This window comes from Triticum urartu, chromosome 2A (assembly GCF_056163025.1).
Source record: "Triticum urartu cultivar PI428250 chromosome 2A, HENAU_Tu73, whole genome shotgun sequence".
Lineage (NCBI taxonomy): Eukaryota > Viridiplantae > Streptophyta > Magnoliopsida > Poales > Poaceae > Triticum > Triticum urartu.
In genome coordinates, this window is record NC_141874.1 from 59885464 (window position 1) to 59957552 (window position 72089).

A 72089-nucleotide genomic window follows, 5' to 3' on the forward strand; every position below is an offset into this window, starting at 1 on the left:
GTGGAGGACGGGGTGGCTGAACCGGCGGGACGATGAGATCGACGACGGATCCTCATCTGGTACGGTGGATGAGGGACGTCGAGGTGTTGCTGTGGACGACGACGTCGGGGAAGAGGCTCCGACTGGGTGGCAGACGGAGCAGGGTGTGGGGTTTCGTCACGGGTTTTCGCGTCCTTGGTGTACGAATGGGTGGGCGGATGGGATGGCAGTGGGGAACCATGGCTTAGAGACGCGCTTGTCCGAAATGTGGGGTAGGTTACGAAAGTACCCCCACCGATTTGAGGCGGTTCTTTCGGTTCAGGGGTACCACGGGCATTCCGCGTGTCGGGATTTCACAGGAGGTGGGAGTTTTCGCGCGCGTTGTAATTTCGGAATAGCAAGGCGCGGGTTGAGATGGAGAGAGTTGTCAGAGCACAATGAGACAAACATATATCTTAAATATTTCAGGCTAACAAGGCGCGGGTTGAAATTTCCGGACAAGCCTAACGTGTATTGTACCAAATCAATGCGCACTACAAATGTCATTCAAAACTTTGAATTCATGTTATGTTCAATTAAAATATTTCGCTACGTGTATAAGGCATGCAACCTACTACTCAAATGAACGTTTTAGTGCATTCCAAATGTATATACTACCGCTTCAATATGAACTAAATTTGAATTTGTTTCTCTATTTGAATAAGATCTACAGTAATGATTGTTGTGAAGTCAAAGCATTTGAATTCGTTTCTCTGATTTAATAAGATCTACAATCATCATTATTGTCAAGTTAAACCATCGTTTGTGTATTATCTTCACAGCACACCACATGATTAGTCTCGAGTTACATATGAACTATGTGTACTATATGAACTCGAACTAGATTTTTTGAATCCACTTTATTTTGATTTCAAATCACATTACATTTCTAGCTCTAGCTAGATCTTCATAATCTAAACCATGTCTCATATGTATAATGTGTTTATCACATTATGTATGGTGCCCCGCCCCCTACGCCTACAAGTATTTAGATGTGAGTTGCAAACACCACACATTACCACAAATTCAAATAAAATGTGAGAATGTTCGATATATAGTATTGTTTAGATTGTTCGATATTTAGTTGTAAGCTGCAAACGCCACACATTATCACAAATTCAAATAAAATGTGAGATTGTTTAATGTATAGTATGGTTTAGATTGTTCGGCATTTAGCTGTGAGTTGCAAATGTCATGCATTATCACATTATGGTATAACATGTGCACAGCACGTGTATCACTGCTATATTCATGCCTGCAATGTTTAAAACACTATGGTCTCCTATTCAAATATATGAATCCGCTTTCATATCAAATTATGATCTTTGTTAGTCTCTTACACCCACACAATCCTCTAACCTTTGTAGCTACAACTAACTTTCTCTCGTGCATGCACACGCCCTCCTCGCCCTCCCCCTCCCTCGGCATTCTATCCACCGGGTGCATTCATTTTTTTCTTTAGGTCGTTCTCCCAGAGTCTCCACAACTCCTTTCCGACACACACCGATCGATAAACCTCTCCAGCGATGCCTGCCTACAACATACACACACCTTCAATCTCCTCCTTTATGTTTCCTTGCCTCATGTCTCTCATACGGTCAGACACACATGTAAACTCTCGTCCCTCTTTTCATCGATCTCACAACCGCACACTCCTCCCCCTATCTAGCTAGTAGTTGGGCCTCTCGCACCACCTCCTACCTCCATTCTCTTTGTCTATCCGTCTCGCTGGGCCTTATTTGCCTCTAACAAATGGACGTACACCGACCGATCTCTCGCTATACATATAGCTAGCTAGGTCCTTATAACTCGTTTTTACCCACACGTCGATCTACCTCATTAGTTGTGTCTCTCCCTTCCTCCGACAAACAACAATTGATCTACCGATCTAGTTAGGTTTGCTTACCAAACACATGGTTCCCCTTCATCACCCATGGATGCGTCCCGACAGATCTATCACGCATAGGCACACACAGAAACACATCACCCCTCTTATTAATAACATTGCAGTTCCACCCTCAGTTTGTCTAGTAGGCCTCTCCCACCATCTTCGAGAAGCAACTCCATCACCCATCCAGCACTCTACCCCTCTCCCTCCCTCTCCCTCCCCCCCTCTCTCTCTCTGTCCCATCATATTTCCCGTCCTTCAGTTATGTATGGATGTCGACCGATCTCCCTCAAGACATAGATGGGTCTCTCCTTCTCAACACATATACGAGTCGTTCTACCTCTAGAGTTAGGCCTCAGCCTACCCCTCCCCCCACCCCCTCCCCCTCCCCCACACACACCAATACATCGAGCGCTCTAGTCATGTCTCCCTGCCACACACAAACTTGACATGTGCCCTCTAACGTTCCGGTAGGCCAGTCGCCCTATATCTTTGACTTGCACACACACACAATTTCGATGGCTCTCTTCATCGATCTCGCACCCACCCACTTGATCCTCTCTTCGACTCTATCGATAGCTATGACCCCTCCCTCTCTTCTCGTGGATTGCCCAACCCTCTATGTATAATATGGATAGGCCTCCATTTCACACACATTGCATGAAAAAATTTGTTTAAGATGTCATCGACACATATTCCCACAAATAATTCACGAAATCAACCCCCCACCCCACCCCCCACCCCAAAACAAAAAACACTCACGAACGTGGTTTGTATCTCTCACACACACCCACGTAGGTGGGGGACGTGCACGAAGAGAAGAGGTGCATGCACGGCGCACGTACTCTCATCTCTTTCCCGGCCACACCCGTGTGGGTACACGGTAGAGCTCATTTCTGTACGAAAAATGCAGCCCACGTGGTAATTTGGCACGTGTACTGGTTGTCCACTTGGTGGAGGGAGGATCGTCTACCACGGGTGAACAAACAAATTGCGACTTGACGTGTTATGTTAAAAAAAGAGGCAAACCATGTGGGGCCTACCTTAGAGGCAAGGCTCTATACACTGGAGTACTTTTGATCTGTCCCGTCAACTCGCAGAACGAGGAGAAGCTTGCTTAGTACGCTGTCTCCCCCGCCCACGGGCGCGGTGGCTCGCAGGATGAGGTGAAGCTTGCTCCGCCTTACGCCCGCTCCCTCGCCCATGCGCGCGGTGGCTCGCAGGACGAGGAGAAAAATTTACTACTCCCTCCGTTTACTCCTCGTACCTACTACCTTGGTTATAGAGATTATATCATATTGTTTGGAATATATATGTCCTTTAGTAGATTTCAATATGAACTACTACTACATACTCCAAACACTGATGTATATAGACGTATTTTAGAGTGTAGATTCACTCATTTTGCTCCATATGTAGCACTCTCCCTCGCCCCTCGACCCTCGCCCACGTGGTGGACGTGCAGCAATTCATTCGGTCTCATATAGCCAGAACGACATATACTGCACTACCATTATTGCTCGACTTCCCGAAGAGGCGAAGAGCCAATCGCAAGGTTAATATTTTGGAGATGCCAAGCGCAAGGTTATAGGAGAACGAGTAGTAGGTGCCGCATCATTTATAAATAAAGTTTTTTTTCTTTAGTGGCACGTACGCAATATGATAGGTTCATATGGAGAGAAAAGGAAACCGCTCCACTATATACATAGTCAGGATGGGCCAGCCTACACGGTTGCTTGCTGGGGTTGCTCTCTTCACACTCTCTCGCACAAAACGACTGTGGCCACATCTCTAACATCCCGGCGGATCACGTCCGCTTGGGGAAGGGGTGGATGCTTAGTGTAGATGCGGTGGCCATCGCCGACGGCGAAAACCCACTGTCGGCACGTCCCGATCAGGGGTCCCCGTCGTTCTCTCTCACAAAGCCGGTGAGGTCGCCTTCGTCCCTTGCTCACTGCCGCGACGTGGGCAGTTGCCGCCTCCCGCCGCCCTCCTCAAGGTTGAGCTACGTCCCTCAGGTACAACTCCCTTTATAGCCGGCTTGCACCACTACTCCAGCTGCCCACATCACTCCCTGTGGATATTTCTCTACTTCTTTGCCCCGCACATACCTCTATTGGCTTCTACGTACTGTATTTGTGATGAGTTTATGTCTCATCAACTAGTCCCAGTAATCTTATTCTAATCACGCTTCATCAATTTCTTTGCCACAGGGATGCTCATCTCGATTTTGGTGAAACTGCACAAAATGATCCGATGGTCAAAAGGTTGCAAACTTCATTTATTAGGAAGCTCGAACGTTGCCAGCAAATTGAAGCCTGGTCAGGGTTCATGGTTCAAGGGCTAGGGACTGCATGGATCGGTTTTTTATTTAGCTGCCTCTGTTCCAAAATAAGTGTCAACTTTAGTAGTAGTACAACTTTGTACTAAAGTTTGCAGAAAGTTGAGACACTTATTTTGGAACGGAGGGAGTACATATTTGCTATGATCTATCAATCATTGAGATGCAATAGCATGCATGTTAATCTCCTTTGTATTTGATGAAATGTTGCAACGGGCAACCTTGGACGCAAGATACATGTAACAGAAGCTGGAAGCTTCATAGCATTGTACAAATTTATCTCGCTGATAAATTACAGTACGTACTATATGAGTACTTCCTCCATTCCTAAATATAAGTCTTTGTAGAGATTTCACCATGAACCACATGCGGATGTATATAGATGCATTTTAAGTGTAGATTCATTCATTTTGTTCCATATGTAGTGGAATATCTACAAAGACTTATCTACTAGTAATAGCTAGCCCCCACTACTAGGAATTCTCTATCCTCTCCTTGAGCCACATCATCAAAATTTATGTAGCCGTTAGATGAAGTAAATCAGTCCATAATAGCCGTCTGATCTAGACGTTGAGAGGCTCCACACTAAGCCACATGCAAGCATGCAGAAATACCGTGGCACATGCATGTGAGTGGGTTTTAAATCACATCAACATGTCTGCATGCAAGCATGCACCGGTAGCATGCATGTAAGGGAGCTTTTAAGTCCCATTTACATGTCAAAAAGAAAAATATAATCCCATTATGCAGTAGGAGTTGGCTGATCTTTTTTTCCTTACGTGGGATGATCTAAATGATGATGGGAGTATATTTAGTTTGGCTACCACATTTGTCATGCGGTTATAGAGTTTTTTTAGTTCTATGAAATCGATAATTTTGCGCAGAGAGATATACCGCTGTTCCGCGGCAACGCGCGGGGACTCATCTGGTAATATTTAGGAACGGAGGGAGTACTATGTAAAGAGTTAGGTGTTGCACGGTGATAGTGTGAGGTGGGCCATGTAATCATTGAGCCTGCGTGTTTTCACTGCTCTTGCACGCCTTCGCTGTAAGAATGGAGAAAATTGTAATCTAGTAGTAGTACCTCATTTCGCCGAAAGCGCGGGACATCTAGCAGTCCTACCACCTCAGTAATAAAGACCAATGAGCCTTCAAATTACATAGACCCAGCAGTAAGTTGGACGGACGAAGCAACCATCACTCTTGCGCCAGTGAGAGGTCGCGTCCGCTCTGCCCGGGCATGAATGCGGCACCGATTCTTTGGAGAGGCGCTGACCGTTTCGGGTGGGAAGCACGCGCGGGCGATGGAGGGGCTTTGGGTGGGCCAGGCTGGTCAGGAGCGGGCGTGGCAGCTGTCCGCATGTCCCTACCGGACATGCCCGGAAATGAGAGGATGCACCGACTCTCGCGGCTAAAATCATACACTACACAACATCTCTCTGTAGGAGTAGGTCGATCTGTCGCTCTCTCTAACACACACCTGTTGTTAAACACACGCGCGCGCGCGCGCGCGCACACGCACGCACCTTGGTCCCATTGCACCTTCTAACGTGACTTATTACACCTAGACGGAGGGAGTAGTAAGTATATGAGATACGGTGGCACACTGACTTAAGTCGAATACAAGTGCCCAAAATTTGTGTGCATGTTATAATAAGGATTCACTTAAAATAGTACGTGAGTGAACAAAGGGATCAATTGAACAGTGTTCCCGAGCAGTAGCAAGATGTGTGAGGTAAGATACACCGCTAGCGCTTTTAATTTTTCTTATTAATTTGTTTGTTTCACCCTCTGACTGGTGGGACCCAACGTACTACGTCGAGAGAGGTAAGGTGACTAAGGCTGCATTATTTCTGCACCACTGTGGATAGTCTTACCACCAAAGCCACATGACACGATTATGATTGAAATCCCAATGACTCCCACACACACACAAAAACACGGCATGCTTGTCACACGAATGCAGGAATGTATAAAAGGTTATTTCCCTCTCGTTGAACATAACGGGAGGGTTGTGTAGCTGGTTAGCCTGTTCGCTCATCAAACTTGGGGTCTCGGGTTCGATAACTACACTTGAGCATAATTTGTGCCAGGAGGATTCTTTGACTGGTCAAAATGTTTTCTAGGGTTTGCACGCTACACTCTCTCTCCAGTATATATATATACACGCTGGAGCCTCAGCGCTTGTAGTTGCTCTCTTCACACTCTCTCGCCCTCTCCCGCTGGAGCCTCAACGCTTGTAGTTGCTCTCTTTACACTCTCTCGCCCTCTCCAGATCTAAACAAGACTTCATTGGCCTCTCTCTCCCCTCACTGATGCTCAAAGAGCCGGCAGGATCCATCCGCCGGGAAGGGAAGGAGGCTTAACGATGTCGCCGTCGGCGAGGGACTACCGGCGCAGCTGTTCACTTTCCACCCAGCGGCGACGCGGGAGGGCCTCCGACCCCTTCTTCTTCGTCGTTGTCCCGTCGCCCACCGAACCACGCCCCAAGAACCTTAAGGTATAATTTACTTACTCCACATGCATTGCTCTAGCTGCATGTATACCATGAATCTAGGACGTGGTTCAAAGAGGAAAGTAGTGGGAAAAGTTGTATATAGCATGAATCTAGGACGTGGTTCAAAGAGGAAATGAAGGGGGGAAATTGTATAGCATGAATCTAGGACGTGGTTAAAAGAGGAAAGGAATGGGGGAAAGTAGTGGGGAAAGTTGTATCGCATAAATCTAGGAGGTGGTTCAAAGAGGAAAGGAAGGGGCGAAAGTACTAGTTCAAAAAGGAAAGGAAGGGACAAGGCTGTAGAGTTTGAGCAGGACTAGATTTGCTGCGCTCACATAGGGAAAGGTGTCTAAAGATAACAAAACTGGGACCAACACAAATATGCTCCTTGGTTGTTTGTTCTTTGTTGCAGCAGACTGTGCATGACCACAGTACATCGGTAGATGCACATGGTGCTGGTGCGTCCACTGTCCCATGCAACTCATTAGCTGTTGTTAATCTAAGGCCCTGTTTGGTTAAAAACTCCCTAGTCCCTACCTGCTTGGTTCCAGGGACTAAACATGGACTAGAGGTTATTAAATGACATGCTAAAAGACCATGTTACCCCTAGTAATGAACTAATAGAGACAAGGTGCGATGCGTGGCAGGGGCAACTGTTGGAAAAAGTCCCAAAAAGACTCCCTCAGGGTCTTCTTTCTTTAGTCCCAAATGCCCACTTTTAGTCCCTAAAAGTCCCTCCTGTTTCGTTTAGATGGGACTGACACGGAGTTTTTTTAGTCCCTACACCAAAATGTCCCTGTAAACAAACACCCTCTAATAATGCCGCTGGAAAATTGATGCAATGCCACAGTTAAAAGCAAATTACATGTTTAACGAATTTTATTGTTAATATAATCTCTATGTTAATATTAATCAATGCCACCGTTTGAGAAATGCTATTGTCTTGCTTTCTTTCCCATTTAGATAAGGTAGATGCTTCTTTTTGTTGGCTTCTGTGTCATCCATCGTTATTGACCACTAATTGTTTCCTTTGCACCTCTGTGTAAACAGGGTTATCTACTTCACCTCGTTGCCATTGTGACCTTTTGTTGCACTGCACAAAACACTTTTGTTTTAAGAGTGTTTTGTGCAGTTCAACCAAAATGTCACACCGACAACGTTGCTTGATTGCTTGATCTTAGTGAAACTGCACAAGAGGATATCTTACTTCCTATCCATTAAGGCGAATTTGGTTCAGATCTTCTTCTTGTGAGTTGTTTGAATTCCGCATCATGAGAGGTGAGTACTAGCCTTCTTTCACATGATTCTGTAGTGTGCTTTCATATGTTGTGCTACTTGTACGATAATGTTGCTTGATTTTAGTGAACTGCACAAATGGAGACAAGACTTCCAATCTGTATGTGCACCCTAATATCCCATTGAGGTAAGATAAGGATATTTCACAACTGCTGGCCTGTATTTTGCCACTTTCATCAGAAAATTAAGTTTACTACTATACTTGTCCTCCCTAATTGACATGCCAAATCTTACATTGAAGGCGAAGCTTGTCTGTTATTGAACCAAGTGATGAAGGGGAAGAACAAGCGGAAGAAAAACAAAAATCAACTCCTGGTGCTGTAATGAAGCACTGGAACTGTGATGACACAAGTAATGATATAGTTTTGCATCTTAATTTATTGCTATGGCTGGAACGAGCAATTGTTTTGCCACTGATTTGATGCCACTCTTAATGTAATATGTAATTATCTCTACTTGTGCGAATAGGGATCTTCTTTGAAGATACCATATATTTTAGTGGAACTGCACAAGAAGATGTTGGAAACATTAAACTAATTGAGGAGTATATAGTAAGCATGGCCACCATCGTAGATAGCAACAGATGGTTCCGGAGAAGTGCTTCATCTGTATGCTCTACACAATAAGCCTCCTGACAAAGGTTGGTACTCGCCCACTAATTTCATCCATATGATTGAGCTTTGTCATCTCTATTGGTGTTGTGCTACTGTTTAGATACTGTCATGAAAAGGTGGTATTGTCCTTGAGAAGTGCTTCATCTGTGTTGTTTTAAATATTTCCTTTCATTTTTTCGAGAAAACAGGGATGCTAGCATTTATTAGTCCTCTTGTCTTTGCACAACAGGATCATCTTCCTCTGAAGAAGAATATGGAGTACGTGAAGTGACTAGTTCCGATTATGCCAGGATGAAGAAGCCCTGTCTATCTTCTCATCAGAAGGAGCAGTTGAAGGATGGTTACATTACTCCCCACAAGACCAAACTAACTTCAGCTCAGAAGGACTGACAAATCTCCATTTTTTGCTGTGATGCGCGAGTACAATGTTGTTCTAGGATTCTTTCTGGTGAGTTCCATTTTTCTAAAAGTGTGCTCTACATGGACCATGTATGTGCCTGTTGAAACTGTCAATTCATAGTACATTTTGCTTTATACTAATCACTTTTTTGTATTTGTGCAAACAGGGGTGCTCAGCTTGATTTCAATGGGAACTGCACAAAATGTTCATGAATACATCGAATCATTCATTTCCACCACAAGAAAGGAGGTGCTGATAAGTTCAAGGCGTTGCAACATATAAGGGCGAAATCATACAAGCTACGCGCGAATTTGGTTGATTTTGGTGAAACTGCACAAAAAGAACAGCTGGTTTATTTAGCACGAGGTGCCATGTCAATGTTCGAACTGATGGCAAACCCTGCCCATTCCACAATCGTAGGCATTTGATATTTTGGAATGGGACAACCTTGTCAAATTTTGCTCATTGATTTTAGCAATACATGTGTTTGATATTTTCGAATGGGATGCCCTTTGCTGTCAGCAGCATCGATCAATTTTTTCTTTATTCTTTAGTTGTGAAGTAAATATTGCCTCTGACATGTGAGTCGCTGAGATGCATAATCATCAATTGTTTTGAATGTTCTCTATGAATTGCCAAGCATGTGTGTTTGATTGCAATGTACAGAAACGCTAAAAAGCTGCTCAAACTCTTTGTACTCCTTCTGTTCCTTTTTACTTCGCACATTGTGAAAGTGCATACTTTTTGTATAAGATTGGTCAAAGTAGAGATACTTTGACTGCAGACAAAACTTGTATGCAGACTAGAAAGGACCGGAGGGAGTACATGTGAAACTGCTGTAAACGAGGTGATCACTCTGGGAATAATGCTAGTACGTATTGTTGTGCATGTTCATCCAATGCTAGTGATACAGGAATTCGAACTAATCGAAATAAATTCATTCATACACGGTCGGATTTCATATAAACATGCCAGATTTCATTACATTTCATACATTCTTCTACTAAAAAGGGGTGCGCTGGAGGTATAATTAATTAACCGAAGCTACCCACCTGTGTCCCGCTGAGCCGAACAGAAGCTTCAATGACTTAACTGCAGGTGCAGTTGCGTAACTGAGATGTGTCCTGTTGGGCCCACGTGTCAGTCAGCCAACTACACCAGCAGTTAAGTAGAAGCAGCGTTCTTCTCCAGCGTCGCTCTCTGACTCCACGTCGCCGCCAAGAAGCTAACCGGCCATCAATGGTCAACCCGCCTAGCTTGGCTTCAACCGGAGGGTAGCAGCGGTGGCCTTACTTGGACCCGAGCGGCGGCGACCTACCGTGTTCTACTCTTCCTCGTTTTTTGTGTGGTGCGGCCTCGTTGGCAGCGGGGAGGGGCCTCGGCGGAGCCGGCAATGTCCTATGTCTCGTTGCCGACGGGCGGCGCCTTAGCGGAGCGGTGGAAATCCTCCCCGGCGTTGCCGGCAGGGTGGGGCCTTGGCTGAGCTGGTGATGTCCTCTGCCTCGTTGTTGGCGGGGCGGGGCCTCGGCGAAGCCGGCGGTGTCCTCTTCCTCGTTGTTGGTGCCGCGGGGCCTCGGCGGAGCAGGGCCTCGTCGACGCCAGCGGAGCGGGGACTCGTCGGAGCCGGCATTGTCCTCTACCTCGTCCTCGGTCTCGCCAAACAGCGCCTCGCCCGCTTCATCGCCCTCTTTGCTAGCCTCTTTGTAGGCGGCCACAGCCTCCGCCACCCGCATGCGGTACCGCCAGCGCTCGAGGCGGTCCTTGCGGGCTGAGCGGTACGAGTCGAGCAGCGCCTCCTGCTTCGCCCGCTCCGCGGCGATCTGCTCCTCCGCCTGCAGGTGCTCCTGGAGGAGATGGTGGTTGTAGGCGGCGTCGGCCTGCGCCTCCCGGAACTGCTCCTCACGCATCTACCTCACCCTATCCATATATTGGGCACGGGCCTCGCTGATGGTCATGGTGCAATGCACCGGTGAGGATGGCGCGGAGGAGGGGGTTGGTGCCGGATCGTCGACTACCATGTTCTCCATTGGGACGTCGTCGTCCTCTGGCTGCCCGCCGGCCAGCCGATCGGCAGCAATGGTTGCCATCTCCTTGTGGTCCGTCGTCCGCCCGTCCCGAAAAGCGCTGGAGCGCGAGGAAGCCATGGTGGGCAGTAGTGGTGTGGACAGGAGAAAGGGAACAGATGCAGATGACTGCGGCTTATGACCGGCGCAGCAGTTTATATAGCAATGGTGGGCGGGCGGAGGGACGGACGTGTGGTGCCAGAGTAGCCGCCTCGGCAACCGCGTATCATTAATGTGGGCGGCAGATGGACGGACGGACGGCACTTGTGTCATTTGAAGGCGGAGCAATCACCTGCACCGAGAAGCGGGGCGGGCGACGCTGACTGTTTCGGGCGGAAAGCGCGCGCGAGCGAGGAGATGACTTTACTTGGAGAGGATGACAATGGGGACCCACCAGGTCCATAGCCTCACGTATGCAAGTGCCTCCTTATTATATTTATATATATATATATAATTTATTTTGCCTCCTCCTGGTTTCCTGACATCATGGTCCCACACCATTGTCAACTTATGTAGTAGTCAATAAACGAGAGAATTGCACAAGAAGCGGCTGACAGCTGGGACCAAGCAGCCCAAGTAGTATTTGTGTTTTTGAGGTGTGAGCACTTCAGAGTTTTTCGATGTTTAGCCCAGATATTAATTTTTCTCCTCTGAACAACAACGAAAACATCGCTGCAGGTATTAACTGGGCGGGCTGTGACCCGTCTAGCCCAGGCAAGATATCCAGCCCAGATATTAATTTTTTTCAAGCTAAAAATGGCTAGCCCAGCTATACTTTTTTTAGAAATACCCAGGCAAGGTCAAGTTGTTATTCTCCGCCCCGTTGGGCTGCAAATCTTTCCTAGGAGGGATGCATTAGGCTTAACAAGAAAATGGGCTTTAAGAAATAATAAATTGGATGTAATTATAAAAACTGGGCAGTAACTATAAAAAATGCACCAAACACGTGATTACTTTATAAAATATTATTTTTAGATATTGAAAATTTTAATTTCATTAATTGTTGCGAGCGCAATGTTTCGTTGGATTTTTACGTAATATAAATTTATATTGAAATTGTATTTAATCTGGCTAGAAATTTCGGGATAAAAATATTTCGGATCCCATCAAAATGTGGGAAATTTTATTGAATTCTGTTTTGAATGGTTGGTTGAAATTGGCTGTACTTTTAACAAACTGTAAATGGGTTGTAGTAAATTTCATTAGAATTCAAAAATGGGCTACACATTCTTACAAATCTCAAATGGGCTATAAGTTCTCTGCCACACACTTCTGGCCTTACTAAGTTGACACGTCCCCTAAAAAACAGAGTTGACGCGTATGCAAGGCTTTGTCAACTTATAGTCAACACACGGTTCTAGCAGCAGTGGCCGTTGGATGTCCATCCAACGGATGCCGTGCTTCTTCAATCTCGGATATTCTAGCTTCACCCACCCAAAAAATGATTCCTCCCCCTGACATCTGGGGCGCACCGTTTCGGAAGCTGACCTGTGGGCCTACTAAGTTGACGTACCAACGGCTTTGTCAACTTAGTCAATATAAATGATTCTAGCTGCAGTGACCGTACGATGTCCATCCAACGGCCGTCGTGCTTCTTCAACCTCTGGTCTTCTTGCTCCAGCCGCCCAAAGCAGCGCCGGTCGTGCCGCCTGCTCCTGCCTCCCGTGGTCGGCTGTGCTGCTGCAGAGGCCTCACCGCCCCCTACTACTCCCACCGCTGGCCAGGCCATCCCTCCACTCACCCACACCCCCTGTTATTCTACGGCGACGGCAGCGCAGCCGAACTAGTGAACCCTCGTACTCCTCTCGCGTGTGCATCCATTGCCGTGTCTTCCCCGGCTCCGTGACGTCCCCTTCCTAGGCCTCGCCGTCATCCACCGCCCTGGTGCTCTCGGCGCGGCGTGGTCAACGTGGTCAAGGAACGACTTCCATCAGACGTGGACTATACGTGGAGAGGCTGACAGCTGGGTCCACGGCAGCCGCAAGGAAGTGCCTCCTTATTACGTGCAAAATAATTATTCCTCCACCTGACAGCGGGGACCCACCGGACGGGCCACCGTATTTCACGAAAAAAATGATTCGCCCCCTAACTGCTGGGACCCACGAGCTACATCTTCACACGCAAGGAAGTGCGTCCGAGAAAAAACGATTCGCCCCCCTGACTGCTGGGACCCACCAGCTACATCTTCGCATGCAAAGAAGTGCGTCGAAAAAAAACGATTCGCCCCCCGACTGCTGGGACCCACCAACTACACCTTCGCACGCAAGGAAGTGCGTCCGGGCAAAAAAATGATTCGCCCCATGACTGCTGGGACCCAGCAGCTACACCTTCGCACGCAAGGAAGTGCGTCCGAGCAAAAAACGATTCGCCCCCTGACTGCTGGGACCCACCAGCTACATCTTTGCAGGCAAGGAAGTGCCTGACAGTCGGGACCCACGTGGTCGAAGCATACGTAGCGTTGTCATTATGGTCGCGAACGTGTACGTACATACTGGTCGATGTAGAGGCGCGCACGTGTCGTAGTAGAGGCATGTACGTGTCGTAGTAGAGGCGCGCACGTAGCATGTACACGTACGTACAGCGACCAGGGTGCAAGAAAGAAAATACGGCCACGTACGTACATACGGGCAGGGTCTCGAACGCCTACTCGCGCATACGTACGGCGAGGGCTCGTGTACATGGCTGGGTCAGAACAGAGAAACAGCGGCGTCGTCGTGTTCATGGGGAGGCAACGGAATGCGTCGTGTTCATGGGGAGGCAACAGAATGCGTTGTGTTCATCGGGAGGCAACGGAACGCGTGGGAGCCAACCGGCTGGGTCAGAACGGAATGCGTGGTCGTGTTCATCAGGAGGGCTTGGACGGAACAGGCGATGGAAACGAGGCCTAGCGTACCGCAGAACGGAGGAAACGGACCTCCTACGGTCGAAACGGGGGTCCTGTTGATCAGGAGGGGTGTGGCGTACCGCAAAACGGAGGAAACGGACCTCCTACATTCGAAACGGAGGTCCTGTTGATCGGGAGGGGTGTGGCGTACCGCAAAACGGAGGAAACGGACTTGTGTTGGAGCGCTACGGTCGAAACGGGGGTCCTGTTCATCGGGAGGGGTGTGGCGTACCGCAAAACGGGACTCCACGGGATACTATTCATATCCACCGTCGACCTCTTCCAGCCTCCACGGGCTACCGTCGACCTCCTCCAGCCTCCACGGGCTCCTGTTCATCCAGCCTCCACCCCCCGCTACTCCACCGGCTACTGTTCAACCACCCCTCCACGGGCACCCCTCCATCGTCTACTGTTCATCCAGCCCTCCACACCACAGGGTCCTGTTCAACCACCCCTCCACAGGCACCCCTCCACCGTCTACTGTTCATCTAGCCCTCCACACCACGGGGTCCTGTTCAACCACCCCTCCACGGGCACCCCTCCACCGTCTACTGTTCATCCAGCCCTCCACCACACCATGGGGTCCTGTTCATCCAGAGGCAACGCCACCGCTCACTGTTCATCCAAACCCGCCCGCAACGCTCACTGTTCATCCAATCGATCGGCTTCAGTTAGCAGCAGTAGCGAAGGAATCGCTCGATCGAGTTCAGTTAATAGCCATCGATCGATCGCTCGGGTTTAGTAATGTGTAGCCTACAGTGCAATCGCTCGGGTTCAGTTAGAGCCCAACACCTTGCTCAGGTTCAGTTAGAGCCAACGCCTTGCACACACACGCGTACGTGTATGAGAGAAACACGCATCGCTCGGCCCCCGACCTCCCACCGTAACCGGGAACTCCCTGAAATTTTCCTCGCCCTCGCTTCTACCACGGTTTTTTCCGTCATGGACGGCCCAAAGAATGTCATGCAGCTGCGTCTCCGGCCCGCCCAGGACGAAAAGCCCATTTTCTGTCATGATTTTTTGTCATAGAAGTAGGAGCCCACCACATCTATGATGATACCGGGTTTTGTCACAATTATCGTCATAGAAGTGTCATATGTATGACAGAAAAAAAATTCGTCCGGCCCAAAATGTCACGGATGTGTCTTTTTTTTGTAGTGGAAAAGCTGTCAGCAGATTAGATTGGTGGAAATATTATTCTCTCTATGGTGGTATGTGGAATTTATTTTGCAGAGCCAGACACGATCCTTGTGTTCAAAATCTTCTATGGAGTATTCGAAGGAGGAACCCGCCTTGCAATGCCGAAGACAATCTGCGCGCCGGACTCATTGTCATTGAAGCCTGGTTCAGGGGCTACTGAGGGAGTCCTGGATTAGGGGGTCCTCAGACAGCCGGATTATATCCTTTGGCCGGACTGTTGGACTATGAAGATACAAGATTGAAGACTCCGTCCCGTGTCCGGATGGGACTCTCCTTGGCGTGGAAGGCAAGCTTGGCGATTCGGATATGTAGATCTCCTCCCTTGTAACCGACTCTATGTAACCCTAGCCCCCTCCGGTGTCTATATAAACCTGAGGGTTTAGTCCGTAGGACAACAACAATCATACCATAGGCTAGCTTCTAGGGTTTAGCCTCTCCGATCTCGTGGTAGATCAACTCTTGTAATACTCATATCATCAAGATCAATCAAGCAGGAAGTAGGGTATTACCTCCATCGAGAGGGCCCGAACCTGGGTAAACATCGTGTCCCCCGCCTCCTGTTACCATCCGCCTTAGACGCACAGTTCGGGACCCCCTACCCGAGATCCGCCGGTTTTGACACCGACACCGGCCCTCTCCCCCTCCTCCACTCATTTATATACGGGGAGGGGGAACCCCATAGACACAAGTTGATCATTGATCTCTTAGCCGTGTACGGTGCCCCCTCCACCATAATCCACCTCGGTCATATCGTAGAGGTGCTTAGGCGAAGCCCTGCATCGGTAACTTCATCATCACCGTCATCACGTCGTCATGCTGACGAAGCTCTCCCTCGAAGCTCTACTGGATCATGAGTTCATGGGATGTCACCGAGTTGAACGTGTGCAGTCCGCGGAGGTGCCGTACCTTCGGTGCTAGGATTGGTCGATCGTGAAGACGTACGACTACATCAACCGCGTTGTCATAACTCTTCCTCTTACGGTATACGAGGGTACATAGACAACACTCTCCCCTCTCGCTGTTATGCATCACCATGATCTTGCGTGTGCGTAGGATTTTTTTTAAATTACTATGTTCCCTAACAGTGGCATCCGAGCCAGGTTTATGCGTAGATGATATATGCACAAGTAGAACACAAGTGAGTTGTGGGTGATACTAGTCATACTGCTTACCAGCATGTCATACTTTGATTCTGCGGTATTGTTGGATGAAGCGGCCCGGACCGACATTACGCGTACGCTTACGCGAGACTGGTTCTACCGACGTGCTTCGCACACAGGTGGTTGGCGGGTGTCAGTTTCTCCAACTTTAGTTGAATCGAGTGTGGCTACGCCCGGTCCTTGTGAAGGTTAAAACAACACTAACCTTACGAAATATCGTTGTGGTTTTGATGCGTAGGTAAGAACGGTTCTTGCTCAGCCCATAGCAGCCACGTAAAACTTGCAACAACAAAGTAGAGGACGTCTAACTTGTTTTTGCAGGGCATGTTGTGATGTGATATGGTCAAGGCATGATGCTATATTTTATTTTATGATATGATCATGTTTGGTAACGAAGTTATCGGCAACTGGCAGGAGCCATATGGTTGTCGCTTTATTGTATGCAATGCAATCGCCCTGTAATTGCTTTACTTTATCACTAAGCGGTAGTGATAGTCGTAGTAGCAATAGTTGGCGAGATGACAACGATGCTACGATGGAGATCAAGGTGTCAAGCCGGTGATGATGGTGATCATGACGGTGCTTTAGAGATGGAGATCAAAGGCTCAAGATGATGATGGCCAGATCATATCACTTATTTTGATTGCATGTGATGTTTATCCTTTATGCATCTTATTTTGCTTAGTATGGCGGTAGCATTATAAGATGACCCTCACTAAATTTCAAGGTATAAGTGTTCTCCCTGAGTATGCATCGTTGCAAGAGTTCATCGTGCCGAGACACCATGTGATGATTGGGTGTGATAAGCTCTACGTTCACATACAACGGGTGCAAGCTAGTTTTTCACATGCAGAATACTCGGGTTAAACTTGACGAGCCTAGCATATGCAGATATGGCCTCGGAACACTGAGACCGAAAGGTCGAGCGTGAATCATATAGTAGATATGATCAACATAGTGATGTTCACCATTGAAAACTACTCCATTTCACGTGATGATCGGACATGGTTTAGTTGATTTGGATCACGTGATCACTTAGATGATTAGAGGGATGTCTATCTAAGTGGGAGTTCTTAAGTAATATGATTAATTGAACTTTAATTTATCATGAACTTAGTACCTGATAGTATTTTGCTTGTCTATGTTGTTGTAGATAGATGGCCCGTGTTGTTGTTCCGTTGAATTTTAATGCGTTCCTTGAGAAAGCTAAGTTGAAAGATGATGGTAGCAATTACACGGACTGGGTCCGTAACTTGAGGCCTCATTGCTGCATAGAAGAATTACATCCTAGAAGCACCGCTGGGTGCCAGGCCTGCTACAGATGCTGCTGATGACGTTAAGAACGTCTGGCAGAGTAAAGCTGATGACTACTCGATAGTTCAGTGTGCCATGCTTTACAGCTTAGAACCGGGACTTCAACGACGTTTTGAACGTCATGGAGCATATGAGATGTTCCAGGTGTTGAAGTTAATATTTCAAGCAAATGCCCGGATTGAGAGATATGAAGTCTCCAATAAGTTCTATAGATGTAAGATGGAGGAGAATAGTTCTGTCAGTGAACATATACTCAAAATGTCTGGGTACAATAATCACTTGATTCAACTGGGAGTTAATCTTCCAGATGATAGTGTCATTGTCAGAATTCTTCAATCACTGCCACCAAGCTACAAGAGCTTTGTGATGAACTATAATATGCAAGGGATGGATAAGACAATTCCTGAGCTCTTCGCGATGCTAAAGGCTGTGGAGGTAGAAATCAAGAAGGAGCATCAAGTGTTGATGGTCAACAAGACCACTAGTTTCAAGAAAAAGGGTAAAGGGAAGAAGAAGGGGAACTTCAAGAAGAATGGCAAACAAGTTGCCGCTCAGGAGAAGAAACCCAAGTCTGGACCTAAGCCTCAGACTGTGTGCTTCTACTACAAAGGGACTGGCCACTGGAAGCGGAACTACCCCAAGTATTTGGCGGATAAGAAGGATGGCAAGGTGAACAAAGGTATATGTGATATACATGTTATTGATGTGTACCTTACTAAAGCTCGCAGTAGCACCTGCGTATTTGATACTGGTTCTGTTGCTAATATTTGCAACTCGAAACAGGGACTACGGATTAAGCGAAGATTGGCTAAGGACGACGTGACGATGCGCATGGGAAATGGTTCCAAAGTCTATGTGATCGCCGTCGGCATGCTACCTCTACATCTACCTTCGGGATTAGTTTTAGAACTAAATAATTGTTATTTGGTGCCAGCGTTGAGCATGAACATTATATCTAGATCTTGTTTGATGCGAGACGGTTATTCATTTAAATCTGAGAATAATGGTTGTTCTATTTATATGAGTAATATCTTTTATGGTCATGCACCCTTGAAGAGTGGTCTATTTTTGTTGAATCTCGATAGTAGTAATACACATATTCATAATGTTGAAGCCAAAAGGTGCAGAGTTGATAATGATAGTGCAACTTATTTGTGGCACTGCCGTTTGGGTCATATTGGTGTAAAGTGCATGAAGAAACTCCATACTGATGGACTTTTGGAATCACTTGATTATGAATCACTTGGTACTTGCGAACCATGCCTCCTGGGCAAGATGACTAAAACGCCGTTCTCCGGAACAATGGAGCGAGCAACAGATTTGTTGGAAATCATACATATTGATGTATGTGGTCCAATGAATGTTGAGGATCGCGACAGGTATCGTTATTTTCTCAACTTCATAGATGATTTGAGCAGATATGGGTATATCTACTTAATGAAACATAAGTCTGAAACATTTGAAAAGTTCAGAGAATTTTAGAGTGAAGTGGAAAATCATCGTAACAAGAAAATAAAGTTTCTACGATCTTATCATGGAGGAGAATATTTGAGTTACGAGTTTGGTCTTCATTTGAAACAATGCGGAATAGTTTCGCAACTCACGCCACCCGGAACACCACAGCGTAATGGTGTGTCCGAACATCGTAATCATACTTTACTAGATATGGTGCGATCTATGATGTCTCTTACTGATTTACCGCTATTGTTTTGGGGTTATGCTTTAGAGACGACTGCATTCACATTAAACAGGGCACCATCTAAATCTGTTGAGACGACACCTTATGAACTATGGTTTGGCAAGAAACCAAAGTTGTCGTTTCTTAAAGTTTGGGGATGCGATGCTTATGTGAAAAAGCTTCAACCTGATAAGCTCGAACCCAAATCGGAGAAATGTGTCTTCATAGGATACCCAAAGGAGACTGTTGGGTACACCTTATATCACAGATCCGAAGGCAAGACATTTGTTGCTAAGAATGGATCTTTTCTAGAGAGGGAGTTTCTCTCAAAAGAAGTGAGTGGGAGGAAAGTAGAACTTGATGAGGTAACTGTACATGCTCCCTTATTGGAAAGTAGTTCATCACAGAAACCGGTTCCTGTGACACCTACACCAATTAGTGAGGAAGCTAATGATATTGATCAAGAAACTTCAGATCAAATTACTACCAAACCTTGTAGGTCAACCATGGTAAGATCCGCACCAGAGTGGTACGGTAATCCTATTCTGGAGGTCATGTTACTTGACCATGGCGAACCTACGAACTATGAAGAAGCGATGGTGAGCCCAAATTCCGCAAAATGGCTTGAGGCTTGAAATCTGAGATGGCCCCCATATATGAGAACAAAGTGTGGACTTTGGTTGACTTGCCCGATGATCGGCAAGCCATAGAGAATAAATGGATCTTCAAGAAGAAGACTGATGCTGATGGTAATGTTACTGTCTACAAAGCTCGACTTGTTGCAAAAGGTTTCCGACAAGTTCAAGGGGTTGACTACGATGAGACTTTCTCACCCATAGTGATGCTTAAGTCTGTCTGAATCATGTTAGCAATTGCCGCATTTTATGATTATGAAATTTGGCAAATGGATGTCAAAACTGCATTCCTGAATGGATTTCTAGAAGAAGAGTTGTATATGATGCAACCAGAAGGTTTTGTCGATCCAAAAGGTGCTAACAAAGTGTGCAACCTCCAGCGATCCATTTATGGACTGGTGCAAGCCTCTCAGAGTTGGAATAAACGTTTTGATAGTGTGATCAAAGCATATGGTTTTATACAGACTTTTGGAGAAGCATGTATTTACAAGAAAGTGAGTGGGAGATCTGTAGCATTTCTAATATTATATGTGGATGACATATTGTTGATTGGAAATGATATAGAATTTCTGGATAGCATAAAAGGATACTTGAATAATAGTTTTTCAATGAAAGACCTCGGTGAAGCTGCTTATATATTGGGCATCAAGATCTATAGAGATAGTTCAAGACGCTTAATTGGACTTTCACAAAGCACATACCTTGATAAAGTTTTGAAAAAGTTCAAAATGGATCAAGCAAAGAAAGGGTTCTTGCCTATGTTACAAGGTGTGAAGTTGAGTCAGACTCAATGCCCGACCACTGCAGAAGACAGAGAGAAAATGAAAAGTGTTCGCTATGCTTCAGCCATAGGCTCTATCACGTATGCAATGATGTTTACCAGACCTAATGTGGGCCTTGCTATTAGTTTAGCAGGGAGGTACCAAAGTAATTCAGGAGTGGATCACTGGACGGCGGTCAAGAACATCCTGAAATACCTGAAAAGGACTAAGGATATGTTTCTCGTTTATGGAGGTGACAAAGAGCTCGCCGTAAATGGTTACGTCGATGCAAGCTTTGACACTGACATGGGCGATTCTAAATCGCAAACCGGATAAGTGTTTATATTGAACGGTGGAGTTGTCAGTTGGTGCAGTTCTAAGCAAAGCGTTGTGGCGGGATCTACGTGTGAAGCGGAGTGCATAGCTGCTTCGGAAGCAGCAAATGAAGGAGTCTGGATGAAGGAGTTCATATCCGATCTAGGTGTCATACCTAGTGCATCGGGTCCAATGAAAATCTTTTGTGACAATACTGGTGCAATTGCCTTGGCAAAGGAATCCAGATTTCACAAGAGAACGAAGCATATCAAGAGACGCTTCAATTCCATCCGCGATCAAGTCCAGGTGGGAGACATAGAGATTTGCAAGATACATACGGATCTGAATGTTGCAGACCCGTTGACTAAGCCTCTCTCACGAGAAAAACATGATCATCACCAAGACTCCATGGGTGTTAGAATCATTACTATGTAATCTAGATTATTGACTCTAGTGCAAGTGGGGGACTGAAGGAAATATGCCCTAGAGGAAATAATAAAGTTATTATTTATTTCCTTATTTCATGATAAATGTTTATTATTCATGCTAAAATTGTATTAACCAGGAACATAATACATGTGTGAATACATAGACAAACAGAGTGTCACTAGTATGCCTCTGCTTGACTAGCTCGTTGATCAAAGATGGTTAAGTTTCCTAACCATAGACATGAGTTGTCATTTGATAAAACGGGATCACATCATTAGGAGAATGATGTGATTGACTTGACCCATTCCGTTAGCTTAGCACTTAATCGTTTTAGTTTACTGCTATTGCTTTCTCCATGACTTATGGATGTTCCTATGACTATGAGATTATGAAACTCCTAATTACCGGAGGAACACTTTGTGTGCTACCAAACGTCACAACGTAACTGGGTGATTATAAAGGTGCTCTACAGGTTTCTCCGATGGTACTTGTTGAGTTGGCATAGATCGAGACTAGGATTTGTCACTCCGATTGTCGGAGAGGTATCTCTGGGCCCTCTCGGTAATGCACATCACTATAAGCCTTGCAAGCAATGTGACGAATGAGTTAGTTGCGGGATGATGCATTACGGAACGAGTAAAGAGACTTGCCGGTAACGACATTGAGCTAGGTATTGAGATACCGACGATCGAATCTCGGGAAAGTAACATACTGATGACAAAGGGAACAACGTATGTTGTTATGCGGTTTGACCGATAAAGATCTTCGTAGAATATGTAGGAACCAATATGAGCATCCAGGTTCCACTATTGGTTATTGACCGGAGACGTGTCTCGGTCATGACTACATAGTTCTCGAACCCGTAGGGTCCGCTCGCTTAACGTTCGGTGACGATCAGTATTATGAGTTTATGTGTTTTGATGTACCGAAGGTAGTTCGGAGTCCAGGATATGATCACGGACATGATGAGGAGTTTTGAAATGGTCGAGACATAAAGATTGATATATTGGACGACTATATTTGGACATCAGAATGGTTCCGGGTGAGATCAGGAATATACCGGAGCACCGGGAGGTTACCGAAACCCCCCGGGAGGTATATGGGCCTTATTGGGCCTTAGTGGAAAAGAGGGGAAAGGAGCAAAGGAGGGGGCGCCCCCCCCAAGCCCAATCCGAATTGGGAGGGGGGCCGGCCCCCCCTTTCCTTCCTCCCTCCTTCCCTTTCCTTCCCTCTCCTACTCCAACTTGGGAAGGGGGAATCCTACTCCCACCGGGAGTAGGACTCCCCCCTTGGGCGCGCCTAGGAGGCTGGCCCTCTCCCCCTCCTCCACTCCTTTATATACGGGGAGGGGGCACCCTATGGACACAAGTTGATCATTGATCTCTTAGCCGTGTGCGGTGCCCCCCTCCACCATAATCCACCTCAGTCATATCGTAGCGGTGCTTAGGTAAAGCCCTGCGTCGATAACTTCATTGTCACCGTCATCACGCCGTCGTGCTGACGAAGCTCTCCCTCGAAGCTCTACTGGATCGTGAGTTTGTGGGACGTCACCGAGATGAACGTGTGCAGTCCGCGGAGGTGTCGTACCTTCGGTGCTAGGATCGGTCGATTGTGAAGACGTACGACTACATCAACCGCGTTGTCATAACGCTTCCGCTTACGGTCTACGAGGGTACGTAGACAACACTCTCCCCTCCCGTTGCTATGCATCACCATGATCTTGCGTGTGCGTAGGAATTTTTTTGAAATTACTACGTTCCCTAACACGAAATGCATGCAGATACTCAATTGAAGTAGCAGACAGAATCTCAGGAATCATACCCTGGTCCTTTCCTTTCTCTAACGCTAATACCGCGGCATGTCAGGATTGCTGTCAAAGATGAACTCTAGGCCATGGAGGAGGCTCGATGTCACGCTTGCTCCTCTCGCACGCCTGATTGTGACCAGCAGGAGCAGGATTCCAACCCCGCGCGCTCCGACCATCGCCATCGGCAACGATTATTGCAAGCGGGGGGGGGGGGGGGGGAGGAGGGGGAGGGGACCCCGGCGGTAGCGCATCCGGTGGAATTCTGGGTAGAGCATCCATCTGCGGCCTTGCGATGTTGAGCCGAGGCGGATTGAGCGCGTGGAAGTTGCTCCACCTCGCTGCGTGCGCTGGATCTGGAGAGCTCGCCTCCTGAATGACCCAGAACAGGAGCTCCACATCCGATGCGCCATCGACGCCGGTGAATCTCGTGTATTCCTCGAACGTGGCATGTTGAATGATGACGTCGAAGAGATCTGACCACTCCGAGCGGTCTGGGAACCTCTCCCGCACCACCCGTTCCATCTCCCGATACGCCTTCGGTGAGTTCGCATCGACTGGGGGAGGCGGAAGCAACAGTGGCCCCGCCACCCGCGACGCCGGCCGAAGACGACGAGGAGCGCCGCGACGGTGAGGTGCTGTCATCCGCCCCAACGATGGAGGAAGCAGTGGTTGAGCGCAGAGGATGCGTGGTAATGGCGAGCGGGTGGTAGGTAGAAGGATGATGGGAAGGGGAAGGAAATCGCCTCCCAGGCTCCGCTCCCGAGGCGTCCATCCTAAACCCTAAACTCCACGTCTATCACCGGGTCCTATATTTGGATATCGAGGAAGTCTATTTCAAAACTGATGATTTTTTTTGGAAATGGATGAACTTTTTTCGTGCGTTTGTTTTTTTGAGTGGAGAACGAAGCGTATGTTTTTTTAGGAAAGAACGAAGCGTGAGCTGGCGAGCGATTCGCTGATTGCCTGGCTGGTCCATACCAGGTGCCGTGTTCGCCTGCTGGTTGGGCCGGCCCACGAGCAGAGGCACGTGAGCGCTGTGCGAAGAGGAATACTCGCAGCCGCCTCGACGGGGATCCTATACGGCGCGTACCGCGCCCGCGAGCGCCATGGCACGTACCCCCGGTTTAGGGAAAGGTTCTAGAACCTTCCCTGAACCGGTTTTTTATGTTTGTCTTTCGGTTTTTCTTTTTCTTTTTTCGTTTTTTCTTTTCCTTTTTCTGTTTTCTTTTCATTGTTTCTTTACTTTTATGTTTTCATTTTTATTCTTGTTTTCCAATTTCCTAAAATCTATTAATTCGCGATTTGTTTTCTAAAATTATTTTTTTAATGATGAACATTTTTTCCAAAATTGTGGTTTTATTTTCACTAAATTGTTACTCTTAAATCATGAACATTTTTTTGAAACTGTGAACATTTTTAAAAAACTCACAAACATTTTTTTTGAAATCATGAACAATTTTTTAGAAAGTTTTGAAGATTCTCTTAAGTCATGAACATGTTTTTCAAATCATGGACATTTTTTTGAAATAATGAACATTTTAAAATTAAAGACTACTTTTTCAAAATCATGAACATTTTTTTCAAATTTGTGAATATTTTTTGAATTAGCGAACATTTTTTCCAAATTCGTGAACATTTTTTTGAATCATGAACATTTTTCCCAAATTCATGAATGTGTTTCGAATTAGCGAACATTTGTTTGAATTTTTTAAATTATGAACATTTTTTAAGTTTGTAAACATTTTTTTACAAATTCGTGAACAATTTCTGAATTCCAGAGCATTTTTCTGTAATCATGATTTACTTATTTTGTGAACATTTTTCAATTTCATGAACATTTTTTTGAAATCGTGAACATTGTTTTAAATTCATGAACATTTTTTAAATTTGTGAACATTTTTTGCCAAATCATGATTGTTTTATTCAAAATTAGCAACTTTTCTGACATTTAGGACCTTTTTCATATCCCGAATTATTGAAAAAAAGAAAAAAAGAAAAAGGAAACATCCGCAAAAAAAAAACAGGCGGCGTCCCGGCCACACATGGGCCGGCCCAGAAGGGGAGCGGGGGGTGCGCGCCCGCTTCCTTCCCAGCGCGTGCTGCGCCCTATAGGCGTTCCCCCGCCTCCACCCTCCTCTGCTGATCCAATCAGGTCAACGCTGCGGCTGCGCCCCCTCCCTCCTCTGCTGCGGCTGCTGCGGCTTAGATCTCCCTCTTCAATCTGGGTATCACCTTCCGCCGCATCTGATTTGGTTATGTTTCACCTTCCGCCGGTTATTGCTCTAATAATTTCCTTCCTCCCTTTGGTAGAGAGATAGGAGGATTCTGAGAAGCAAACCGAGTAGGACTCCTCGAATCAAGTCCGTCCCTTCATCAGCAAAAGAATCCCCGAGTGCCCAATCCAATCCAGTTCTTCGCGTATTCGAATCAGGCTTGTCCTCCGTTTGTGATCTATAAGTTACCCACAAGAACTCTTATCCTCTGTTTCCATCCAAAGTTGTAATTTTTTTTAATTAAAGCTTATATATATATATACGGATGCCTGTAGATTATGAAGTCCGGCGGTACGCCTGAGAATAATCGGCGCATCGCGGAAGCTGCGTATTTTCCTCCTCCGTCATTGGGTCTTTGCAAGTCGTCCAAGATTGATTTTGCCTATACGGAGGCCTGTAGCCTAGCCTGGACAATGAGCTTATGGAGTCTCGCTATACACCCAGCATATCTGTGCTCGCTAGTCCTCAGAGCTTTGCCTAGGCTGCTGCGCCTCACTCCAAGTTCACTGAAGAAATTGTGCAAGCATCCTCCACTGATCAAGACTATGGAGGGCGCATCGCCTGAGCTGCCTCAGGACATCTTGATGGGTATATTTGCCACCCTCGAGATCCCTGACCTCCTTCGTGCCGGCTCAGTCTGCTCCTCCTGGCGCTCCGCGTACTCCAGGCTCCGCAGCCTTGGGCACTACACGCGTCCCCAGACGCCGTGCCTCCTCTACACCTCTGAATCTGCCGGCGAGAGCGTTGCTTGCCTCTACAGCCTCGCGGAGAAGAGGACGTACAAGCTAGCTCTGCCAGGGCCACCCATCAGAAATAGGCATCTGATTGGGTCCTCGCAAGGTTTGCTTGTTACAGTTGATGACAGATCAGAGATGCACCTTGTCAATCCCATCACTGGTGAACAGATTAATCTCCCTTCGGTGATCACCGTTGAGCATGTGAAACCCATCTATAATGACTCTGGTGCTCTTCACCAGTACGAGTACTCATACCACACCGCAAAAATGGTTTACGGTCCGCCATCAATTTTGGCTCTTGGAGAGCTGAGGAACAAGCTTCACCATAAAGCTTTCGTGTTTTCTGATACATGCAATGGATACATTGTGGCGCTCATACACAATCCAGCTAGTCAGCTCTCAGTTGCAAGGGCAGGGGATGATAGTTGGATATGGCTGCCACCATACACCAACTATGATGATTGCATTTACAAGAATGGCCTGCTGTACGCAGTCACTTCATTTGGGCAAATTCACGCTTTCGATCTAAGTAGCCCTGTTCTCACGATGAAGATGATTACACAGGAGCTAGAGCCTGAGGACCGGTTTCTGAATACTTACATTGTCCAAGCTCCATGGGGCAATCTTCTTCAAGTGTGGAGATTATGTGAGCACTGTGATTTAGAACCCGAGCCTGGGGCATCTGTGTTTTGGAGCACTGGAAAACTCAAAATATATGAAGTCGATGCTTCGTCAGGAGAGAAAATTAAGAAAATCAGTTGCTTGCGCGACCATGTGTTGTTTCTTGGGCACAATCAATCACTTTGTCTTACTGCTCAAGACTATCCCGCTCTCAAGGGAAACCATGCCTACTTTACCGATGACAGTGTGCTTTGGACAAGGGGACTCAAGAACAATTCCCGTGATATGGGAATTCTCGACTTGGGTAATAACAGCAGGGAGGAACTTTTTTCTCCCCAGCTTTGGTCCAACTGCCCGGCTCCTGTGTGGATTACACCCAATCTTAGAAAGATGAACCTGGCATTCAATGAATAGGTTTTAGCTTCCTTTATCTATAATTATAGGTAATAATTATTTAGTTTGGTAGGCGGTGGTCCTGTGTTGATGAACTCTGTACTCGTACACTAGAACAAGTTTTTAAGAAGTTTCATGGTAAGCGTATGGCAAAATATGAGGAAAAAAGTAGACTTGTCCAAAAATATCATCATGCACCATACAAAAAGACAAGATTGTACTTATATTACAAAACATGAGTGCAGTCTTTTTTCCTCTTTATCCTAATTAGAATGTACATGGATCATGTTTTTGCACAAATTTTGTATTTTCTCATATTTATTATGTACTAGTGCCACTGTTATTTTTTTTCTTTGATCTTCTTGAGTTGTATAGAATATAGAGGATAATTTCTCATGTAGTTCTCCACACAATAAGATGTGTCAAATCAAATGTAAAAGTTGAGGGATTTGGATGAACTTGCAATATGTACTCTACTGTAACATTCAATCTTGTATGTTGCTGGATTTGGATAATAACATCAGGGATTTGGCATGTTATTTTCATTCAACTACGCGTTAGAAATATAAGAATCGTATTGTCTCTTTGCTGATGTAGAAGATAAGTGGTAACATTTGCGATAGAGCAGGATGAAAGTATGCATTGTTGTTCTTTCAAAATGCACATCTGGCTTGTTTAAGTATACTGTACAGTGGCAATCTGCTTTGGCAGCTATATATATACACTTACAAACGTGCATCATTTGAATAGCTCATTCCGGGGGCTGAAAGACATCTGTCAGCATGTGTGTTGGCTTAGCTGCAGCTAGTTGGACATGGACTAAGCTGAAATAGCTTGTCTTTCAACAAAAACAAACTATCTGACCAATCTATTTTTTCGAAATAAAATAAGATGTGTCCTTTCGCCTATCTTTGAGCAGAGCTCTAATTCCCTCCTTGTTGCCAGCTTATGTGCCCCATCTGACCTGGTATGTTTCAGCATACAGATCCAGCATCTGTGAGCCGCTTACATTTGGTTTTATATCCATCTTGGCCTAGCTGATCTGTAACGGCACTATGTTGTCAATCTGCTTGCTTGTGCACCCCTGAATAGTGCAGGATACAGAGGCTATTTTTCACTTGGCGCAAAATAGGAAAGCTACATTATAACCTCCTTGGTGCTGTAATTTTTTTAACTATATTTTGGCTGCCCGTGTGTCTTAGACATGGATTCCAGTACCAGTACTACCTTTGTTAAGTTTTAGTCTTGGCTCTTTGGTATATCTGTCGCTGTCTTTTTGCCTTTGTTTCTGCTAAAATTAATCGACTGGTTTTGATTTCTTGCTCATTCGAAGTTTGTGTGCATCAGATTTCTTTTAAGTGTGAATCTCAGAGCATGGTTCGATCTCTTTTCTGGTTTTGTGTCTTGCGGTCTGTTTTTTTTACTGGGTTTCTAAGTAAACCGACCTGGTTTGAGGTGGGGAGGCCACAGGGGATTCATCCTGCTCAGTCTGAGAGAGAGGTAGGAGATGGAGCATGGAGGGGCCAGACCAGCGCCTGCCGCCGGCAAGGTGTGTACGCCATGCGCGGCCTTTTATTTTCCCCTTGTTTAGTCTGTTGTGTTTTTGCCATCCGAGTTACGTTGCCGACGGGCAGGGAGGATTTTTTACCCCTGTAGCTCTGCACCCTGCGTGCTGCAACGATTTCAGCACTCCTGTACCTATGCTTATGGAATGTACACTGCTAAAAGTTGTGTGGAGGATTGCACAGTGGATTGGCAGCCAGTTCCTTTTGTTTGGTTTTGATTTCAGCACCATGTTCTGTACTTCTTCAGTTCAATTTTCAGATCTACGGTAGTTGTTTTGCAGAGTTTTTCTTCTTCCGTAGTGAGATCTAATATGAAGAATAAGTATGGAAAACTTATTCTGAGCTGCAGCGATTAGCTTGGACAATTTCCCCGAGGGAATGATTGTATTTCCTGGATCTGTGAAGGTAATGCCATTGTGTGTTCATTTCAGTGTTGCGGCATCATTGATTTTCTAAGAGGGGTCTCTTCAATCATCAGTCAATTTGTAGTCCCTCAGTATTTTTCTCTTCATTAATCTTCACTTCCAATCTTGATTAGTCCTTCATTCTTTTTTCTTTTGTTTCAGTTAATCGTCACTTTTTTTCAGTTTGTTCAGTCTTTCATTCTTAAATTTCTTCATTTCTGCTGTGTTATTATTCTTTAGTTTTCTTAATACCTCTTTGTTTACTTTTCACTTTTCAGTCAATTCTTTTTTATCAGTTTTCATTGTATTTGTTTCTTCACTGTTCTGTCCAAGCATGAGCTGAGTAACCGGACAGTCTTGCATTTTAATTCTTTCATTTATCCTTGTGCTTTCTTCAGTCTATTTCTTCAGTTTTTTATCAGTATCTTTTCCTTGATTCCTATTTCTGCAGCTCTTATTTGTCACTACCTAAGTCTTGTATGGTCACATGATGAAACTACAAGTGTCAAGTTCTTTTGGTGGCGTCCTTTTTAGTCATGCCTACAGATCAGTCTTTTCTCCGTCTCCTCCTCACTGAAGTCGTCACTCTTGATGTCTCTTGTTTTGCTCTATGACTATCTCATATGCATAGCAATTTTAGAAGCGATCCTAAAAATACTGGGACTGCTAAGTTGTAAATGCTAACTCTTCTGCATATTTTCTTTTCATTCTTTATCTGTACCAATCCTACCATCATTGTTATAAGTTCTACTCTGATTTTTTTGCATAATGTCCTTGAGTTGTAGGTAGATCTTTTTTTTCTCAACCAGGGGGGACATCAACCAATATTTTCAGGCAAGTCACTTCATTTATGATACTCCCTCCGTCCGGAAATACTTGTCATCAAAATGGATGGAAATGGATGTACCTACAACTAAAATACATCTAGATACATCCATTTCAACGACAAGTATTTCCGGACGGAGGGAGTACCTTTTTACCTTTTTTTTCTCATGTTGTTTGTCACAAGGGTTGGGATTGGTCCATTATCTCAGAGCCAAACATCACTCTGAGTAATTTGGTTGTTCTCCCACCCTTTATTTTGCTCCAACTGAGACATAAATTGGAAGAGAAAAATATTGTGTTTCATGCTTACAAAGGCTGGATTGGTCCATTATCCATTGAAGGGTTATTTCCTGCTACATCTTGAAATCTTGTTTATCAATTTATAGGCTTCTTTCAGTTTTGGTTATAAAATATTTTGAGTAAGTGTTGTATTTATTGTTGATTTTACGTTTCAGATGTTGGCGAAGTTGAAGATGATTCCAATGTGGTCGTGTTTGTCCATTGGTTTAGATTTTTGAATGATAGTTGTGATGGATCGTATGCCGAATCTAGCCGTTAACTTGGAAGTGTGATGCCTAAGTTATTACGATGGCCAGATTTTCTATCAACTAAGACGCGCGGGAAGTTTTTGTTATGAGTGATTTCGAGACAGGATTGCTCGTCCTCACGACGTTTCACCTGTTTGAAGGAATCTTTTATGACTTTTTGTTGATATAGGTAGCTCGAATACTGTTGGAAAATTTTGTATACGAGTAAGTTCACTTTGGAGGGACTGACGAACTTTCTTAATGCTTGGCATGATGTTTCTTCCAGTGGTAATGCAGAAAAATCAATCTGCTTTTTGATTAATGCTCCTTTATTATGTAGGAAAAATTGGTTATATGCACTATTTCAGTTTTTTAACAGCGAGTATACCTTGTGTTTTTTTTAACTTCAGTGTACTTTGTATCTCCGGTTTCAGTTTCCAGGAATTGCTTTGGGGTGTGATTAGAACAGTCAGGTGGGCATGGAAAATAAATAAATTGCAAAATCATGTTCACCGATCCACCCACAAGGTGCTAAATAAATGGATAGAAAATAAACGATGAGGCTGGGAGGAGTATTTGAAGTGTTGGTTTTTCTGGCCTATACACGTGCTTGGTTATGAATGGCCCAAAATTAGACATATTCCGAATTGAAAAACAGTCAAGTACTAATAAACAGACATCCACACCCTTGGCCTTTGTTCTTAGCCCATTGCTTAGTAGCTTTATCAGTGGTCATCAACTTAAACTGCAGCAGTGGGAATTTTCTTTGTTTGAGCCCGGAGAACTGAAGGAACCAATTTTTGGGGCGTTGGCCTTATTTGGTAGGAAAAGAGCTATGACTTTTGTTTGCATCATTGCTACAAAGAGCTGGATCGACATGAAAAGTAGACAAGAAGGAACTATGTGACAACACCGAAGAGGCAAAGGCTCAACACCATTATTGTTGATGATGCCGACTTAGGCCTTCCACTATGTGTTAGGTGCCAAAACTCTGAAAAGTTTGCCACATACACATCTATGTCAGATACAAAATATTTAGCACCGCTCACACCATGTTGAGAAGTTAGCATCGATCGAAGCTTGGACCCACATACATAAAATAGTATAGACCAGGCCAAGACACCCCACTGCCAGCGTCTCTCCTTCCTGGCTCACTGCCCTCCTTCCTGACTCACTGCAGTACAAGGCGCTTACTTTATTTGCTCGATGGATTTGGCTTCGAAGCAAGTAGATGCTCCGGTGCCCATGAATTTTTATTTGGCATCGGCTTGACAATGTAGGGCATCGGTGCCAAATATCCAAAAAGCAAATTTGGCATCACTTTTGGCCTACATAGTGGAAGGCCTTAGTAGAGAACCCATCCACTCCTTTCGTTCGGCCAGATGGATCAAAATTGCAAAGCATACCAAGAAGAATGGTGGTGTCGGAGCATACAAAGAAGAGTAGATTGCGATTGTGGAGATGAAGAGGGCATTGGCGGCCGACCGGAAGGAGAAGATGACTTGTTTCTATGAGATGAAGATGATGGAGGAGACGTGGAAGAAAAGACGGCGGCCAAAGAGAGGAAGGTGCTAGCGGAACAAAAAAGACTTGAAATTGAGACGAAAAGACTTGCATTAGAGGCCAAAATAATACTAATAAAGATTAAGCTTGAGGAGCAAAAGCTTGCATTGGCGGTCGAGGAGCAAAGAAGAAAAAGAGTGGTCAATGGCCATGCTATCATGTTCATGAATCCTAGACCTGGACAAGAATATGAAACAATATTGAGAGTTCGCCCGTGGGGACATCTTGGCTAAGATGTGCGGCGGCAGCGTTGATGGTGGTGCCAACGGTGACGACGCAATTGCTTGAGGCTCATGCTATGTTGGATTTAGGTCCATCGCGTGTTGGTGCTTTTTGCAATTTACTTGTTCATTCTGTGCCTTTTGGCGCAACCTATTGTTACGTTTGATGGGTTGGGTGAACCTTAATTATGTTCTAGTTTAATTATAATATGATGCATTTGAATTGTTTATGTTTGCTTTGAAATAGATTAATTTTGTTTCAGTTGTTCGAGCAAAGGTTTGGAAGAATTGTCAAACCAAAAATTCTAGGGGATCTGCTAGCCAAGGAAAAGTTTAATCCCTTAAGTTTTTTAACTTTTTGAAATAGGAAGAAGTTTTGAGAGATTAAGTTTAGGGCATATGCTAGAGATGCTTTTACCTTAAAATAACTAACCATAACTGAATTTTTATAATATTTTTTACCTGATGACAGTGTGCTTTGGACAAGGGGATTCAAGAACAATCCCCTTGATATGGGAATTCTCGACTTGGGTAATAACAGCAGGGAGGAACTTGTGTCTCCCCGGCTTTGCTCCAACTGCCCGGCTCCCGTGTGGATTACGCCCAATCTTAGAAAGATGAACTTGGCATTCAATGAAAAGGTTTACCCTCCCTTTATCTATAATTATTGGGAATTAATTATTTTCTTTGGTAGGCGATGGTCCTGTGTTGATGAACTCTCTACTCGTACACTTGAACCAGTTTTTAAGAAGTTCCATGGTAAGCGTATGGCAAAATATGAGGAAAAAAGTAGACTTGTCCGAAAATACAAAAAGACAAGATTGTACTTATATCACAAAACATGACTGCAGTCTTTTTTCCTCTTTATCCTAATTAGAATGTACATGGATCATGTTTTTGCACAAATTTTGTGTTTTCTCATATTTATTATGTACTAGTGCCACTGATCTTTTCTTTTTCTTTGATCTTCTTGAGTTGTATAGAATATAGAGGATAATTTCTCATGTAGTTCTCCACACAATAAGATGTGTCAAATCAAATGTAAAAGTTGAGGGATTTGGATGAACTTGCAATATGTACTCTACTGTAACATTCAGTCTTGTATGTTGCTGAATTTGGATAATAACATCAGTGATTTGGTATGTTATTTTTGTTAGATGTGTATAGTCTCTTTTCGATTTATCCCCATTGTATAAGGGGTTTCCTGCACTTTACCACACATGTATATGTATTGGCCTTTGGCCCTCAGTAAAGTCAGTTGCTCATTATCCAACATGGTATCAGATGCTAGGTTAGCCTCTCTCGATGCAGCTCCGTGCGTGCTTCGCCCGTAACCAGATCCGCTCGTCGCCGGCTCTCTCCGCCCGTGGCTGGCAGTTTCTGCCCGGATCCTCCCGTTGACTGCGTCACCCAGCTACTTCCGTCGGCTACCTCGTCCTGCAGCTGCTGCGAGCTGCCTCGTCAGGCACCTGCCGCCCTCTGCCTCGTCCTGCAGCTGCTGCTGGCTCCTTCGTCCAGCCGCCGTGGCCTGCTGCTTCGTCCTGCCGCCGCCGCTTGCTGCTTCGTTCAGCCGTCGCGGCCTGCTGCTTCGTCCGGCCGCAGCCGCCACCTGCTTGGCTGCCCCCGGCGTTCGGCCGCAGCCGCCGCCTGCTTGGCCGCCCCCGGCATCCGGCCGCAGCCGCCGCCTGCTTCGGTCCTCCCCGGCTGCCCCTGCCTACCTCCCGCTCCTGCGAGCGCTGCTGGCTCGATCTATTTTCTCGAGCGCAGCTGGTTCCCGTTCCGGTTCCTCGAGCGCTGCTGGTTCCCGATCCAGATCGGGCTACAGTAGCAGTTGACCAAAAAAAAGGGCAGCAACATCATAGTTGCTTCTTCATGTCCTCCTCGGGCTATGTTGTGGTTTCTCGGTGCTCGGTGATCTTCGATGGCACCAACTATGCTGAGTTTGTGGGGTTCATGCGTATCCACATGCGCGGTCTTCTTCTGTGGGGCGTTCTCTCTGGCAAGATACCCTGTCCGCCCTGCCCTGTTGCTCCGTTGGCTCCTGTTCCGCTGGTCCCGCCAATGCTTGCTGCTGATGCTTCTCAGGCTGACCGGGATGCAGCCAAGGCTCTTGATGATGCTGCCGTTGATGCCTATGATCAGCAGGTATCCGCATATTCTGATGCTCTTTCTGCCTACCGGGATGATTTGTCTGCTTACACTCAGTCGTGCAATGATGATGCTCGAGCTGCTGCTGTCCTCACTGCGAGTGTCCTCCCTTAGTTTGCTTCGGAGTTCATGGGCCTCGACACTGTTGCAGCGATGTGGTCCTATCTTTGTCAGCGTTATCAGCCCTCTGGCAATGCTCTATACCTTTCTATGATGCGTCAGGAGCATGCTCTTCAGCAGGGTGACTTGTCTGTTGATGAGTTCTATTCACAATGCTCTGTCATCTGGCGTCAGCTTGACTCACTGAGGACTGTTATTTGTGGCACTTGCCGTTGCTGTCAGACTACGCGGTCTGACTTGAAGTTTCAGAGGATTCATGAGTTCTTATCTCGTCTCCGCTCTGAGTTTGAGCCCCGCCGGGCTCACTTGCTTGCTCGTGGTCGTGTTCCTATCTCGGAGGTGCTTGCTGAGCTTCGTGCTGAGGAGACCCGTCTTTGCTCTGGTGGGTTACTTGTGGGTCCTTCAGTGTTGGCCACCCGGGCTCCTGTGTCATCTGCTCGCCTCACTGCTCCACCACTCCTGCCCACTCCTTCAGGGGGTGAGCCGTCCTCTTTATGCTGAGAAGAGTACGTCGCGCCGTGACACTTTCTGTGGTTACTGCTCCCGGTCAGGTCACTCAGAGTCTGATTGTCGCCAGAAGAAGCGAGACCAGAGACGCTCCTCTTCTAGTGGCCCTCCTGCATCTTCCTCGACTCAGTCACTCATTGACCAGGACATTGTACGCCTCAAGCGTCTACTTGCCTCCTCTGGCTCCTCGTCGACTGGTTCAGCTGCTGCTATGACTGCACCCCCTTCTACACCACCACAGGCCTCTACACAGTCAGGTACATCCTCGTGGGTTCTGGATTCTGGAGCTTCCTTTCATATGTCTTCTGATTCTTCTGTGTTGTCTTCTCTCCGACCTCTTGATTCACCTGTTAATGTTCTTACCGCTGATGGCACACCTCTTCCTGTTGCTAGTCGTGGTCTTCTTTCTACTCCATCCTTTTCTGTCCCTAGTGTTTCCCATGTTCCTCGCCTTACCATGAATCTTTTTTCTGCTGCCCAACTCACTGATTCTGGTTGTCGTGTCATTCTTGATACCGACTCTTGCTCCATTTAGGATCGTCGCACCAAGGCTTTGGTTGGTGCTGGCCCCCGGCGCCGTGAATCAAAGGGTCTTTGGGAGGTTGACTGGCTTTGTGTTCCTTCCGCTGCCACCACTTCTGCCGACTCCCATGCTCTTGCTCTCTTCGTCTGCGTCATTCCAGCAGTGGCCTCATCGTCTTGGTCACATTTGTGGCTCTCGCTTGTCTTCGTTAGTTCGCCAGGGCCTCTCAGGGTCTATATCTGGAGATGTCTCCTTACATTGTAATGGTTGCAGATTTGGCAAACAGACTCAGTTACCTTATCCTACTAGTGAGTCTGTATCTCAGCGTCCTTTTGACTTAGTTCATTCTGATGTCTGGGGTCCTGCTCCCTTTGATTCGAAAGGTGGTCATCGCTACTATGTTTTGTTTATTGATGATTTCTCTCGCTACACTTGGCTCTACTTCATGAAATCTCGTAGCGAGGTTCTCTCTATATACAAACGATTTGCTACCATGGTTCGTACCCAGTTTTCCACGATCATTCGTACTTTTCGTGCTGACTCTGCTGGAGAGTATATCTCTCGGCTGTTGCGTGGTTTTCTCGCGGAACAGGGTACTCTTGCTCAGTTCTCATGTCCTGGAGCTCATGCCCAGAATGGCGTTGCCGAACGTAAGCATCGTCATTTGCTTGAGACGGCTCGTGCGCTGATGATTGCTGCTTCCCTTCCACCCCATTTTGGGCTGAGGCTGTTTCTGCATCCACCTATCTCATCAACATTCAGCCATTGACTGCTTTGCAGGGTGGTATTGTTGGGGAACGTTGCAGAAAACAAAAATTTTCCTACGGCTTCACCAAGATCCATCTATGAGTTCATCTAGCAACGAGTAATCGGATGCATCTACATACCTTTGTAGATCGCGAGCAGAAGCGTTCAAAGAACGTGGATGAAGTAGTCGTACACGACGTGATCCGAATCACCGGAGATCCTAGCGCCGAACGGACGGCACCTCCGCGTTCAACACACGTACGGTTAGCGTAACGTCTCCTTCTTCTTGATCCAGCAAGAGGGAAGAAGAGGTTGAAGAAGATGGCTCCAGCAGCAGCACGACGGCGTGGTGATGGAGGAGCTGCAGTACTCCGTCAGGGCTTCGCCAAGCACTATGGAGGAGGAGGAGGTGTTGGAGAGGGAGAAGGAGGCAACCAAAAGCATGTCTCAAGAGCCCTCCTTCCCCCACTATATATAGGAGGGCCTAGGGGGGCGCCGGCCTAGGAGATCCAATCTCCTAGGGGGCGGCGGCCAAGGGAGGTTTCCCTCCCCCCCAAGGCACCTAGGGGGTGCCTTCCACTAGTAGGACTCCTCCCCTTTGGAAACCCTAGGCGCATGGGCCCCTTGGGGCTGGTGCCCTTGGCCCATGTAGGCCAAGGCGCACCCCCTATAGACCATGTGGCCCCCCGGGGCAGGTGGCCCCACCCGGTGGACCCCCAGGACCCTTCCGGTGGTCCCGGTACAATACTGATAACCCCGAAACTTGTCCCGATGGCTGAAATAGCACTTCCTATATATAATTCTTTACCCCCGGACCATTCCGGAACTCCTCGTGACGTCCGGGATGAGATCTCATCCGGGACTCCGAACAACATTCGGGTTACTGCATATACATATCCCTACAACCCTAGCATCACCGAACCTTAAGTGTGTAGACCCTACGGGTTCGGGAGACAGGCAGACATGACCGAGACGACTCTCCGGTCAATAACCAACAGCGGGATCTGGATACCCATGTTGGCTCCCACATGCTCCACGATGATCTCATCGGATGAACCACGATGTCGAGGATTCAATCAACCCCGTATGCAATTCCCTTTGTCAATCGATATGTTACTTGCCCGAGATTCGATCGTCGGTATCCCAATACCTCGTTCAATCTCGTTACCGGCAAGTCACTTTACTCGTACCGCAATGCATGATCCCGTGACCAGACACTTGGTCACCTTGAGCTCATTATGATGATGCATTACCGAGTGGGCCCAGTGATACCTCTCCGTCATACGGAGTGACAAATCCCAGTCTTGATCCGTGTCAACCCAACAGACACTTTCGGAGATACCCGTAGTATACCTTTATAGTCACCCAGTTACGTTGTGACGTTTGGTACACCCAAAGCACTCCTACGGTATCCGGAGTTACACGATCTCATGGTCTAAGGAAAAGATACTTGACATTGGAAAAACTCTAGCAAACGAACTATACGATCTTTATGCTATGTTTAGGATTGGGTCTTGTCCATCACATCATTCTCCTAATGATGTGATCTCGTTATCAATGACATCCAATGTCCATAGTCAGGAAACCATGACTATCTGTTGATCAACGAGCTAGTCAACTAGAGGCTTACTAGGGACATGTTGGTGTCTGTTATTCACACATGTATTACGATTTCCGGATAACACAATTAAAGCATGAATAAAGACAATTATCATGAACAAGGAAATATAATAATAATGCTTTTATTATTGCCTCTAGGGCATATTTCCAACAGTCTCCCACTTGCACTAGAGTCAATAATCTAGTTACATTGTGATGAATCGAACACCCATGGAATTCTGGTGCTGATCATGTTTTGCCCTAGGGAGAGGTTTAGTCAACGGATCTGCTACATTCAGGTCCGTATGTACTTTACAAATATCTATGTCTCCATCTTGAACATTTTCATGAATGGAGTTGAAGCGACGCTTGATGTGCCTTGTCTTCTTGTGAAACCTGGGCTCCTTGGCAAGTGCAATAGCTCCAGTGTTGTCACAGAAGAGCTTGATCGGCCCCGACGCATTGGGTATGACTCCTAGGTCGGTGATGAACTCCTTCACCCATATTGCTTCATGTGCTGCCTCCGAGGCTTCCATGTACTCCGCTTCACATGTAGATCCCGCCACGATGCTCTGCTTGCAACTGCACCAGCTTACTGCCCCACCATTCAAAATATACACGTATCCGGTTTGTGACTTAGAGTCATCCAGATCTGTGTCGAAGCTAGCGTCGACGTAACCCTTTATGACGAGCTCTTCGTCACCTCCATAAACGAGAAACATTTCCTTAGTCCTTTTCAGGTACTTCAGGATATTCTTGACCGCTGTCCAGTGTTCCTTGCCGGGATTACTTTGGTACCTTCCTACCAAACTTACGGCAAGGTTTACATCAGGTCTGGTACACAGCATGGCATACATAATAGAACCTATGGCTGAGGCATAGGGGATGACACTCATCTCTTCTATATCTTCTGCCGTGGTCGGACATTGAGCTTAGCTCAATTTCATACCTTGTAACACAGGCAAGAACCCCTTCTTAGATTGATCCATATTGAACTTCTTCAATATCTTATCAAGGTATGTGCTTTGTGAAAGACCTATGAGGCGTCTTGATCTATCTCTATAGATCTTGATGCCTAATATATAAGCAGCTTCTCCAAGGTCCTTCATTGAAAAACTCTTATTCAAGTAGGCCTTGATGCTGTCCAAGAGTTCTATATCATTTCCCATCAAAAGTATGTCGTCTACATATAGTATGAGAAATGCTACAGAGCTCCCACTCACTTTCTTGTAAACGCAGGCTTCTCCATAAGTCTGCGTAAACCCAAACGCTTTGATCATCTCATCAAAGCGAATGTTCCAACTCCGAGATGCTTGCACCAGCCCATAAATCGAGCGTTGGAGCTTGCACACCTTGTCAGCATTCTTAGGATCGACAAAACCTTCCGGCTGCATCATATACAATTCTTCCTTAAGGAAACCATTAAGGAATGCCGTTTTGACGTCCATTTGCCATATCTCATAATTGTAAAATGCGGCAATTGCTAACATGATTCGGACGGACTTTAGCTTCGCTACCGGTGAGAAAGTCTCATCGTAGTCAACCCCTTGAACTTGTCGATAACCCTTAGCGACAAGCCGAGCTTTATAGATGGTCACATTACCATCCGCGTCTGTCTTCTTCTTAAAGATCCATTTATTTTCTATGGCTCGCCGATCATCGGGCAAGTCAGTCAAAGTCCATACTTCGTTTTCATACATGGATCCTATCTCGGATTTCATGGCTTCCAGCCATTTGTCGGAATCCGTGCTCGCCATCGCTTCTTCATAGTTCGAAGGTTCACCGTTGTCTAACAACATGATTTCCAAGACAGGGTTGCCGTACCACTCTGGTGCGGAACGTGTCCTTGTGGACCTTCGAATTTCAGTAGGAGCTTGATCAGAAGTATCTTGATCATTATCATTAACTTCCTCTCTAGTCGGTGCAGGCACCTTAGGAACATTTTCTTGAGTTGCGCCATTTTCCGGTTCAAGAGGTAATACTTCATCAAGTTCTACTTTCCTCCCACTCACTTCTTTCGAGAGAAACTCCTTCTCTAGAAAGAATCCATTCTTGGCAACAAAGATCTTGCCTTCGGATCTGAGGTAGAAGGTATACCCAACAGTGTCTTTAGGGTATCCTATGAAGACGCATTTTTCCGACTTGGGTTCGAGCTTTTCAGGTTGAAGTTTCTTGACATAAGCATCGCATCCCCAAACTTTTAGAAATGACAGCTTAGGTTTCTTCCCAAACCATAATTCAAACGGTGTCGTCTCAAGGATTTCGACGGAGCCCTATTTAAAGTGAATGCGGCAGTCTCTAAAGCATAGCCCCAAAAATATAGCGGTAAATCGGTAAGAGACATCATAGATCGTACCATATCTAATAGAGTGCGATTACGACGTTCGGACACACCATTACGCTGAGGTGTTCCAGGCGGCGTGAGTTGTGAAACTATTCCACATTTTCTTAAGTGTGTGCCAAATTCGTGACTCAAGTATTCTCCTCCACGATCTGATCATAGAAACTTGATTTTCCTGTCATGTTGATTCTCAACCTCACTCTGAAATTCCTTGAACTTTTCAAAGGTCTCAGACTTGTGTTTCATTAAGTAGATATACCCATATCTACTCAAATCATCAGTGAGGGTGAGAACATAACGATAGCCACCGCGAGCCTCAACACTCATTGGACCGCACACATCAGTATGTATGATTTCCAATAAGTTGGTTGCCTGCTCCATTGTTCCTGAGAACGGAGTCTTGGTCATTTTTCCCATGAGGCATGGTTCTCACGTGTCAAATGATTCGTAATCAAGAGACTCTAAAAGTCCATCTGCATGGAGCTTCTTCATGCGTTTGACACCTATGTGACCAAGGCGGCAGTGCCACAAGTATGTGGGACTATCATTATCAACTTTAGATCTTTTGGTACTCACATTATGAATATGTGTAGCATTACGCTCGAGATTCATTAAGAATAAACCATTCACCATAGGAGCATGACCATAAAACATATCTCTCATATAAATAGAACAACCATTATTCTCGGATTTAAATGAGTAGCCATCTTGAATTAAACGAGATCCCGATACAATGTTCATGCTCAAAGCTGGCACTAAATAACAATTATTAAGGTTTAAAACTAATCCCGAAGGCAAATATAGAGGTAGCGTGCCGACGGCGATCACATTGACCTTGGAACCATTCCCGACGCGCATCGTCACCTCGTCCTTCGCCAGTCTCCGCTTATTCCGCAGCCCCTGCTTTTGTTTTGCCGGTCTTCTTGTCCGCTAAATATTTGGGACAGTTCCGCTTCCAGTGACTCAGTCTCGGGCTTGGGTCCATTCTTTGGCTTCTTCCCGGCAGCTTGCTTGCCAGGCGCGGCAACTCCCTTGCCGTCCTTCTTGAAGTTCTTTTTACCCTTGCCCTTCTTGAACTTAGTGGTTTTATTTACCATCAACACTTGATGTTCCTTCTTGACTTCTACCTCTGCTGATTCCAGCATTGCAAATTCCTCAGGAATGGTCTTTTGCATCCCCTGCATATTGAAGTTCATCACAAAGCTCTTGTAGCTTGGTGGAAGCGACTGGAGGATTCTGTCAATGACCGCATCATCCGGGAGATTAACTCCCAGCTGAGTCAAGCGGTTATGTAACCCAGACATAGTGAGTATGTGCTCACTGACAGAACTATTTTCCTCCATCTTACAGCTGAAGAACTTATCGGAGACTTCATATCTCTCGATCCGGGCATGAGCTTGGAAAACCATTTTCAGCTCTTCGAACATCTCATATGCTCCATGTCTCTCAAAACGCTTTTGGAGCCCCGGCTCTAAGATGTAAAGCATGCCGCACTGAACGAGGGAGTAGTCATCAACACGTGTCTGCCAAGCGTTCATAACGTCTTGGTTCTGTGGGACGGGAGCTTCACCTAGCGGTGCTTGTAGGACATAATCTTTCTTGGCAGCTATGAGGATGATCCTCAGGTTCTGGACCCAGTTCGTATAGTTGCTGCCATCATCTTTCAGCTTGGTTTTCTCTAGGAACGCGTTGAAGTTGAGGACTGCATTGGCCATTTGATCTACAAGACATATTGTAAAGATTTTAGACTAAGTTCATGATAATTAAGTTCATCTAATCAAATTATTCAATGAACTCCCACTTAGATAGACATCCCTCTGCTAGTCATCTAAGTATAACATGATCCGAGTCAACTAGGCCGTGTCCGATCATCACGTGAGACGGACTAGTCAACGTCTGTGAACATCTTCATGTTGATCGTATCTTCTATACGACTCATGCTCGACCTTTCAGTCTTCTGTGTTCCGAGGCCATGTCTATACACATGCTAGGCTCGTCAAGTCAACCTAAGTGTTTGCATGTGTAAATCTGTCTTACACCCGTTGTATGTGAACGTTTGGATCAAACACCCGATCATCACGTGGTGCATTGAAACAACAAACTGTCGCAACGGTGCACAGTTAGGGGGAACACTTTCTTGAAATTATTATGAGGGATCATCTTATTTACTACCATCGTTCTAAGTAAACAAGATGCAAAACATGATAAACATCACATGCAATCAAATAATAATAGTGACATGATATGGCCAATATCACATAGCTCCTTTGATCTCCATCTTGGGGCTCCATGATCACCTTGTCACCGGCATGACACCATGATCTCCATCATCGTGTCTCCATGAAGTTTCTCGCCAACTATTACTTCTACTACTATGGCTAACGCGTTTAGCAATAAAGTAAAGTAATTTACATGGCGTTTCTCAATGACACGCAGGTCATATAAAAAATAAAGACAACTCCTATGGCTCCTGCCGGTTGTCATACTCATCGACATGCAAGTCGTGATTCCTATTACAATAGCATGAACATCTCATACATCACATATAGATCATTCATCATTCATCACAACTTTGGCCATATCATATCACAAAGCACTTGCTGCAAAAACAAGTTAAACGTCCTCTAATTGTTGTTGCAAGTTTTACGTGGCTGAAACAGGGTTCTAGCAAGAACGTTTTCTTACCTACGTGAAAGCCACAACGTGATTTGTCAACTTCTATTTACCCTTCATAAGGACCCTTTTCATCGAATCCGCTCCAACTAAAGTGGGAGAGACAGACACCCGCCAGCCACCTTATGCAACTAGTGCATGTTAGTCGGTGGAACCGGTCTCACGTAAGCGTACGTGTAAGGTTGGTCCGGGCCGCTTCATCCCACAATACCGTTGAAGCAAGATAAGACTAGTAGCGGAAAGAAAGTTGACAACATCTACGCCCACAACCAATTGTGTTCTACTCGCGCAAGAAGAACTACGCATAGACCTAGCTCATGATGCCACTGTTGGGGAACGTTGCAGAAAACAAAAATTTTCCTACGGCTTCACCAAGATCCATCTATGAGTTCATCTAGCAACGAGTAATCGGATGCATCTACATACCTTTGTAGATCGCGAGCAGAAGCATTCAAAGAACGTGGATGAAGTAATCGTACACGACGTGATCCGAATCACCGGAGATCCTAGCGCCGAACGGACGGCACCTCCGCGTTCAACACACGTACGGTCAATGTAACGTCTCCTTCTTCTTGATCCAGCAAGAGGGAAGAAGAGGTTGAAGAAGATGGCTCCAGCAGCAGCACGACGGCGTGGTGATGGAGGAGCTGCAGTACTCCGTCAGGGCTTCGCCAAGCACTATGGAGGAGGAGGAGGTGTTGGAGAGGGAGAAGGAGGCAACCAAAAGCGTGTCTCAAGAGCCCTCCTTCCCCCACTATATATAGGAGGGCCTAGGGGGGGCGCCGGCCTAGGAGATCCAATCTCCTAGGGGGCAGCGGCCAAGGGAGGTTTCCCTCCCCCCCCCCCCAAGGCACCTAGGGGGTGCCTTCCACTAGTAGGACTCCTCCCCTTTGGAAACCCTAGGCGCATGGGCCCCTTGGGGCTGGTGCCCTTGGCCCATGTAGGCCAAGGCGCACCCCCTACAGCCCATGTGCCCCCCCGGGGCAGGTGGCCCCACCCGGTGGACCCCCGGGACCCTTCCGGTGGTCCCGGTACAATACCGATAACCCCGAAACTTGTCCCGATGGCCGAAATAGCACTTCCTATATATAATTCTTTACCCCCGTACCATTCCGGAACTCCTCGTGATGTTCGGGATCTCATCCGGGACTCCGAACAACATTCGGGTTACTGCATATACATATCCCTACAACCCTAGCATCACCGAACCTTAAGTGTGTAGACCCTACGGGTTCGGGAGACAGGCAGACATGACCGAGACGACTCTCCGGTCAATAACCAACAGCGGGATCTGGATACCCATGTTGGCTCCCACATGCTCCACGATGATCTCATCGGATGAACCACGATGTCGAGGATTCAATCAACCCCGTATGCAATTCCCTTTGTCAATCGATATGTTACTTGCCCGAGATTCAATCGTCGGTATCCCAATACCTCGTTCAATCTCGTTACCGGCAAGTCACTTTACTCGTACCGCAATGCATGATCCCGTGACCAGACACTTGGTCACCTTGAGCTCATTATGATGATGCATTACCGAGTGGGCCCAGTGATACCTCTCCGTCATACGGAGTGACAAATCCCAGTCTTGATCCGTGTCAACCCAACAGACAATTTCGGAGATACCCGTAGTATACCTTTATAGTCACCCAGTTACGTTGTGACGTTTGGTACACCCAAAGCACTCCTACGGTATCCGGGAGTTACACGATCTCATGGTCTAAGGAAAAGATACTTCACATTGGAAAAACTCTAGCAAACGAACTATACGATCTTTATGCTATGTTTAGGATTGGGTCTTGTCCATCACATCATTCTCCTAATGATGTGATCTCGTTATCAATGACATCCAATGTCCATAGTCAGGAAACCATGACTATCTGTTGATCAACGAGCTAGTCAACTAGAGGCTTATGAAGGAAATATGCCCTAGAGGCAATAATAAAGTTATTATTTATTTCCTTAAATCATGATAAGTGTTTATTATTCATGCTAGAATTGTATTAACCGGAAACATAATACATGTGTGAATACATAGACAAACAGAGTGTCACTAGTATGCCTCTACTAGACTAGCTCGTTAATCAAAGATGGTTACGTTTCCTAACCATAAACAAAGAGTTGTTATTTGATTAACGAGGTCACATCATTAGTTGAATGATCTGATTGACATGACCCATTCCATTAGCTTAGCACCCGATCGTTTAGTATGTTGCTATTGCTTTCTTCATGACTTATACATGTTCCTATGACTATGAGATTATGCAACTCCCGTTTACCGGAGGAACACTTTGGGTACTACCAAACGTCACAACGTAACTGGGTGATTATAAAGGAGTACTACAGGTGGCTCCAAAGGTAGATGTTGGGTTGGCGTATTTCGAGATTAGGATTTGTCACTCCGATTGTCGGAGAGGTATCTCTGGGCCCTCTCGGTAATGCACATCACATAAGCCTTGCAAGCACTGCAACTAATATGTTGGTTGTTAGATGATGTATTACGGAACGAGTAAAGAGACTTGCCAGTAACGAGATTGAACTAGGTATTGGATACCGACGATCGAATCTCGGGCAAGTAACATACCGATGACAAAGGGAACAACGTATGTTGTTATGCGGTCTGACCGATAAAGATCTTCGTAGAATATGTAGGAGCCAATATGGGCATCCAGGTCCCGCTATTGGTTATTGACCGGAGACGTGTCTCGGTCATGTCTACATTGTTCTCGAACCATAGGGTCCGCACGCTTAACGTTACGATGACAGTTATTATGAGTTTATGCATTTTGATGTACCGAATGTTGTTCGGAGTCCCGGATGTGATCACGGACATGACGAGGAGTCTCGAAATGGTCGAGACATAAAGATTGATATATTGGAAGCCTATATTTGGACATCGGAAGTGTTCCGGGTGAAATCGGGAATTTTACCGGATTACCGGGAGGTTACCGGAACCCCCCGGGAGCCAAATGGGCCAACATGGGCCTTAGTGGAAAGGTGAAAGGGCTGACCACATAGGGCTGCGCGCCTCCCCCCTCTCCCTAGTTCTATTAGGACTAGGAGAGGGGCCGGCCCCCTTCTCTCTCTCTCTCACACGAGGAATCCTAGTTGGAATAGGATTGGAGGGGGGAGTCCTACTCCCGGTAGGAGTAGGACTCCTCCTGCGCCCTCTCCCTGGCCGGCGCACCTCTCCCCCTTGGCCCCTTTATATACGGGGGCAGGGGGCACCTCTAGACACACAAGTTGATCATTGTTGATCGTTCCTTAGCCGTGTGCGGTGCCCCCTGCCACCAAATTTCACCTCGGTCATATCGTTGTAGAGCTTAGGCGAAGCCCTGCATCGGTGAAACATCAAGATCGTCACCACGCCATCGTGCTGACGGAACTCTTCCTCGACGCTTTGCTGGATCGGAGCCCGAGGATCGTCATCGAGCTGAACGTGTGCTAAGAACTCGGAGGTGCCGGAGTAACGGTGCTTGGATCGGTCGGATCGGGAAGAAGACGTACGACTACTTCCTCTACGTTGTGTGATCGCTTCCGCAGTCGGTCTGCGTTGGTACGTAGACAACACTCTCCCCTCTCGTTGCTATGCATCACCATGATCTTGCGTGTGCGTAGGAATTTTTTTGAAATTACTACATTCCCCAACAGTGGCATCCGAGCCTAGGTTTTATGGTTTGATGTTATTTGCACGAGTAGAACACAAGTGAGTTGTGGGCGATACAAGTCATACTGCCTACCAGCATGTCATACTTTGGTTCGGCGGTATTGTTGGACGAGACGACCCGGACCAACCTTACGCGTCCGCTTACGTGAGACCGGTTCCCTCGACGTGCTTTGCACATAGATGGCTTGCGGGAGACTGTCTCACCAACTTTAGTTGAACCAAGTATGGCTACGCCCGGTCCTTGAGAAGGTTAAAACGGAGTCTATTTGACAAACTATCGTTGTGGTTTTGATGCGTAGGTAAGATGAGTTCTTGCTTAAGCCCGTAGCAGCCACGTAAAACTTGCAACAACAAAGTAGAGGACGTCTAACTTGTTTTTGCAGGGCATGTTGTGATGTGATATGGTCAAGGCATGATGCTAAATTTTATTGTATGAGATGATCATGTTTTGTAACTAAGTTATCGGCAACTGGCAGGAGCCATATGGTTGTCGCTTTATTGTATGCAATGCAATCGCGATGTAATGCTTTACTTTATTACTAAGCGGTAGTGATAGTCGTGGAAGCATAAGATTGGCGAGACGACAACGATTCTACGATGGAGATCAAGGTGTCACGCCGGTGACGATGGTGATCATGACGGTGCTTCGGAGATGGAGATCACAAGCACAAGATGATGATGGCCATATCATATCACTTATATTGATTGCATGTGATGTTTATCCTTTTATGCATCTTATCTTGCTTTGATTGATGGTAGCATTATAAGATGATCTCTCACTAAATTATCAAGTAGTGTTCTCCCTGAGTATGCACCGTTGCAAAAGTTCTTCGTGCTGAGACACCACGTGATGATCGGGTGTGATAGGCTCTACGTTCAAATACAACGGGTGCAAAACAGTTGCACACGCGGAATACTCAGGTTATACTTGACGAGCCAAGCATATACAGATATGGCCTCGGAACACAGAGACCGAAAGGTCGAGCGTGAATCATATAGTAGATATGATCAACATAACGATGTTCACCATTGAAAACTACTCCATCTCACGTGATGATCGGTTATGGTTTAGTTGATTTGGATCACGTGATCACTTAGAGGATTAGAGGGATGTCTATCTAAGTGGGAGTTCTAAAAATTTGATTAACTGAACTTAAACTTATCATGAACTTAGTACATGATAGTATCTTGCTTGTTTATGTTGATTGTAGATAGATGGCTCGTGCTGTTGTTCCGTTGAATTTTAATGCGTTCCTTGAGAAAGCAAAGTTGAAAGATGATGGTAGCAATTACACGGACTGGGTCCGTAACTTGAGGATTATCCTCATTGCTGCACAGAAGAATTACGTTCTGGAAGCACCGCTGGGTGCCAGGCCTGCTGCTGGAGCAACACCAGATGTTATGAACGTCTGGCAGAGCAAAGCTGATGACTACTCGATAGTTCAGTGTGCCATGCTTTACGGCTTAGAATCAGGACTTCAACGACGTTTTGAACGTCATGGAGCATATGAGATGTTCCAGGAGTTGAAGTTGATATTTCAATCAAATGCCCGGATTGAGAGATATGAAGTCTCCAATAAATTCTATAGCTGCAAGATGGAGGAGAACAGTTCTGTCAGTGAGCATATACTCAAAATGTCTGGGTATAATAATCACTTGATTCAATTGGGAGTTAATCTTCCGGATGATTGCGTCATTGACAGAATTCTCCAATCACTGCCACCAAGCTACAAGAGCTTCGTGATGAACTATAATATGCAAGGGATGAACAAGACTATTCCCGAGCTCTTCGCAATGCTAAAAGCTGCGGAGGTAGAAATCAAGAAGGAGCATCAAGTGTTGATGGTTAACAAAACCACTAGTTTCAAGAAAAAGGGCAAAGGGAAGAAGAAGGGGAACTTCAAGAAGAACGGCAAGCAAGTTGCTGCTCAAGAGAAGAAACCCAAGTCTGGACCTAAGCCTGAAAGTGAGTGCTTCTATTGCAAGCAGACTGGTCACTGGAAGCGGAACTGCCTCAAGTATTTGGCGGATAAGAAGGATGGCAAGGTGAACAAAGGTATATGTGATATACATGTTATTGATGTGTACCTTACTAATGCTCGCAGTAGCACCTGGGTATTTGATACTGATTCTGTTGCTAATATTTGCAACTCGAAACAGGGACTACAGAATAAGCGGACACTAGCAAAGGACGAGGTGACGATGCGCGTGGGAAACGGTTCCAAAGTCGATGTGATCGCGGTCGGCACGCTACCTCTACATCTACCTTCGGGATTAATATTAGACCTAAATAATTGTTATTTGGTGCCAGCGTTGAGCATGAACATTATATCTGGATCTTGTTTAATGCGAGACGGTTATTCATTTAAATCAGAGAATAATGGTTGTTCTATTTATATGAGTAATATCTTTTATGGTCATGCACCTTTGAAGAGTGGTCTATTTTTGATGAATCTCGATAGTAGTGACACACATATTCATAATGTTGAAGCCAAAAGATGCAGAGTTGATAATGAAAGTGCAACTTATTTGTGGCACTGTCGTTTAGGTCATATCGGTGTAAAGCGCATGAAGAAACTCCATACTGATGGACTTTTGGAACCACTTGATTATTAATCACTTGGTACTTGCGAACCGTGCCTCATGGGCAAGATGACTAAAACACCATTCTCTGGTACTATGGAGAGAGCAACAGATTTATTGGAAATCATACACACCGATGTATGTGGTCCGATGAATATTGAGGCTCGCGGCGGATATCGTTATTTTCTCACCTTCACAGATGACTTAAGCAGATATGGGTATATCTACTTAATGAAACACAAGTCTGAAACATTTGAAAAGTTCAAAGAATTTCAGAGCGAAGTTGAAAATCATCGTAACAAGAAAATAAAGTTTCTACGATCTGATCGTGGAGGAGAATATTTGAGTTACGAGTTTGGTGTACATTTGAAAAATTGTGGAATAGTTTCGCAACTCATGCCACCCGGAACACCACAACGTAATGGTGTGTCCGAACGTCGTAATCGTACTTTACTAGATATGGTGCGATCTATGATGTCTCTTACTGATTTACCGCTAGCGTTTTGGGGATACGCTCTAGAGACGGCCGCATTCACGTTAAATAGGGCACCATCAAAATCCGTTGAGACGACGCCTTATGAACTATGGTTTGGCAAGAAACCAAAGTTGTCGTTTCTTAAAGTTTGGGGCTGCGATGCTTATGTGAAAAAGCTTCAACCTGATAAGCTCGAACCCAAATCGGAGAAATGTGTCTTCATAGGATATCCAAAGGAAACTATTGGATACACCTTCTATCACAGATCCGAAGGCAAGACTTTTGTTGCTAAGTTCGGAAACTTTCTAGAGAAGGAGTTTCTCTCGAAAGAAGTGAGTGGGAGGAAAGTAGAACTTGACGAGGTAACTGTACCTACTCCCTTATTGGAAAGTAGTACATCACAGAAAACTGTTTCTGAGACACCTACACCAATAAGTGAGGAAGCTAATGATGATGATCATGAAACTTTAGATCAAGATACTACTGAACCTCGTAGATCAACCAGAGTAAGATCCGCACCAGAGTGGTACGGTAATCCTGTTCTGGAGGTCATGGTACTAGATCATGATGAACCTACGAACTATGAAGAAGCGATGGTGAGCCCAGATTCCGCAAAGTGGCTTGAAGCCATGAAATCTGAGATGGGATCCATGTATGAGAACAAAGTATGGACTTTGGTTGACTTGCCCGATGATCGGCAAGCAATTGAGAATAAATGGATCTTTAAGAAGAAGACTGACGCTGATGGTAATGTTACTGTCTACAAAGCTCGACTTGTCGCGAAAGGTTTTCGACAAGTTCAAGGGATTGACTACGATGAGACTTTCTCACCCGTAGCGATGCTTAAGTCTGTCCGAATCATGTTAGCAATTGCCGCATTTTATGATTATGAAATTTGGCAGATGGATGTCAAAACTGCATTCCTGAATGGATTTCTGGAAGAAGAGTTGTATATGATGCAACCGGAAGGTTTTGTCGATCCAAAGGGAGCTAACAAAGTGTGCAAGCTCCAGCGATCCATTTATGGACTGGTGCAAGCCTCTCGGAGTTGGAATAAATGCTTTGATAGTGTGATCAAAGCATTTGGTTTTATACAGACTTTCGGAGAAGCCTGTATTTACAAGAAAGTGAGTGGGAGCTCTGTAGCATTTCTGATATTATATGTGGATGACATATTACTGATTGGAAATGATATAGAATTTCTGGATAGCATAAAGGGATACTTGAATAAAAGTTTTTCAATGAAAGACCTCGGTGAAGCTGCTTACATATTAGGCATAAAGATCTATAGAGATAGATCAAGACGCTTAATTGGACTTTCACAAAGCACATACCTTGACAAAATTTTGAAAAAGTTCAAAATGGATCAAGCAAAGAAAGGGTTCTTTCCTGTGTTACAAGGTGTGAGATTGAGTAAGACTCAAAACCCGACCACTACAGAAGATAGAGAGAAAATGAAAGATGTTCCCTATGCTTCAGCCATAGGCTCTATCATGTATGCAATGCTGTGTACCAGACCTGATGTGTGCCTTGCTATAAGTTTAGCAGGGAGGTACCAAAGTAATCCAGGAGTGGATCACTGGACAGCGGTCAAGAACATCCTGAAATACCTGAAAAGGACTAAGGATATGTTTCTCGTATATGGAGGTGACAAAGAGCTCACCGTAAGAGGTTACGTTGATGCAAGCTTTGACACTGATCCGGACGATTCTAAATCGCAAACCGGATACGTGTTTACATTAAACGGTGGAGCTGTCAGTTGGTGCAGTTCTAAACAAAGCGTCGTAGCGGGATCTACATGTGAAGCGGAGTACATGGCTGCTTCGGAAGCAGCGAACGAAGGAGTCTGGATGAAGGAGTTCATATCCGATCTAGGTGTCATACCTAGTGCATCGGGTCCAATGAAAATCTTTTGTGACAATACTGGTGCAATTGCCTTGGCAAAGGAATCCAGATTTCACAAAAGGACCAAACACATCAAGAGATGCTTCAACTCCATCCGGGATCTAGTCCAGGTGGGAGACATAGAGATTTGCAAGATACATACGGATCTGAATGTTGCAGACCCGTTGACTAAGCCTCTTCCACGAGCAAAACATGATCAGCACCAAGGCTCCATGGGTGTTAGAATCATTACTGTGTAATCTAGATTATTGACTCTAGTGCAAGTGGGAGACTGAAGGAAATATGCCCTAGAGGCAATAATAAAGTTATTATTTATTTCCTTAAATCATGATAAGTGTTTATTATTCATGCTAGAATTGTATTAACCGGAAACATAATACATGTGTGAATACATAGACAAACAGAGTGTCACTAGTATGCCTCTACTAGACTAGCTCGTTAATCAAAGATGGTTATGTTTCCTAACCATAAACAAAGAGTTGTTATTTGATTAACGAGGTCACATCATTAGTTGAATGATCTGATTGACATGACCCATTCCATTAGCTTAGCACCCGATCGTTTAGTATGTTGCTATTGCTTTCTTCATGACTTATACATGTTCCTATGACTATGAGATTATGCAACTCCCGTTTACCGGAGGAACACTTTGGGTACTACCAAACGTCACAACGTAACTGGGTGATTATAAAGGAGTACTACAGGTGGCTCCAAAGGTAGATGTTGGGTTGGCGTATTTCGAGATTAGGATTTGTCACTCCGATTGTCGGAGAGGTATCTCTGGGCCCTCTCGGTAATGCACATCACATAAGCCTTGCAAGCACTGCAACTAATATGTTGGTTGTTAGATGATGTATTACGGAACGAGTAAAGAGACTTGCCAGTAACGAGATTGAACTAGGTATTGGATACCGACGATCGAATCTCGGGCAAGTAACATACCGATGACAAAGGGAACAACGTATGTTGTTATGTGGTCTGACCGATAAAGATCTTCGTAGAATATGTAGGAGCCAATATGGGCATCCAGGTCCCGCTATTGGTTATTGACCGGAGACGTGTCTCGGTCATGTCTACATTGTTCTCGAACCGTAGGGTCCGCACGCTTAACGTTACGATGACAGTTATTATGAGTTTATGCATTTTGATGTACCAAATGTTGTTCGGAGTCCCGGATGTGATCACGGACATGACGAGGAGTCTCGAAATGGTCGAGACATAAAGATTGATATATTGGAAGCCTATATTTGGACATCGGAAGTGTTCCGGGTGAAATCGGGAATTTTACCGGATTACCGGGAGGTTACCGGAACCCCCCGGGAGCCAAATGGGTCAACATGGGCCTTAGTGGAAAGGTGAAAGGGCTGCCCACATAGGGCTGCACGCCTCCCCCCTCTCCCTAGTCCTGTTAGGACTAGGAGAGGGGCCGGCCCCCTTCTCTCTCTCTCTCACACGAGGAATCCTAGTTGGAATAGGATTGGAGGGGGGAGTCCTACTCCCGGTAGGAGTAGGACTCCTCCTGCGCCCTCTCCCTGGCCGGCGCACCTCTCCCCCTTGGCCCCTTTATATACGGGGACAGGGGGCACCTCTAGACACACAAGTTGATCATTGTTGATCGTTCCTTAGCCGTGTGAGGTGCCCCCTGCCACCAAATTTCACCTCGGCCATATCGTTGTAGAGCTTAGGCGAAGCCCTGCGTCGGTGAAACATCAAGATCGTCACCACGCCGTCGTGCTGACGGAACTCTTCCTCGACGCTTTGCTGGATCGGAGCCCGAGGATCGTCATCGAGCTGAACGTGTGCTAAGAACTCGGAGGTGCCGGAGTAACGGTGCTTGGATCGGTCGGATCGGGAAGAAGACGTACGACTACTTCCTCTACGTTGTGTGATCGCTTCCGCAGTCGGTCTGCGTTGGTACGTAGACAACACTCTCCCCTCTCGTTGCTATGCATCACCATGATCTTGCGTGTGCGTAGGAAATTTTTTGAAATTACTACGTTCCCCAACAGCTTACTAGGGACATGTTGGTGTCTGTTATTCACACATGTATTACGATTTCCGGATAACACAATTAAAGCATGAATAAAGACAATTATCATGAACAAGGAAATATAATATAATGCTTTTATTATTGCCTCTAGGGCATATTTCCAACAGGTATTCCTCTGGAGTGTCTCACTGGTCGCTCTCCTGACTACTCCGCTCTTCGTATGTTTGGATGCGTGTGCTATGTTCTTCTTGCCCCCCAAGAACGCACCAAACTGACTGCTCAGTCGGTTGAGTGTGTTTTCCTTGGTTACAGTGATGAGCACAAGGGCTATCGATGTTGGGATCCTATGGGTCGTCGCTTGCGCATCTCGCGTGATGTGACTTTTGACGAGTCTCATTCCTACTACCCATGTCCTTCTTCCTCGAGTTTCTCTGTGGACGATCTCTCTTTCCTTCTCCTTCCCGATACACCCTACTATGTACCTCCTGTGTCATCTCTTCCTCCGGCACCTCTCATTCCTTCTCCTTCACCACCTACCCCATCTTCTCCATCCTCCTCCTCCACCTCTCCACCATCATCTCCAGTCCGTCGCCCTCTCTCACCGTTCCCACTCCACTATACTCGTCGCCCTCGTCTTGAGGATGTCTCCCCTGATGCGCCTTCCACCTCTGGTGCACCTCTCCTCACGCCTCCCCCGGTTCACAACCTCCGGGCTCGGCCTCGCCCCCCGCCTGATCGCTACTCTCCTGATCGGTATGGTCTCTCTGTTATTGCTGAGCCCACTTCCTATCGGACTGCCATGACTCAACCTGAATGGCAGCTTGCGATGGCCGAAGAGCTTGCTGCCTTGAGCACTCTGGCACATGGGAGCTGGTTTCCCTCCCTTCCGGTGTTCGTCCCATCACCTGCAAGTGGGTCTACAAGATTAAGACTCGCTCCGATGGTTCTCTTTAGCGATATAAAGCTTGTCTTGTGGCCCGTGGTTTTCAGCAGGAGCAGGGACGCGATTATGATGAGACATTCGCTCCTGTGGCTCACATGACCACTGTCCGCACTCTCCTTGTTGTGGCTTCTGTTCGTCAGTGGTCTATCTCCCAACTTGATGTCCAGAATGCCTTTCTCAATGGCGAGTTGGGTGAGGAGGTTTACATGCAGCCACCACCGGGGTACTATGCTCCTGACAGTATGGTCTGTCGACTTCGCCGCTCCCTCTATGGTCTTAAACAGGCCCCTCACGCCTGGTTTGAGCGCTTTGATACGTCTCCGTCGTATCTACTTTTCCAAACACTTTTGCCCTTGTTTTGGACTCTAACTTGCATGATTTGAATGGAACTAACCCCGGACTGACGCTGTTTTCAGCAGAATTGCCATAGTGTTATTTATGTGCAGAAACAAAACTTCTCGGAATGACCTGAAACTTCACGGAACATCTTTTCGGAAATAATAAAAAATCATTGCAAAAGATGAAGGCCAGGGGGGCCACCACCTGTCCACGAGGGTGGGGGGTGTGCCCCCCCCCCCAGGGCGTGCCCCCCTACCTCGTGGGCCCCCTGGAGCTCCTCCGATGCCAACTCCAACTCTATATATTTGCTTTGGGGGAGAAAAAATCAAGGAGAAGAAATCATCGTGTTTTACGATATGGAGCCGTCACCAAGCCCTAAAACCTCTCGGGAGGGCTGATCTGGAGTCCGTTCGGGGATCCGGAGAGGGGGATTCGTCGCCGTCGTCATCATCAACCATCCTCCATCACCAATTTCATGATGCTCACCGCCGTGCGTGAGTAATTCCATCATAGGCTTGTTGGACGGTGATGGGTTGGATGAGATCTATCATGTAATCGAGTTAGTTTTGTTAGGGTTTGATCCCTAGTATCCACTATGTTCTGAGATTGATGTTGATATGACTTTGCTATGCTTAATGCTTGTCACTAGGGCCCGAGTGCCATGATTTCAGATCTGAACCTATTATGTTTTCATGAATATATGTGTGTGTTGGGGAACGTAGCAGAAATTCAAAATTTTCCTACGTTTCACCAAGATCTATCTATGGAGAGACCAGCAACGAGGGGAAGGAGAGTGCATCTACATACCCTTGTAGATCGCTAAGCGGATGCGTTCAAGTGAACGGGGTTGATGGAGTCGTACTCGTCGTGATTCAAATCACCGATGACCAAGTGCCGAACGCACGGCACCTCCACGTTCAACACACGTACAGCCCGGTGACGTCTCCCATGCCTTGATCCAGCAAGGAGAGAGGGAGAGGTTGAGGAAGACTCCATCCAGCAGCAGCACAACGGCGTGGTGGTGATGGAGGAGCGTGGCAATCCTGCAGGGCTTCGCCAAGCACCGCAGAAGAGGAGAAGAACTTGGGAGAGAGGGAGGGGCTGCACCAAAGGCAAAAGGTATGTTTGAGAGGCCCTCCTACCCCACTATATATAGGGATCCCAAGGGGGGGTGCGCCAGCCCCTAGGAGATCCAATCTCCAAGGGGGCGGCGGCCAGGGGAGGAGTCCTCCCCCCCCCCCAAGGCACCTAGGAGGTGCCTTCCCCTGATGGGACTCTTCCTTTAGGGTTTCCCCTTCACCCTAGGCGCATGGGCCCTAGGGGAAGTGGCGCCCCAGCCCACTTTGGGCTGCATCCCTTCTTACTTCAGCCCATGGGACCCTCCCGGATAGGTGGCCCCACCCGGTGGACCCCCGGGACCCTTCCGGTGGTCCCGGTACAATACCGATGACCCCGAAACTTGTCCCGATGGCCGAAACAGGACTTCCTATATATAAATATTTACCTCCGGACCATTCCGGAACTCCTCGTGATGTCCGGGATCTCATCCGGGACTCCGAACAACATTCGGTAACCACATACAAGCTTCCTTTACAACCCTAGCGTCATTGAACCTTAAGTGTGTAGACCCTACGGGTTCGGGAGACATGCAGACATGACCGAGACGTTCTCCGGTCAATAACCAACAGCGGGATCTGGATACCCATGTTGGCTCCCACATGTTCCACGATGATCTCATCGGATGAACCACGATGTCAAGGACTTAATCAATCCCGTATACAATTCCCTTTGTCTATCGGTACGATACTTGCCCGAGATTCGATCGTCGGTATCCCGATACCTTGTTCAATCTCGTTACCGGCAAGTCTCTTTACTCGTTCCGTAACACATCATCCCGTGATCAACTCCTTGATCACATTGTGCACATTATGATGATGTCCTACCGAGTGGGCCCAGAGATACCTCTCCGTTTACACGGAGTGACAAATCCCAGTCTCGATTCGTGCCAACCCAACAGACACTTTCGGAGATACCCGTAGTGTACCTTTATAGCCACCCAGTTACGTTGTGACGTTTGGTACACCCAAAGCATTCCTACGGTATCCGGGAGTTGCACAATCTCATGGTCTAAGGAAATGATACTTGACATTAGAAAAGCTTTAGCATACGAACTACATGATCTTGTGCTAGGCTTAGGATTGGGTCTTGTCCATCACATCATTCTCCTAATGATGTGATCCCGTTATCAACGACATCCAATGTCCATGGTTAGGAAACCATAACCATCTATTGATCAACGAGCTAGTCAACTAGAGGCTTACTAGGGACATGGTGTTGTCTATGTATCCACACATGTATCTGAGTTTCCTATCAATACAATTCTAGCATGGATAATAAACGATTATCATGAACAAGGAAATATAATAATAACCAATTTATTATTGCCTCTAGGGCATATTTCCAACAGTCTCCCACTTGCACTAGAGTCAATAATCTAGTTCACATCGCCATGTGATTAACACTCACAGGTCACTTCGCCATGTGACTGACACCCAAAGAGTTCTGGGTTTGATCATGTTGCTTGTGAGAGAGGTTTTAGTCAACGGGTCTGAACCTTTCAGATCCGTGTGTGCTTTACAAATCTCTATGTCATCTCCTAGATGCAGCTACCACGTTCTATTTGGAGCTATTCCAAATAACTGTTCTACTATACGAATCCAGTTTACTACTCAGAATAATCTGGATTAGTGTCAAAGTTTGCATCGGCGTAACCCTTTACGACGAACTCTTTTACCACCTCCATAATCGAGAAAATTCCTTAGTCCACTAGTTACTAAGGATAACTTTGACCGCTGTCCCGTGATCCATTCTTGGATCACTCTTGTACCCCTTGACTGACTCATGGCAAGGCACACTTCAGGTGCGGTACACAGCATAGCATACTGTAGAGAGCCTATGTCTTAAGTATAGGGGACGACCTTCGTCCTTTCTCTCTATTCTGCCGTGGTCGAGCTTTAACTCTTAACTTCATACCTTACAACTCAGGCAAGAACTCCTTCTTTGACTGGTCCATCTTGAACACCTTCAAGATCATGTCAAGGTATGTGCTCATTTGAAAGTACCATTAAGCGTTTTGATCTATCCTTATAGATCTTGATGCTCAATGCTCAAGTAGCTTAATCCAGGTTTTCCATTGAAACACTTTCCAAATAACCCTATATGCTTTCCAGAAATTCTACGTCATTTCTGATCAACAATATGTCAACATATATTTATCAGAAATTCTATAGTGCTCCCACTCACTTCTTTTGGAAGTACAAGTTTCTCATAAACTTTGTATAAACCCAAAATCTTTGATCATCTCATCAAAGTGTACATTCCAACTCCGAGATGCTCACTCCAGTCCTCAGAAGGATTTTGGAGCTTTGCATCCTTATTAGCATCTTTTCAGGATTGACAAAACCTTTCGGTTGTATCACATACAACCTTTCCTCAAGAAAATCGTCGAGGAAACAATGTTTTGACATCCTATCTGCAAGATTTCATAAATAATGCAGTAATCGCTAATATAATTCCAACAGACTCCTAGCATCGCTACGAGTGAGAAAATCTCACCGTAGTCAACTCCTTGAACTTGTCGGAAAACATCTTAACGACAAGTCGAGCCTTCTTAATGGTGATACTTACCATCATTGTCCGTCTTCCTTTTAAAATCCAAATGTACCTAACAGCCTTACGACCATCAAGTAGTTTTTCCAAAGTCTACACTTTGTTTTCATACATGGATCCTCTCTCGGATTTTATGGCCTTGAGCCATTTATCAGAATCCGGGCCCACCATCGCTTCTCCATAGCTCGTAGGTTCATTGTTGTCTATCAACATGACTTCCAAGACAGGATTACGTACCACTCTGAAGTAGTACGCATCCTTGTCATCCCACGAGGTTTGGTAGTGACTTGATCTGAAGTTTCATGATCACTATCATAAGCTTCCACTTCAATTGGTGTAGGTGCCACAGGAACAACTCCCTGTGCCCTGTCACACACTAGTTGAAGAGACGGTTCAATAACCTCATCAAGTCTCCACCATCCTCCCACTCAATTCTTTCGAGAGAAACTTTTCCTCGGGAAAGGACCCGATTCTAGAAACAATCCCTTATTGCTTTTGGATCTGAGACAGGAGGTATACCCAACTGTTTTGGGTGTCCTATGAAGATGCATTTATCCGCTTTGGGTTCGAGCTTATCAGCCTGAAACTTTTTCACATAAGCGTCGCAGCCCCAAACTTTTAAGAAATGGCATCTTAGGTTTCTCTAAACCATAGTTCATACGGTGTCATATCATCGGAATTACGTGGTGCCCTATTTAAAGTGAATGTGGTTGTCTCTAATGCCTAACCCATAAACTATTGTGGTAATTCGATAAGAGACATCATGGTATGCATCATATCCAATAGGGTGCAGTTATGATGTTCGGACACACCATCACACTATGGTGTTCCAGGCTGTATCAGTTGTGAAACAATTTCCACAATGTCTTAATTTTGTGCCAAACTCGTAATTCAGATATTCATCTCTATGATCATATCATAGATCTTTTATCCTCTTGTCACGACGATCTTTCAACTTCACCCTGAAATTACTTGAACCTTTCAATAATTCAGACTTGTGATTCATCAAGTAAATATACTCAACATCTACTCAAATCATCTGTGAAGTAAGAACATAACGATATTCACTACATGCCTCAGCACTCATTGGACTGCACACATCAAAATGTATTACTTCCAACAAGTTGCTTTCTAGTTCCATTTTACTGAAAACGAGGCTTTCAGTCATCTTGCCCATGTGGTATGATTTGCATGTCTCAAGTGATTCAAAATCAAGTGAGTCCAAACGGTCCATTTGCATGGAGTTTCTTCATGCATATACACCAATAGACATGGTTCGCATGTCTCAAACCTTTCAAAAATGAGTGAGCCCAAAGATCCATCAACATGGAGCTTCTTCATGCGTTTTATACCGATATGACTTAAGTGGCAGTGCCACAAGTAGGTGGTACTATCATTACTATCTTTTGGCATGAACATGTGTATCACTACGATCGAGATTCAATAAACCATTCATTTTAGGTGTAAGACCATTTGAAGGTATTATTCAAATAAACAGAGTAACGATTATTCTCCTTAAATGAATAACCGTATTGCGATAGACATAATCCAATCATGTCTATGCTCAACGCAAAACACCAATCTCGATGGTAGAGGGAGCTTGCGATGCTTTGATCATATCAACATTGGAAACACTTCCAACACATATTGTCAGCTCACCTTTAGCTAGTCTCCGTTTATTCCGTAGCTTTTATTTCGAGTTACTAACACTTAGCAACCGAACCGGTATCTAATACCCTGGTGCTACTAGGAGTACTAGTAAAGTACACATCAACACAATGTATATCCAATATACTTCTATCGACCTTGCCAGCCTTCTAATCTACCAAGTATCTAGGGTAATTCTGCTCCAGTGGCTGTTCCCCTTATTACAGAAGCACTTAGTCTCGGGTTTGGGTTCAACCTTGGGTTTCTTCACTAGAGTAGCAGCTGATTTGCCGTTTCATGAAGTATCCCTTCTTGCCCTTGCCCTTCTTGAAACTAGTGGTTTCACCAACCATCAACAATTGATGCTCCTTCTTGATTTCTACTTTTGCGGTGTCAAACATCGCGAATATCTCAAGGATCATCATATATGTCCTCGATATATTATAGTTCATCACGAAGCTCTAGTAGCTTGGTGGTAATGACTTTGGAGAAACATCACTATCTTATCTGGAAGATCAACTCCCACTTGATTCAAGCGATTGTTGTACTCAGACAATCTGAGCACAAGTTCAACAATTGAGCTTTTCTCCCTTAGTTTGCAGGCTAAGAAAATCGTCGGAGGTCTTATACCTCTTGACGTGGGCACGAGCCTGAAATTCCAATTTCAGCCCTCAAAACATCTTATATGTTTCGCAACGTTTCAAAAACGTTTTCGGTGCCTTAATTCTAAACCGTTTAACTGAACTATCACGCAGTTATCAAAATGTGTATGTCAGATGTTCACAACATCCACAGACAACGTTCGAGGTTCAGCACACTGAGCGGTGCATTAAGGACGTAAGCCTTCTAAGAAGCAATGAGGACAATCCTCAGTTTACGGACCTAGTCCGCATAATTGCTACTATCAACTTTCAACTAATTTTTCTTTAGGAACATACCTAAACAGTAGAACTAGAGCGCGAGCTATGACATAATTTGCAAAATCTTTTGACTATGTTCAGGATAATTAAGTTCATCTTATGAACTCCCACTCAGATAGACATCCCTCTAGTCATCTAAGCGATTACATGATCCGAGTCAACTAGGCCGTGTCCGATCATCACGTGAGACGAACTAGTCAACGTCGGTGAACATCTTCATGTTGATCGTATCTTCTATACGACTCATGCTCGACCTTTCGGTCTTCTGTGTTCCGAGGCCATGTCTGTACATGCTAGGCTCGTCAAGTTAACCCTAAGTGTTTTGCATGTGTTCCGAGGCCATGTCTGTACATGCTAGGCTCGTCAACACCCGTTGTATGTGAACGTAAGGATCCATCACACCCGATCATCACGGCGTGCTTAGAAACGACGAACTGTAGCAACGGTGCACAGTTAGGGGAGAACACTTCTTGAAATTTTAATGAGGGATCATCTTATTTACTACCGTCGTTCTAAGCAAATAAGATGTATAAACATGATAAACATCACATGCAATCAAATAGTGACATGATATGGCCATCATCACTTTGCTCCTTTTGATCTCCATCTTCGGGGCTCCATGATCATCATCGTCACCGGCATGACACCATGATCTCCATCATCATGATCTCCATCATCGTGTCTTCATGAAGTTGCCTCGCCAACTATTACTTCTACTACTATGGCTAACGGTTAGCAATAAAGTAAAGTAATTACATGACGTTTAAGTTGACACGCAGGTCATAAATAAATAAAGACAACTCCTATGGCTCTTGCCGGTTGTCATACTCATCGACATGCAAGTCGAGATTCCTATTACAAGAACATGATCAATCTCATACATCACATATATCATTCATCACATCCTTTTGGCCATATCACATCACATAGCATACCCTGCAAAAACAAGTTAGACGTCCTCTAATTGTTGTTTGCATGTTTTATGTGGCTGCTATGGGTTTCTAGCAAGAACGTTTCTTACCTACGCAAAACCACAACGTGATATGCCAATTGCTATTTACCCTTCATAAGGACCCTGTTCATCGAATCCGATCCGACTAAAGTAGGAGAGACAGACACCCGCTAGCCACCTTATGCAACTAGTGCATGTCAGTCGGTGGAACCTGTCTCACGTAAGAGTACGTGTAAGGTCGGTCCGGGCTGCTTCATCCCACGATGCCGCCGAATCAAGATAAGACTAGTAACGGCAAGCATATTGAACAAAATCAACGCCCACAACTACTTTGTGTTCTACTCGTGCATAGAATCTACGCATAGACCTAGCTCATGATGCCGCTGTTGGGGAACGTAGCAGAAATTCAAAAATTTTCCTACGTGTCACCAAGATCTATCTATGGAGAGACCAGCAACGAGGGGAAGGAGAGTGCATCTACATACCCTTGTAGATCGCTAAGCGGAAGCGTTCAAGTGAACGGGGTTGATGGAGTCGTACTCGTCGTGATTCAAATCACCGATGACCAAGTGCCGAACGCACGGCACCTCCGCGTTCAACACACGTACAACCCGGTGACGTCTCCCATGCCTTGATCCAGCAAGGAGAGAGGGAGAGGTTGAGGAAGACTCCATCCAGCAGCAGCACAACGGCGTGGTGGTGATGGAGGAGCGTGGCAATCCTGCAGGGCTTCGCCAAGCACCGCAGAAGAGGAGAAGAACTTGGGAGAGAGGGAGGGGCTGCACCAAAGGCAAAAGGTATGTTTGAGAGGCCCTCCTACCCCACTATATATAGGGATCCCAAGGGGGGGTGCGCCAGCCCCTAGGAGATCCAATCTCCAAGGGGGCGGCGGCCAGGGGAGGAGTCCTCCCCCCCCAAGGCACCTAGGAGGTGCCTTCCCCTGATGGGACTCTTCCTTTAGGGTTTCCCCTTCACCCTAGGCGCATGGGCCCTAGGGGAAGTGGCGCCCCAGCCCACTTTGGGCTGCATCCCTTCTTACTTCAGCCCATGGGACCCTCCGGGATAGGTGGCCCCACCCGGTGGACCCCCGGGACCCTTCCGGTGGTCCCGGTACAATACCGATGACCCCGAAACTTGTCCCGATGGCCGAAACAGGACTTCCTATATATAAATCTTTACCTCCGGACCATTCCGGAACTCCTCGTGACGTCCGGGATCTCATCCGGGACTCCGAACAACATTCGGTAACCACATACAAGCTTCCTTTACAACCCTAGCGTCATCGAACCTTAAGTGTGTAGACCCTACGGGTTCAGGAGACATGCAGACATGACCGAGACATTCTCCGGTCAATAACCAACAGCGGGATCTGGATACCCATGTTGGCTCCCACATGTTCCACGATGATCTCATCGGATGAACCACGATGTCAAGGACTTAATCAATCCCGTATACAATTCCCTTTGTCTATCGGTACAATACTTGCCCGAGATTCGATCGTCGGTATCCCGATACCTTGTTCAATCTCGTTACCGGCAAGTCTCTTTACTCGTTCCGTAACACATCATCCCGTGATCAACTCCTTGATCACATTGTGCACATTATGATGATGTCCTACCGAGTGGGCCCAGAGATACCTCTCCGTTTACACGGAGTGACAAATCCCAGTCTCGATTCGTGCCAACCCAACAGACACTTTCGGAGATACCCGTAGTGTACCTTTATAGCCACCCAGTTACGTTGTGATGTTTGGTACACCCAAAGCATTCCTACGGTATCCGGGAGTTGCACAATCTCATGGTCTAAGGAAATGATACTTGACATTAGAAAAGCTTTAGCATACGAACTACATGATCTTGTGCTAGGCTTAGGATTGGGTCTTGTCCATCACATCATTCTCCTAATGATGTGATCCCGTTATCAACGACATCCAATGTCCATGGTTAGGAAACCATAACCATCTATTGATCAACGAGCTAGTCAACTAGAGGCTTACTAGGGACATGGTGTTGTCTATGTATCCACACATGTATCTGAGTTTCCTATCAATACAATTCTAGCATGGATAATAAACGATTATCATGAACAAGGAAATATAATAATAACCAATTTATTATTGCATGTAGGGCATATTTCCAACAGTGTGTTCTTGATCCTATCTTGCAAGTCTATAGCCACCTACTATGTGTTATAATCCGACAACCCTGAAGTGACAATAATCGGGACCACTCCCGGTGATGACCATAGTTTGAGGAGTTCATGTATTCACTATGTGCTAATGCTTTGTTCCGGTTCTCTATTAAAAGGAGGCCTTAATATCCCTTAGTTTCCATTAGGACCCCGCTGCCACGGGAGGGTAGGACAAAAGATGTCATGCAAGTTCTTTTCCATAAGCACGTATGACTATATTCGGAATACATGCCTACATTACATTGATGAATTGGAGCTAGTTCTGTGTCACCCTATGTTATGACTGTTACATGATGAACCGCATCCGGCATAATTATCCATCACCGATCCAATGCCTACGAGATTTCCATATACTGGTTCTCGCTTATTTACTTTTCCGTTGCTATTGTTACAATCACTACAAAATACCAAAAATATTACTTTTGCCTTTGTTACTCTTTTGTTACCGTTACCACTACTATCATATTACTTTGCTACTAAATACTTTACTGCAGATATTAAGTTATCCAGGTGTGGCTGAATTGACAACTCAGTTGCTAATACTTGAGAATATTCTTTGGCTCCCCTTGTGTCGAATCAATAAATTGGGGTTGAATACTCTACCCTTGAAAGCTGTTGCGATCCCCTACCCTTGTGGGTTACCAAGACTAATTTCTAGCGCCGTTGCCAGGGAGCATAGCTCTATTCTTTGAGTCACTTGGAATTTATATCTGCTGGACACTATGAAGAACTTGAAAGACGCTAAGACAACAATTTATCCCTCAACTACAAGGGGAGGTAAGGAACTGCCATCTAGCTCTGCACTTGATTAACCTTCTGTTATGAGTAAGCTTGCGACACCTAAACCTGCTTCTGCTATTCGTTCTGATATGTCGCATGTTATTGATGATGCCACTTCTGCTATGCATGATACTTATAATGAAACTACTTCTATGCTTGATACTACTGTGCCACTTGGTGATTTTCTCGAGGAACGACTTGCTAGGCCTAGAGAGATTGAAAATATTGAATCTGATTATGATGATGAAAGTGATGATGAAGAATCACTTGTTATTCCTGAGGGTTATACTTTTGATATGGAAGCCTCTGCAGCTATTTTAGCTTGTAAGGATAGATATGAACTCAAGAGGTTATTAGCTGAATGGAATAAGCAATCTCTTAGGGATAGAATGATGCCTGGCCCTGCTTTTGCTACTTCACCTATTTGTGTTGCCGATAAGGATTATGAATTCTCTGTTGATCCCGATATAATTACTTTGGTTGAATCTGATCCTTTTCATGGCTATGAATCTGAAACTGTTGTGGCACATCTTACTAAATTAAATGATATAGCCACCCTGTTCATTAATGATGAGAGATCTCGCTACTTTTATATCCTTCAAATATTTCTGTTCTCATTAAAGGGTGATGCTAAGATATGGTTTAATTCTCTTGATCCTGGTTGTGTGCGTAGTCCCCAGGATATGATTTATTACTTCTCTGCTAAATATTTCCCTGCTCATAAGAAACAAGCTGCTTTAAAGTAAATATACAACTTTGTTCAAATTAAAGAAGAGAGTCTCCCACAAACTTGGGGGAGGCTTCTCAAGTTACTTAATGCTTTGCCTGATCATCCTCTTAAGAAAAATGAAATACTTGATACCTTTTATAATGGACTAACCGATGCTTCCAGAGATTACCTGGATAGTTGTGCTGGTTCTCTTTTCAGGGAAAGAACACCAGATGAAGCTTAAATTCTATTGAATAATATGTTGGCAAATGAAAATAATTGGGCACCTCCTGAGCCAGCCCCTGAACCAATTATTGATCCTTAACCTAAACCAACTCCGAAGAAGAGAGGTGTTCTATTTCTCAGTCCTAAAGATATGCAAGAGGCAAAGAAATCTATGAAAGAAAAAGGTATTAAAGCTGAAGATGTTAAGAATTTACCTCCTATTGAAGAAATACATGGTCTTAATTTACCGTCTGTTGAAGAAACATATGATCTTGATCCATTACCTATTGAAGAACCTCTTGGTCTTGATAACCCGGCACAGGTAGTAAAGGTAAATTCTCTTTATAGATATGATAGAGCTGAAATCCCTCCTACTAAAATTGCTAGCCAATGCTTGGATGAGTTTGATAACTTTATGTTTAAGCAAAAAGATTTCAATGCTTATTTTGGTAGAAAATTAAAACAAAATGCCTATATGATTAAACACTTGGGTGACTATATGGCTAATATTAGAGGTGAACTTAAACTTGTTAGCAAACATGCTTCTATGGTTACCACTCAAGTAGAACAAGTACTTAAAGCTCAAAATGATTTGCTCAATGAAATGAACAGTAAGAAAAATGATTATGCTGTTAGAGTGGCTACTAGAACTGGTAGAATGACTCAGGAACCTTTGTATCCTGAAGGCCACCCTAAGAGAATTGAGCAAGATTCTCAGAGAAATAATATTGATGTACCTAGTTCTTCTAAAAGGAAGAAAAAGAAAAATGATAGGACTTTGCAAACTTCTAGTGAACCTATTGCTGAACCACCTGAGAATCCAAATGATATATCTATGTCTGATGCTGAAACACAATCTGGTAATGAACATGAACCTCGTGAAAATGTTAATGATGATGTTCATGATGATGCTCAACCTAGTAATGATAATGATGTAGAAGTTGAACCTGCTGTTGATCTTGATAACCCACAATCAAAGAATCAACGTTATGATAAGAGAGACTTTGTTGCTAGGAAACATGGTAAAGAAAGAGAACCATGGGTTCAGAAACCCATGCCTTTTCCTCCGAAACCATCCAAGAAAAAGGATGATGAGGATTTTGAGCGCTTTGTTGAAATGATTAGACCTATCTTTTTGCGTATGCGATTGACTGATATGCTCAAAATGAATCCTTATGCTAAGTATATGAAAGATATTGTCACTAATAAAAGAAAGATACCGGAAGCTGAAATTTCCACTATGCTTGCTAATTATACTTTTAAGGGTGGAATACCAAAGAAACTTGGAGATCCAGGAGTACCTACTATACCATGCTCCATTAAAAGAAACTATGTTAAAACTGCTTTATGTGATCTTGGAGCCGGTGTTAGTGTTATGCCCCTCTCTTTATATCGTAGACTTGATTTGAATAAGTTGACACCTACTGAAATATCTTTGCAAATGGCTGATAAATCAACTGCTATACATGTCGGTATTTGTGAGGATGTGCCTGTTGTGGTTGCAAACGTTACTATTTTAACGGACTTTGTTATTCTTGATATTCCCGAGGACGATAGTATGTCTATTATTCTTGGAAGACCTTTTCTGAATACTGCAGGGGCTGTTATTGATTGCAACAAAGGCAATGTCACTTTTCATGTTAATGGTAATGAGCATACGGTACACTTTCCGAGGAAACAACCTCAAGTTCATAGTATCAACTCTATTGGAAAAATTTCATCGATTATATTTGTAGGTTTTGAATTTCCTCTTCCTACTATCAAGAAGAAATATGATATTCTTATTATTGGGGATGTGCATATCCCCGTTGAGGTAACATAGTGTTATTCAAAATTTCTCCGGTTCCATGTTAATCGGAATGAGTTTGTTAACAAGACCTGATCAACCTTGTTAGTGGATTCCTTTTGATGAGCATGAGATGGATGCAACTAGAAGGCACAACCTTCTGTACCCTCTCTATATTTTCTGTTATTTAGTTGAAATAAAGTAAAAAATAGTATTTTTCTGTCTGTTTTCTGATTTATCCGTGCAATATAAAAATACCTCGAAAATAAAAGTCCTCCAAATGCCATGCCAATTTAATATGATTTTTTCTGGAATATTTGAGGATTTATGGTACTGAAAACACTGCGGGGGGAGCTGCCACCTGGCCACGAGGGTGGAGGGCGCGCCCTACGCCCCAGGGCGCGCCCCCTGCCTCGTGGGCCCACGGTGGCCCTCCTCCACTTATTCATGCACCCATCCTCTTCTTCTTCCTCCCAGAAACACGAATATCCAACTCAAGCACGAGTTCTAGCTCACTTTGCTGTGATTTTCGATCTCCTTACTCAAAGCACCTCTCACAAAACTGCTTGGGGAGATTGTTCCTTGGTATGTGACTCCTCCATTGGTCCAATTAGTTTTTGCTATAGTGCTTTATTCATTGCAAATTTGTGCTGCATAGGTGACCATGTTCTTGAGCTTGCATGTCAAATTTATATGGTTCCAAGTAGTTCTAATGCTTGATATAGTCTCTAGGCACTTGTAGGAGTAGTTGCTATCAATTTTGTTGAGCTTGGTTCACTTTTGTTTGAGGTTACTAAAAATTTCAGAAATTTTTCAGAGGAAGCAATATGCTTAGGAAAATGTTCCAAGGTGGTTCTTCTAGGAAGCAAGGACCCAGGCTTGCAATGCGTGATGCTGATGAGGAGCCCCCAAGGGACGCTCCAGTGCGGCCTTGTGAGTGGCCTTCAGAAATTTTATGGATCGAGCGGGAATCAAAGAAGAATTTAACGCATATTTGCGTAACGCCGATTTTGTGAGCTTTGAGGCAGACAAATGCCCCCAGTACCATCAACTCACTAGTTCATTTGTGAGGAGGTTTGAATTTTCATCTTCACGTAATTCTCCAACTGTCATGTTTGATCTTTATGGAAAATCTTATACCATGGACTTAGAGGATTTTACTTTTGCTTGCAAACTTCCACATTGGGGTAGTGCTAGTGATCCTCGTAAATCTGAATTTAGAGATTTTCTTGCTAGTATAACTGTAGGGGAATCTAGAGATATAGCATAAGCTACCATAGGGAGCATTCACTTTACTGCTATACATTATTTTTCTTTCTTCATAGGTAGGTGCATAACCAGTAAGGATGAAGCATGTCATATGTGTGTGCCTGACCTCAGTATTCTTAGGAGTGCTGTGTTAGGAGACCAATCTTATCATTTGGGAGCCATTGTTGCACGTAGGTTGCATCATAATAGATATAATAGAGATTTCTTTGGAGGAATTTATGCAACCCGCTTAGCTAATTTTCTTGAGGTAGACGTTCGTGAGGATTATATGGAGTTGCCTCCTACTTATTTGGATTTTAATTTTATGGTCTCTCACCAGTTTGTCGAGAGGAATGAATCACCTCTCCTGTATCGACTAATCTTTGACAAACGGCGTGTTGTCCGTATTACTCTCCCTGCTCCTGCCTTCTTTGATTATCAGGCAAAATGAAGATATATTATTACCAGAGAGGAGGCGGATGAGTACGAGAGGAGAGCGGAGGCAGCTCGCCGCCACGCTGCAGCTCGGGAGGCGATAAACGCTGCATCACAGTACGACCCCAGCTACACCTACGGATATCCACCAGGCCATCCTTGGCAATGAACTAACTTAGGCCAAAAGCCTAAACTTGGGGGAGTACGTATTTCTCACCGACATTACATTTATGTTTTCACACACTCATTGCTAGATGTCGGTGCTCATACTCTTTCACTGTAATATCCATGCTAGTTTATTTTCTTTTTCCTGCTTTCTTCTTGTGTGTTTGTTAAACCTTAAGAAAAACAAAAAAAAGTAGTAGTTTACTTTTCTTGCTATACTAGTAATAATTAAAAGAAAACCCAAAAATATTTTCCATTCTTCTTTTGCTTGTTGGGAGCTTTCCCGTATAAATAGTTTTATTTCTTTTCTTTAGGGGTCGATAGGAGAAGACCATGATTAAATTGTTGAAGTGGCTCTTATATGCATTGTTCTTGATTTAACCAAGAGCCTATATTGCCTTGTCTTCTCCTGCTTATTGAATGCTCGCAGTTTCCAGCTTAGTCCAATGCACGTGCACTCTTATTATTATTCACATCGTTCGGTCGTGCAAGTGAAAGGCAATTATGATGATATATGATGGACTGACTGAGATGGGAAAAGCTGGTATGAACTCGACCTCTCTTGTTTTTGTAAATATGATGAGTTCATCGTTCTTGATTCAGCTTGTTATGAATAAACATGTTTGCAATGACAATTAGAGATCATAGTTGCTTGTGCCATGCTTGATTAGCTATGAGTTATAATGGTTTACCTTGCGTGCCAACATGCTATTAAAATGGTTGTGATGTGGTATAGTGGGGTGGTATCCTCCTTTGAATGATTTAAGTGACTTGACTTGGCGCATGTTCACGCATGTAGTTGAAACCAATCAACATAGCCTTCACGATATTTATGTTCATGGTGGATTATATCCTACTCATGCTTGCATCCAATGTTTATTAATTTTAATGCATGTTCATGATTGTTGTCGCTCTCTAGTTGGTCGCTTCCCAGTCTTTTGCTAGCCTTCACTTGTACTAAGCGGGAATACTGCTTGTGCATCCAATCCCTTAAACCCCAAAGTTATTCCATATGAGTCCATCGTACCTTCGTATATGCGGTATCTACCTGCCGTTCCAAGTAAATTTGTATGTGCCAAACTCTAAATTTTCAAATAAACATTTTGTTTTGTATGCTCGAATAGCTCATGTATCAACTAGGGCTGCCCTTATCTTCCATGTTAGGCGGGTTATTCTCAAGAGGAGTGGACTCCGCTCCTCACTCACGAGAAAATGGCTGGTCATCGGGATGCCCAGTCCCATACTTTATGCAAACTAAATCAAAATTAATTGCAAACAAAACTCCCCCTGGGACTGTTGCTAGTTGGAGACACTCGTTGTTTCGAGCAAGCCATGGATTGATACTTGTTGGTGGAGGAGGAGTATAAACTTTACCATTCTGTTTGGGAACCGTCTATAATGTGTGTAGCATGGAAGATATCGCCATCTCTTAGTTGTTATGTTGACAATGAAAGTATGCCACTCAAAAATATTATTTATCTCTATTTTAAAACCAAGCTCTGGCACCTCTACAAATCCCTGCTTCCCTCTGTGAAGGGCCTATCTATTTACTTTTATGTTGAGTCGTCACCCTCTTATTAAAAAGCACTAGCTGGAGAGCACAGCTGTCATTTGCATTCATTACTGTTAATCTATATTGGGTATGACTATGATTGGATCTCTTTTATCATAAATTACAATGTCTAGTCGGTCCTTGATTTTTAAAGGTGCTCTGCATTTATGTTTTGCGGTCTCAGAAAGGGCTAGCGAGATACCATCTTGTTATATCATATTATGATTGTTTTGAGAAAGTGTTGTCATCCGAGATTTATTATTATGACTCGCTAGTTAATTATGCTATTGATATGAGTGAACATGAGACCTGAGAGTTATTGCAAGTGTGGTTAGTCATGATATTTGCTGAAAACTGGAATGCTGACTTTACATATTTACAACAACAAGAGCAAACAGAGTTTGTAAAAGTTTTTCTTTTTCACTTTTAGTTTATCAACTGAATTGCTTGAGGACAAGCAAAGGTTTAAGCTTGGGGGAGTTGATACGTCTCCGTCGTATCTACTTTTCCAAACACTTTTGCCCTTATTTTGGACTCTAACTTGCATGATTTGAATAGAACTAACCCAGGACTGACGCTGTTTTCAGCAGAATTGCCATAGTGTTATTTATGTGCAGAAACAAAACTTCTCGGAATGACCTGAAACTTCACGGAACATCTTTTCGGAAATAATAAAAAATCGTTGCAAAAGATGAAGGCCAGGGGGCCCACCACCTGTCCACGAGGGTGGGGGCGCCCCTAGGGGGGCGCCCCCCTACCTCGTGGGCCCCCTGGAGCTCCTCCGACGCCAACTCCAATTCTATATATTTGCTTTCGGGG

General features: G+C 45.1%; 1 protein-coding gene across 4 annotated transcripts; it reads left to right on the forward strand.

Annotated features, from left to right (window-relative positions):
* The first annotated feature begins 25366 nt into the window (after positions 1 to 25366).
* On the forward strand, positions 25367 to 30967 carry LOC125535563 (putative F-box protein At5g55150). 4 transcript variants are annotated; one of them, XR_015615729.1, is made up of 3 exons: positions 25367 to 25525; positions 25611 to 30127; positions 30574 to 30967. XR_015615729.1 is itself a non-coding variant. In XM_048698627.2 (3 exons), exon 3 carries the CDS (start codon positions 25852 to 25854, stop codon positions 27343 to 27345), a length of 1494 nt encoding a protein of 497 aa, XP_048554584.1. In that variant the 5' UTR covers positions 25367 to 25525; positions 25611 to 25757; positions 25849 to 25851; the 3' UTR covers positions 27346 to 30967. The 4 variants fall into 4 exon arrangements, 2 of the variants coding, with proteins under 2 accessions (XP_048554584.1, XP_087399206.1); XR_015615730.1 differs by having other exon boundaries at positions 25611 to 28873; positions 29171 to 30967; XM_048698627.2 differs by having other exon boundaries at positions 25611 to 25757; positions 25849 to 30967.
* Positions 30968 to 72089: the final 41122 nt, after the last annotated feature.

Excerpts from the sequence above, each read along its gene's own strand:
- LOC125535563 (XM_087543080.1), top strand. The coding sequence starts at position 25,852 with ATGAAGTCCGGCGGTACGCCTGAGAATAATCGGCGCATCGCGGAAGCT.